Source organism: Carassius carassius, chromosome 37 (genome assembly GCF_963082965.1).
Source record: "Carassius carassius chromosome 37, fCarCar2.1, whole genome shotgun sequence".
In the NCBI taxonomy this organism is placed as follows: Eukaryota; Metazoa; Chordata; class Actinopteri; order Cypriniformes; family Cyprinidae; genus Carassius; species Carassius carassius.
In genome coordinates, this window is record NC_081791.1 from 1,728,833 (window position 1) to 1,800,921 (window position 72,089).

Here is a 72,089-nt window from a genome sequence, read left to right on the forward strand (position 1 = left end):
CACACACACACACACACACACACACACATACTTTCCTTCCCCCATGCTTATTCTGTGAAACATTTCTATAGCCACATCTTTATTTAACAAAATCTAAAATGAGATCTGATTTATTGCTATATTAAGTGCTTCTGTAAGTTGTAATCTTTCGTTGTCATATATTTTACATTTTATTAAAATAGGTTCAACTGTTTCACAATATCACATTTAACACAAAGTCCAGACACCTGTATTTCATCTTATAAATAATGACTGATTAAGTGCAATGCGTCCAATTCTATGGCGAGATCTTCTCTTCTATTCCCAAAAATTCTCCATTCATTTCCAACTGGTCTTTGAATATTATATAAATGCTGGCCTTTATTCTAACCAACCCATTTAATTTGACACGTATCTTTTTATTTTTATTTATTTTTAATTAGACCTTTTATTTCTAATTTACTCATTGGAGTATTAAATAAGATGTCTGACATTTTAATGGTCCACTTTTATCTGGTCCACTACTTTCATTAACTATATGTGTGGGTATCCATACAAAATAAATCTTTGTTAATGCTTGTATTCTGAACAAACTCTGTAAAATGCCTGACAAAATGCTTTGTCTAGTAGAAGCTTCACCACTCTTTAAACTTGATAGTACTGAAAATGAGTCTGAACATATGACTACTTTAATGTGTTCAACCCCACTGAAGAGCCAAAAATATGACAATCATTTCTGTAGTATAAACGGACGGATGATTAGATGTTCTTTCTGGTATTCTATGCTCTTTATTTTTAATCTAAACAAAAGACCTTGATGTTTTATTTTATTTTAATAAGCCACTCACACTTACTAACTTCTTATTAACTTATTAACTTCTGGCACGAAATTCTAGATTCATAAATGTATGTTTTTCAAAATTCCCCCCACGTTTAGTGGCGTTTAAAGAGGAATTTGTGATGTATTTGGGGACGTTAAAAGGCATGAAAAGTCCCAAAGCAAGACTTTTGTATTCTTCATTAGAGGACTTTGGTTTCTTAATGTGAAAATCTGTTACTCCCCACTACATTTTCTTTATCATTATATTTTTATTTTTTCGTAAGTGTTGTTTTATATATTTTACATTTATTTTGTTTTATGATGTACAGAGTGTGAACAAAAATTGAGTGTAATCTCAGACCGTATTTGTAAATCTACCAGTAATGGACGTCTTTATGTTTTTAATGTTTAAAGCATCGAATAAAAAATAAAAAACACACACTAACACTTCCCCAACCACGCTAATAACGTTGGTCGCAAAGGTTTAAATGTATGTTAAAAGAATTAAACAAAGAAATGTTTTTAATAACAACACATCAGTTCTCATTCGATGAAAACATTCTACCTGGTTTTAATATTAGACCGATGTTTTTACTTTAAAATTAGGTTTACATATACGATTTAATTTTTTAATCTCAACAAAATTCCTTGTTGGAAAAAAGTGTTGTTTTATTTAATTTTAATAAGTCACTCACACATACTTTAGTAGTCTAAACCCTTGAATATGTCTTTTATGTTGTCAATATTAACTTCTATCATTGCTATATCGTTGCTATATCAATTAAAACATGCGTTTAGGCAAACACAAATATTAAACCGGAATGAATGTGATATATCAAGATGGGCTTTTCTTGCCAAAGAAACTTTTACAACATTACAGGAAAGGCTAAATATTTCATCTCTAGTAGTGCGTAGAAACGTGTCTGGTGTCTTTGTGTTAACTTTTACGACCATGTCAGACTTTAAAACATCTAAAGGTTTTTTGGAGGGGGGTTTGCAACTCAACTGTAATCTAATTAGTTTTCCGGGGGTTCTGGTGTTTTCCGTGATCAAAGGGTGACAATTTCAACTTTATGGGTTAGACCTGGATAGTAAGTTTAGCTGAAAGTTCATCTACTGGTCAAAAGGATGTGAAATCTTTTAACAAGTCAGACCATAGAAAAATGTAGTTTAATTCGAATTAATTTAGTTTATTTTAGTTACATTTATAATTTTATTAACCCCTAGATCTTTCAACCTCAACATAGACGTACTGAGAATGCAAACAAGTACACAAACACAACCATACAATCATAAACACACACACACACAAACACACACACACACACACAATTTAAACATACAGAAAACATGAACATGTAACCAAACAAATAAACCAGACATATGTAGTTAAAAATATCCCCATTTAACAATATAACAGGAAAGAAATATATCGTCTCAAGTTGTGCATCGAAACGTGACTGTGTCTGGCGTCTGGTGTTGTCATTTAACCACCAAAACCATCCAGTCATACATCCCAATGTTAGGATTAACAAGACAGAGGGTGTTTTATATATATATATATATATATATATATATATATTTATTTATATATATATATATATATATATATATATATATTTATATTGTTAGTTTTTATTTTAATTACATTTATTATTTTTATTAACCCATAGATCTTTCAACCTCAACATAGATGTACTGAGAATGCAAACAAGTACACAAACACAACCATACAATCATAAACACACACACACACACACACACACACACACACACACACACACACACACACACACACACAGATACAAATGTAGACATACAGAAAAACATTAGATGTCCTTTATCACTTTCCAAATGGGGTTGTTAACCATGATGTTTAAAATAGTTTAAAAAGTATAATTTTTTAGCTTTCATGTAGGATTCATGTCAGCACTCAAATGTTTTTAGCAAGAGTCCAGAGACAGATGAAAATAGATGCGTGAAGAAAAAAATTTAAGAGTTTTTTAATGACAGACTAGTTGGTTTAGATTGTTTAAAACAATTGAGTTTATGCATTTCTCTTGAATGTGTGTACGGTAACCGTTGCATACATGAAGCAGAAGAAATACATAAACGCATTGTGATTGATGTTAAACAATAAAAAATATATTATTTATATATCATAACTTACTTTCTTTTCAAAACACAATAAACATTCTTATGACTTTTTAACTGCGAACAACCGGTTTGGTTGGAAAATAAAAAATAAATAAAAACATATTAGGTTTCTTAGTTAGATTGCTTATAGTTTGTAGTAAAATCACATATATAAGCTAAAACATTTTTCTTTTAAACCACGCGGTTTTCACACACATTCCTCACAAAACTGCCGACAAAGACCTTAAGTTTTTGTTTTAACGTTTAGCTGTACTGAGACCTTGGGGGGAATTATTTTACTCACAGTTTTGGGGAAGTTACTATGAACTTTGCAATAGGTTATAGATCACAAATGAACCTATTTAAAATCTAAAAGGTTGCGCAACTATATAAATTTCTTTAAAAAAAGTAATGTAACTGATAACATTTGATTACATGTTTATGACTTGTAATGTTTTTAACCGTTAATCTTTTGAAACGTGTAAACATTTCACGGGGTTAACATTAGAGCGCTCAACAGCTAATGACCGTCAGACTTTTCAAAATCCTTCATCACTTAAATTAGGATTGTGATCGTGATTTCATTTTAAAGCACAACCACCACAAAATCAGATTTGCTTGGAGATTAAATACATAGAGTAGTTAGAGTTAGTTAAGGTGGTTTACGAAATATATTAATTAAATCTGTACGTGTGTGAAAAAATATTCAGATGTAACATTTTCATAATTAACCGCAATTTAATTATTTTTCTGTGACTGTAACTGATTACATTTTATTTTTGTAATCAAATGATATAATTTAGCTATATGTAACTAGTTGATCCCTAACACTGATTATGCATTCTGACAATAATAGATTGTGAAAGTGTTCATTATCCTCTTTAACTTTAAAAATGCGGACAGTGTCGCTTAACACTAGTTTGACAAACAAGGGTTTGCTCTTAAAACAACCACCAGACCCCGACTTGAAAGCACCGTGACAAGTATAGCCATTGCAGAAATGTATTATAGAGATGTAGTAAGATAAACTCTGGATGCACGATTGACCGACTTATGACATGTTTACCATATTATTACAAGGCCCTGCTTACCTAGTTTTAGAATGAAATATGTCTGTAAAATAAACAAACATACACACAATCTCCAGAACAGGGTCTGATGATGGGTGTTCATCATTTCCTGATGAAGACAGACTGGATATTCAGACCACAGCAGCAGGACACGATTGTCTTTTTCTAAAGATAAAGACAATTATTTGGTTTCAGGACACACGCATCCTAATGGTTCACAAGATAACATAACAACGGTTGCTCCATTACAGCATAGCCAACCCCTATTTTAGCCTGTTTTAGCACATGTACAGTATATCGTATTATTCTTGAATATAGTCGTTTAGTCTAAATATGTGTTAACAGTTATTTATTGTTATTATATGTATTATATGGTTTTTTTTTTACAAAGGGGTTCAATTTAATACATTTAACTAATACCTCATTCAAGCTATGTAGATCTTCAGGTCAGGGAACTACAATACCCATCATACACCTTTGCAAATCTCTTTTTTGTGATCTGTTTTACTGATGCAAAGTCCGATTCACTTCTGAAAATGATTCATTTGGACAGTTTGGTTCAATGAACTGATTCATAGGGCACTTAAGTCATTTTCGCAGTTATGTCAGTACACATTTTTCTTTCTTCTAACAACTCAAGAGTCATTTTATTTCCGTGAATCATCTAAATAAATGTATTGTGTGAACACATATTGGTGATCATTATCATCTGTTCATTTAAGTTAATGCTGAATCATCTAAATAAAGTTAACTGTGTGAACACATATTGGTGGTTATTGTATTTTGCTCATTTAAGTTAGTGATGTTTGTGTTCGCAGTTTTAGGCACAGTGCCTCTGTCATTTGTTTAGCTTAAACATCGGTTTTTAGTCAGTTACAAAGGTGTCAGGCATTACATTTTTGTATTTTTAACTAACCTAATTATGACAGAGTTACAGATTTCAGGTGTTTTTGGTGAGTGTAAGCGGTGAAAACTTAAATGTGACCGTCGAGTAACGTTAGCTACTCAAACGAAGACAAATTGTGTAAGTGTTCATTAAGATGTCGAAATGAAAATAAGCGTACAAATATCCATAATGACAATAAGTACAATATACCCTAAAGACACAATAGCCCCTGCTAAGTACACCCAAAATTTGTTAGAGTGGTGAGATATTTACGTTTACCTTTATTCATTTAGCAGACGCTTTTATCCAAAGCGATTTACAGATGAGGACGGTGGAAGCAATCAAAACAACAAAAAGAGCAATGGTATATAAGTGTTATAACCAACCTGGTCTCATGGGAAATACGTACCTCTGCACACTTTTTTGCAGCGCCACAAATATGTACCACCCGGTACGTATTGCTACAGTTTTGAAACACAAACGTCCACTGGGGTCGCTAAAGAGTGACATTTTTTTTTCTTTTACAAAGAAGAAACAGGACTGCGTTGAATTAACCAAAAATAAAAATAAAACAACAATAATAATAATAATAATAATAATATATATATATATATATATGTGTGTGTGTGTGTGTGTGTGTAACGGAAGCCAGTGTAGTGCTGTGCAGGTAAAACCTCACTCCCCGATCTCAAGTGAGGTTTACCTGCACAGCACTATATATATATATATATATATATATATATATATATATATATATATATATAAATACAGAAACATAAATGACTCCTCAACAAATAAGAAAAAAACGTACAGAGATTTTTTTGTCCTTATTTTTATTGATTTATATTCTGTAGGCTTCTCATCGTCAGTAATTAATTCCAGTCAAAATATAGTAAATATAGTAAATATATTCTACCCGTTAATTAACGAGACAGAAGTTGCTGTTTATTTTTTGAGAAATAATGTTACCGTTTTTCTATGGGTTTGGTGAGTCAAATCTAACAGTAATATACATAACCCATTAGCCTTATCGACAGTGACCATCAGTTTTAAATTGTTTCTCCTTCGATTATGAGAACGGGGATTCGTTTTGAATATTATTTTAATTAAAATAAATTTAATAAAGTAAATTTAATTAATTAGTGGACGCCAGCATTACCCGTGATCCTAAGCATCAGTTGCTATGGAGACATAGCCAGTCCGCTTAGAGATTGGGTGATTTCTTTAGTGATTTCATTTCTCATTGCGCTCTGTCCAGGTAAGTTACGAGGTTCATAATAAGTAATGATCACGTTTTGCTTAAATGTTATAATTGATGCATTTCTTTGTCATTACACAGTAAAAACAATATAACTTGGCCTAACGTTACTGCATAAATCTGGAATGAGAAACCCCAGACAAATAAACGCGCCTTTTAACAGTCATACAGGAAATAGGAAAAGCATGACTTTAGATGTGCTTGCTGCTGTTGCTGTTTTATCAGTCAGTGGTTAGATCAGTCAATAAACGGGACAAGGGACGTCGCGTATGGGACAAATAAATTAGGCCCAGTATACGGACGTCCCGGCTTATAGATGACACGTGACAGTTGGCATTGGCAAGTGGCTAGGTTAGCCAGTAGTACTAACCCCCTTTATAGTAACAACATAGTTTTAAAGAATTCTAACGTTATAATTGTGCCTCTTGTTACTGGATATCATGTTACAAAAGCAACTAATGTAATTTTTTACTTTATTTTAGAGATGCCAGGAAGTTCAAAGAAAATGTGCCCAGGGTGCAACACCCTAATAAGTGTTGCATACAAGGCTTGCCCACTTTGCAAACAACTGCAGCCATATAAAGCAAAAGTTGCAGCGAAGAGATGCAACTTTCAAAATAAAAAAAATGAATGGAAGGAGTCAGTAAAGAAAAACAACAACAGGACAGTTGTTCTCAATAGCAGCCATGTGTTGGTAAGGTTAGGTCAAAGTTCAGGATTCTAATAGGAATTTATTAAATTAAATCAATTAACACAGTAAAGTTTAACAGTCAGTAGCCATGTTTCCATGTAATTGTCAAGCGAACTTATGAAATGTTTCGAAAAAGTATAAAATATCAATCAGGTGTATTTCTATCAACTGGGTTGGAGGGAATTAATTAAGATCCCGCGAGGGGATTCTCCCACACTGAAGCTGTCCCTAACCCGCCCCGTTTCCCACCAGCTTTGGGCTGCAAACAACCCAACCCTTAGATGGGACCTCGGCACTATGGGGGCCATTACCGGCCTCACACCTTCCAGAGGCTGAGCCATGATCAGAAAGACTCATGCAAGGGTCTCATGCAACACCGCCCAAGCGGTTTCCCATACACCAAATTTCCCACGCCGCATGTCAGATGGGGATTTAGTGCTGGGCTCTTTGCTCGCTGCTACTGATGGTTTCCTGGTTAGTTTCTTTCCCCCCGCTTAGTAATGTACCTGACTGCGTAAACAGCTGATCAGTGATGTGACTTAACTGTTCTTTATGTCAGAACTTGTGCAAAGCTGTTACCATGTTCCATTCAGCACATTAACTCTTTTTCGAAAAAGGTTTTTTACAAAAACGACCTCAATCGACCGTTAAATGTTTTTGCTAAATTGATGACATTTTTTCCCCAAATTTTGATGGAAACATGGCTGGTGAAACATGTAGTATAGTAATGAATCCCTTGATATGAGTTGTACATTTAATATGACCATTAAACAATTGTCATGAAATTAATATTTAAATTAAATTATTGTATTCGGTGCATGTTTTTTTTATTTAATAATGTTTTTATTTCAGCTTGACAAACTTGCTGCCCTTGATTTTTTCCCCATACTACTTTTGGGTAAGAAGTGCAAAGGAAGTTTGGTGGCCGATGTCATCCTAGGAGGGGATTATATTTTGGATCCTGATTTGCTTCAGAGGGTTAAACTTATGTATGAAGCTGTGCTAAAGAGTAAGTCTTTTTTTTGCAAAGAAGAAGCTCTGGATTAATCTGAAAACACTGGTAATCCTAAGGAACCCAAAGGAATGTGAACCCACAAGTATCATTTTCTTTATTTTTCTATTGATGCATGAGCATTACTTTCAGCCATAATAGGATGAATCAGCATGTGATCACCCAATTGTTTTATTTAGCAGTTAAGCCAAGTCAACAAGCTAGATAAAAAGTAGGCAGAAACTCTAGAATGTTCTGATCAGACATTAAGAGAGAGCATTTCCTTGACTGGGAACTTGATGACTATATTTGTTGATATAGACTGTAGATAATACATTTTACATTTTAATCATAACATAACACACCTGTAATGTAGAAATAAATTATTATAAATACTAGCCTGTTATCATCACTCGCCCGCAGGTCCTCTTCCTTGTAGTTCAATAATTAATCATAGGCTATATGGAATAAAGTGGCACTGAGATTAAGGCAAACTGTTTAAGTTTTCTTGTGTGTGATGTTTGTCTTTGTCTGCAAGTTCATTTTCAAAGACAGAAGAAGGCCACAAGTAGCACAGAAACTACTCACCCTCCCAAAGCCACTGCCACTGAGACCAACTTCACTCGAGAAGCCACTGAGACCGTCACTCCAGAAGCCACTGAGACCGTCACTCCAGAAGCCACTGAGACCGTCACTCCAGAAGCCACTGAGACCGTCACTCCAGAAGCCACTGAGACCCTCACTCCAGAAGCCACTGAGACCGTCACTCCAGAAGCCACTGAGACCGTCACTCCAGAAGCCACTGAGACCGTCACTCCAGAAGCCACTGAGACCCTCACTCCAGAAGCCACTGAGATCGTCACTCCAGAAGCCACTGAGATCGTCACTCCAGAAGCCACTGAGACCGTCATTCCAGAAGCCACTGAGACCGTCACTCCAGAAGCCACTGAGACCCTCACTCCAGAAGCCACTGAGATCGTCACTCCAGAAGCCACTGAGATCGTCACTCCAGAAGCCACTGAGACCGTCATTCCAGAAGCCACTGAGACCGTCACTCCAGAAGCCACTGAGACCCTCACTCCAGAAGCCACTGAGATCGTCACTCCAGAAGCCACTGAGACCGTCACTCCAGAAGCCACTGAGATCGTCACTCCAGAAGCCACTGAGATCGTCACTCCAGAAGCCACTGAGATCGTCACTCCAGAAGCCACTGAGACCCTCACTCCAGAAGCCACTGAGATCGTCACTCCAGAAGCCACTGAGACCGTCATTCCAGAAGCCACTGAGACCGTCACTCCAGAAGCCACTGAGACCCTCACTCCAGAAGCCACTGAGATCGTCACTCCAGAAGCCACTGAGACCCTCACTCCAGAAGCCACTGAGATCGTCACTCCAGAAGCCACTGAGATCGTCACTCCAGAAGCCACTGAGACCGTCATTCCAGAAGCCACTGAGACCGTCACTCCAGAAGCCACTGAGACCCTCACTCCAGAAGCCACTGAGATCGTCACTCCAGAAGCCACTGAGATCGTCACTCCAGAAGCCACTGAGACCGTCATTCCAGAAGCCACTGAGACCGTCACTCCAGAAGCCACTGAGACCCTCACTCCAGAAGCCACTGAGATCGTCACTCCAGAAGCCACTGAGACCGTCACTCCAGAAGCCACTGAGACCCTCACTCCAGAAGCCACTGAGATCGTCACTCCAGAAGCCACTGAGATCGTCACTCCAGAAGCCACTGAGACCGTCATTCCAGAAGCCACTGAGACCGTCACTCCAGAAGCCACTGAGACCCTCACTCCAGAAGCCACTGAGATCGTCACTCCAGAAGCCACTGAGATCGTCACTCCAGAAGCCACTGAGACCGTCATTCCAGAAGCCACTGAGACCGTCACTCCAGAAGCCACTGAGACCCTCACTCCAGAAGCCACTGAGACCGTCATTCCAGAAGCCACTGAGACCACAGGCTCATCAAAAGCCACAAGACCCCGGGGCCAGAAGGCAAAAAAAAGACAAAGTGAAGTATATTTCCTTAATAGTCAGTAATGTGTTATTAGAACTATGTTAATACGTATGTTATCAAAGAACTATGTTTTTGAATACACTACCAGTCAAAAGTTTGAACCCACCTACTCATCCAAGAGAATGGGAAAGCGTGTCCAAACCTTTGACAGATATTGTACATTCTAAATTAGTAATAACTTACTGTATTTATATATTAAGCATAGCGTCAGTTCTGTAAGTCACATTAGTCAAGCTCGCATCAGCTGATCCACGTCTACCTATAGGAATACGACGCCTATTACTGTATACATATATAAACTCCTTCAGTATTATCAGCAGCTGTTGCGTTTCTCAGGAGCGAATTACCCTGCTCCATCCCCAGCTGCACCTCTCGTCAGTCATTATAGCATTCTGATTACCCCTGAATCAGACTTAAATTCTCTTCAATATATTGTACATTAAAATAAATTACTGATATCTGCATTACATTTATGTTGGTTCTGTTCTTTTTACCCTAAGGGGGGTTATTGCTGCTTTTATGATTCTATGCTAGGCTGCATGGATGCGTAGGGAGTTCTTGTCCAGGACAGAACCATACCACCAATCAAAACTATATGCTAACTGTCAATCATATGTGACGATAGTGCTCTTGACAGAAATAGTGTTTAATAAAATTTGGTATCTTGTTTATTTTTAATACAGATCCAGTCCAACAGAGGGTAGCCAGCAAGATGAAGCCAAAAAAAAAAGTGTTAAGTACATTTTCTCTATTTAAAATGATATGATATATCAACTACACATTGATTCTGCCATCACAGTTAGGTATTGTCTATACTGGTATATTGGTATAGTTATTTCAATGTTATTTTGACTATCTTTCAGATGAGTGTCCAGAATGCTGTTGGAGAGTGAGGCAAAACAACTTTGACTACTCCAAGGTTTTGAAAAGAAGAGTGAGAGAGGTTTGTCTTTCTATAGTAGTTTCAATGCTCTTGCTTTATATCAATGTACTCGCACTCACTCATTATTAATATTTAAATTCTTTTTGATTCTACGCGACTGGCATATTTGCACACGCCGCTGAGTTTCTTTTTCACGCTGATGCAATGAGCATTCGTGGTTTTTTACCGGTCGCCAAGAGTTGAAGAATGTTCAACTTTGGGTCAAATGCAGTGCTCATCACTGTCACTTTTTACCCAGCCGTCCAATCACAGTGTAGGAGGCGTGGGACTAATAACACAAAACCGGCACACTCTGCTCGTACAAAGTCAACAGATGACAGCAACAAGCATAATAATGGAACAAAATAATTTTAAACTAGAGCCAGAGAAAATACTTTATAATCTATCGACAATTTTGTATAGAAACAACACAGAAACAAACAATCTGTGAAATGAGATAACTAGTAACACTTTCGTGGATATTCCACATAATAACAACAAGCAAAGCATCTCAACTGAAAAAAAAATGCTGCGCTGCCAAAAAATTCTCAAGCACTCACAGCTAGGCGTTATCAGCTGGCTAAAATGGTTTGGTGGACACACAGCCTAAGACTGCTTTAAAAAATTATCTGAAATGTTTGAGCACTTGATTCGACAACTAGATGTTTGGAAGACAATAATCTGGATTTAGTGTTCATGCAGTGAGCACTAATGTAACCATTTTTTACAAAAACCTTTTTTACAAAGTTTACTTTACAATAACAGAAAATAATTTGGCTGTATGTATTGCTCACATGATGTAGAACGCTATCCGAACAATACTTTGGTTACCATCAAATATGTAGCAAAAGTCTTAAATACATTAAAGTATTATGTAGTAGGTTTTAAATGTTTAGGTAGGTCTTAATTATGTTGAAATTTATTTAATGGTACTTTTTGTAGTTCTTTGTTGTCTGTCTGACCAATATAAAACCTAAAATTGCACACACAGTTCTGTAAATTAATGTACTTTTCAAGTAATTATTTGACTTTGGTTTTCCTTCAGAGCTTCATACTTTTTTGCAAGTATTGATGTGAAATAGGTCTTACATTTCCTTCACAATGGTCTTAAAAAATGTGTTACAAATTTTACATTTTACTTAATCAAACTTACATTAATGTAACATTAATGCATAGATAAATATGGATAACTCTTTGGATATGTTATTAATGTAATGTCACCATGAATAGAAACTGTCACAAGGTTTTCATGTAATTTACTAGATCCCTCTAGACCCCTCAGACAGTATATGATATTGTACTGTACCACTTTGAAATACCATCTTACAGCAGTAAATGTTATTTATAAATTTTATTACATGTTAAAGCTACACTGTGTAACCTTTTACTTATTACTTCCACCAACTAATAAAGTATTCTCGTAAGCGTAGAATCTGCCATTTAATTACATATGAGTGAGTCGCTCAAATGGTGGCAGCCATGTTGTGCCTTCATTTTGAAAATACATTCACCAAAGAGGGACATACCTGGAAATTTAAGCTTCGCCCTTTTGCATTTTACACTCAGTGATACTCATTGGAGAAGTCAAACTGGAAGCCATGTTAATCTTGGAATAATATGGCCACCGTAGGAGTAAAAACGCACTCGGAATTGAAATGAGCAGAAATGAATATTTACTGGGTAGTCATATAACTTTTCACAGCTAGATGGGGGGAAAAAATCACACAGTGTAGCTCTAATATTTTCCAACAAAGTATCTTTTGAGGACTCCAGACATAAAGACTGTACTTGCTGGCACCACAATGGCATGACTTGTGCCAAGACAAACGTTGCTGGATATTGAGTTGTGATAGATTTTTATTTATGTTTATTCTATAGGGAACAGAGGAGGTCCTCATTTGTTGGGTTCCATGCAAGACCTGGTAGGTGTACCAATGTACAGTTTATTACATACACAACATTTTAAACATTAACAATGTCGACAGTTACTGAAATGTTTGAATATTTGTTTAATAGTTATATTTTTATAAAATAATATATCATTTTGCTAGCCTGACTTAAGTTACTCAGTAAATCTTTACTCAAAACATTGTCTCTTTACAGTGGGACCAAATGGAAAGACTCCTGGGAGCCCTCCTCCCTTCTTGAATAATGAATTAAACATTTTTTTTAATTTTGTATTTTCTTTTATAATGAATAAAATAACTACAAACATAAACAAAGTTATTGGCTTGTTATTCATTGTCTAAATTGCATATGCTATATAGAGTACATACAGATCTTTAGAAATAACCTAATTAAAAATCCTCTGTTAATTGTCAGTTTTGTATGAATCCTGTTATATCTACTTCTGTACGTCTGTTATGTTCTCACCTGTGTTTGTCTGTGTATGTAGTTATATATGTACTGTCTATATATTGGTTGTAAGCAGGATTTCTTGTAACTTGGTGGATGGGTAGGACATGGTCCAGGAAGAAAGCTATTATATTTTGTGGCAGTTTAAATTTTAGATTAATTAAATTTGATGTAGTTGGAGACATTTGCTCTACTTTATGCCCTTAATGTTCAGGTTTGTGTCCTTCTGTCCAGATGACATTGAGCGGAGAACATCATGATGGTGCTGGTTCCACCCCAGGGCAGGAAGTAGAACAGTAGTTGGCATGCCGTGTAGATGTACTATCGTTATCTGCCTCTGTATTTAGATAGAAGACCAGTAGTAGTTGTATCTTTTGATCTATTATTCATTGGCAATGCAATAATTATCCATTCAAAGCATCAAATTGATTTAATATTGGCATATAACTATAAATAGATTTAAATACATAGAAAGAGAACTGTTTCAATTTCCAAGAAACAAATGTTACTTGTTTTATACAAGCTGAACAGGACTGAACAAAATAACCTGTATTATGAATATCAGGTGGTCAGAGAACAAATATAAAATAATGGTTCATACACTAATAATTATCTTGTCTTTTTAGACTTCTAAAGCTATACAGATCCACTTTGGGAACTGGAAACCCTTAAAGCTCACCTTCACCTGGAAATGAGAGAATGGGTATATGGTAAGAAAATTATGAACATTATATCTGACACAAAATAGTTTTGTGTTTATTATAAAGTTGACCCCTGTGATAACCTTTTTGTCATATGATATCAGCACCATGTTATTCTGCTGTAGTAATCACAAATGAAATGCTTGTCTATCACAATTTCACAAGCTCTCCACCAAAATTTTTATAGTCACTTGTATGATATTTTAGAATAATTTTCATGAAGGTAGATTTTCTTTTGACAAGTAACAATAATGATTAAAAGGTTATTTTGATGTTACTAATGCAGCACTGTAGAATATTTGTAGATATTTGGAATTGTCATGTTTTTCGGGGCTTTGACTGCTGTGTGATGATGCGTCATCTTTTTCTTTCTGTTTTTCCTTGCAATTCTTCTACAGGTCTCGGTGACTTGACAGAGGATGCTACCTATGGGCTCAACAGTCTCATCAATCGGAGGTCACTCAGAAGTCAACACAGACAGGCTGTAAATGCATACAGCAGTATAGGCGCTTTCGATAACATTGAGGACAGGACCGGTGCACTGAAGATGTGTACTAAACAAACCTGCCTTGCTTTTATGTCAAAAAGCCCTTTTTATGAAGTGATTTACAGTATAAGGGAATTTTCATCAGAAACCCAACTGTTGGAAAATAGTGCACTTTGATTTTTACATTTCAAACCAAAGCTACTAAGTGTTTTCACCCATAGCTTAGAGATAATAAAGGCCACTTATCTTCAGGAAAGTATTGACAATATAAATAATGGCACTTTGCTAAAATGTTCAGATTATGTATTGTTATTAGAAACAAAGACAAAATACTAACTATGTGTAAAGGTCTTTTCCTTTCCAGCACTTTTATACAATGTCAATTATATCATAAAAGTTTTTTAAGATATATTTACCTGCCTTCATTCTTAAATTCAAAACTCAAAAATGAAAGAAGATATTAGCAAAAACTGAAATTTTTACTATTCTTATGAATATTTACATTTATTTGTCTCTTTTTTTTCTGACAACAAAAACAGAAAAGCTGCTGTTTCTCCTGACTGGCATCACCAAGTAGCGGATTAATAATGTTAAAAGTCATTTTGCATGTTATTACAATGCATTACCGGTATTTGCTTTTCACGTGTTCATCAACCTATAAGACTACTGACTTATATTGTGCAGACACATTTTAAATTTCTGCCAACTGAACTGTTGGTGTTGTTTGTGAGGTTTTTGCATCACTGTTTGGTAGTGAGCTTGCTAGTTTCAGTCCAAAACTCCTTAGTGCTGCTTTAAATAAATCATTGTTATTTTTGCATGTAAAAAATCTGATGAAGTACATTGATTATAATGTACTTTACTTCAATATTTCCATATTATACTTTGTGTATGTTTGTAGTTTCTACTGTTTGTAGTTTCTACTGTTTGTAGTTTCAGCATACTTGTTAATGAACACCATCAAATCGATATTAAACCATACATGTTTTTCTGTTATGCTTTCCATATCGCATCATCTAAATGTACATCAATATAGTCATAAATCATATCCACTTTAACTGACATCCTGTAAAACTGTATGGTGAAATATCTTTCTTTGTCTTGATGCATACATATGTGCAATACTGTAATAAAAACAATTGTGATGTTTTTGCCTGTTAAATGAACTTCCTATTAAAGTACCATTTGGACACATAATTGGTTTATTCTTTAGACAAATGCAGATATTCACATGTTCAGGACTTGTGCCTTCAAGTGGTAAAAACACTTAATAGTGCATATTTTACTTAGGTGTGGTACATACATATGTGCACTACTGTAAAAAAACACAACTGTGATAGCATTACCTGTTGTGTGAACTTCCAGTATACCATTTGAACACATAATTGGCTGACACATAATTGACTGACTCTAGATGAATAAAGATGCTCTCAAGTTCATGGCTCATGCAAAAACACTAGTGCATATTTTACTTAGGTGTGGTACATACATATGTGCACTACTGTAATAAACACAATTGTGATGGCATTGCCTGTGGGGTTGGAGGTTGGGCCTCCAAAGTCCTCACTGAAACTATGCCTGGGTCAGGGCTGTGTCCATGAAATGTTGAAATTAAAGCCTGATGTAGGACTAACCCAAATACATTGTTGGAAAGGTCTTTGCCTGGAGAATAATATATGCCAGTATGAAGATGAGAAATGGGTCCTGTTTTGAAATATTGACCTCTGAACCTTCAGATATTTTGGAGCACCACAGCTCGTCCTGCTGGCACAATAGGGGTTTAAAGTAGGGTTATAAAACCATCTATCAGCAGAATAAAGGTTTTACTGCAGCCGAAGTCTTAAAACGTTTGTTTGGCCATATGGCTTTACTAAACTGCCCCCTTTGTGCTTAAAAATGTGATGTTAGCATAGCTAAACAATAATGCTTTTTTATGCATTTGGTGTTAGCAGCAAGGATTAATGTGCTTCATATAAATATTTGTGTAAATATGGCATTTTTTGTATTTATTTTGCGTATACTTTCGGACGTGAAACAATTTACTATAGTAAATTTTAGTATAGGCTACTGTATTATAGTATTTACTGTACAGGCTCGGAAGCTTAGCTAGACTAGGTATTGCATGTGATCTTACATGTGTTGTGACAAAAAAAATAATAATATTCTATTGTTGATCCATTTGTCAACGTAGAAAATATGTGGTAAACAAATGTGTACAAGATAAAAACGGCAAATTATAACCAAAACTGAAATAATGATGATAATTGTTTTACTAAAGAAATTAAGAATCAGTCAGACAATGATAGAAAATTCAGGTTCAAGGTTTTATTATTTACAATGGGGAGAGCTAACTTGTGCTACTCAGTCAGGAAACCAGTTTGTGCAGTGGAGAAGAGAGAATCTATAATTCATCATCCGTAGAGGCATCTGTGGAGACATTCTCATATGGGTCTTCATCATCTTCTTCAACAACAGTTCCACCATTCCCATTGACTACTATTTGGGAGTAGGTTTCTTTCACAGCTACCATGTCTGTTTTGAGCTCCTCACATTTTTGGAGGACAGCACTGTGCAGGCCATGGTAAGCTTGACCAGACAGTCCTGAAGGGTAGCCTAAAAATCTAATTGGGATATACAAAAAACAAAACAAAAAACAATTAACCAAAACATCAATATGGCAGTTTGTATGAATTATCATCTGCAAGCAGTTTAATATAACTATATGAAGTAAACAGAATTAAGAAATTAGTACTCACTCTTTGTGGCCAGGTCATCTGCTAGTACATTAGCCTGGTCCTTTAAGGCCCTGCAGGTTCTTGTAAGATGAGTCCAATGTTGTTTCATTTCCTCTAAAATTATAGCCTCTTCCTCAATCAGTCTCTCCAGCTGCATCACCTTGTCAAAAACCTTCTTCTTCATGCCTAAGGAAGTGTCAGGTTCTATGAAGACAAATGACCAATTGAATTAACCACCATATTACAATACTACCTCTTATTGCATTTTTGAGAGTAAAATCCAATAATGGTACAATTCTTTGTCCCTACAACATAGGCAACAAGTGATTGGTGTTGAATCTACAGTGTGAGAAAGAAAAGGATGAGCCACCTTGAAACGTTAATCTGAGGAATCAGACCTTTACTCATTTTCTCGAGTGTAGTTCGAGTTGGCAAAAACAAAACGGTTTAAAAATAAAATTTAATATAGTCTGTCCCAGATTTTCCAAAACAAATGAAAAGCACATGTTAGGGCCTCTTTCCTTTGAAAGTCGGAGTTTAATGAGGTAAGCATTTAAATGAAGATTCACTAAAACTATTAATGTCAAACTTTACATACCAGAATCCCAAGGCCAGATAGGGCTTTCTGCTGCCAGAAGGTCTTCAACTGAATCTACAGATTCTGTGGTGGTTGGAAGATCATTGTATTGGGATATGGCATTAAACAGCTTTTTCTTATCCTCTCTAATCCATCTTCGGATCTTGTGTCGCTGGTTGTTACGGTCTGCAGAAAAAATAATAATTTTAAGTAGGATATGCATAAAGTTTGGTCATTGTGCTAATCAGTGTTGGGGAGTAACTAGTTACATGTAATGGCGTTACGTAATTTAATTACAAAATTATTGTAACTGTAATTAGTTACAGTTACTACGAAAAAATGAGTAATTAAATTACAGTTACTTATGAAATTTTTAACGATTACAAAGGGGATTACATTTGAATATTTACACACATCCACATACAGATTTAACTGATTTCTTTCCCAAATTGCACTGACTATTCTGAGACATACCGCCCTAATAATTTCCGGGATGCGGAAATACAGTCTGGTTCGTAGAATCCAGTCATAAAAACGGAATGCCTAACGCGGACGGAATATCCCACATTTTGGATGACTAAATCAAAAGTAGGTCATTACACTTGAATCAAAACATGACATCGACTAGTGTCTGTGAATATTAAGCCCCAAAAATGCAATAGCCTATATGACTTTCTGCGTGTCTGTGGAAATCAGGCGCGGACTGGACACCGGGAGAACCGGGACAATTCCCGGTGGCCTGGCAGCCGATTTTACCCCACTATTTAATATCTTTATTGTATAATTGCCTGCCGAATGTACTAAAGCGATCATTTGCGAATCCGCCATTTGATAATTAAATCTCTAATAAGTCATGAATTGTCATGACTCGCGCGCTCTCCGCGCCTCCGCCAAACGGTTTGGATCAGAGTCAATGCGAGAGAGAGAGAGAGAGAGAGAGAGAATAGAGTGGAGTGCTGGAGCAGAGAAGCTGAACTACTGTTCAGGGTTTCAGGTCAGTTTCATCTGTAAAGATGCTTTTTTGTCTTTGTTTTTTTTGTTTTTGTTTTAATCAAGCAGCAGCACGTTGCTCATCAGTCATCACTCAAAATACTATATAAAGGACATCATTATTATCTGTTGTAATGTTACAGTAGGAATTTATCTGAAAAAAAATCCGATTTAAATTTACATTTTAATATTTAACTATAAATCCAGAGAAAATGGTTACTATTGTTTAAATGTGGTAACCAAAAATGTAAAATTATTTTACAAATGTATTTATTTAAAAATAAATACAAATCCATTTGCAAAAAAACAAAAACAAAACAAGGTTATTTTACTTTTATATAGGCTAATAAAAGCAAGGTTAATTTTTGTAAGGGAAAAACATGACTCGTGTACAGTATTAGGATTTTTCTATAAAGATATTGTAGTATTGTAGAGTATTGTATTGTAAAGTATAGTTTTGTTCAATCTTGAGTATTAAAGTCATGAGAGATGGATAACAGAGCAAAATAAAGAGACTGAAGAGAAAAATGGAAGTGAAGGTGCAGTTCAGAGACAACTTTTAATTATTTTGCATATCCCCAAATTAAAGATTTAAACCTTTTTTTATGTCAGGTCCATACAAAAAAATTGTTTTGTCCATGAATTTCTTTGTATGAGTTTGAATTTTCCAGTCTGAATTTTTTTCCCAGTCCGTCCCTCCTGTAAATTAATGGCAAAGACATGGTTTCATTTACTACACATAGGCCTACTGAAGCTCGCAGTGTTTTCAACCTCTGCCGCCTCAATATAGGAGTACACGAGCACATAAACATAATTTCTAGAACTGCTCTGTCACTTCATGTGCATTTTACTTATTTTGAGAAAACTATCATCATATACAGAGACAGCAGTTTAAAAAAAACACAATGTTTCAGGAGTTTATTACACAGAATACGTCACACTCTTATTAGATAACTGTATTTAAGTTGATGTATATGCTTTTATTTATTATTCTTTAATTTTCACAAATTTAGAAAAGTAATCAAAAATGACCCTCAAAAAAAAAAGTACTCAAAAGTAATTAGTTACATTGCTTTAATAAAGTAATTGAAAAAGTTACACTACTATTACATTTTAAACAGGGTAACTTGTAATCTGTAACCCATTACATTTCCAAAGTAACCTTCCCAACACTGGTGCTAATGGACATCCAAAAGGTGCCTTACAAATTATGTTATAAAGCGCACATATCATCGGCGACTAAAAATACAATTGTACAATATTTTGACTACACCTCTGGTTAATTTAACCATAATAAATAACCTGGAATGTGGCCAATGTTCAAGTAACGGAGGGAGTTGGGTGATGGTAACATTGGACATATAGGAAGGCAGGACTGTTCACTCAATGTAGGAAGGTTATGTAGTGGCTTAAGTGCACAGTGTAGATGGAAGACTTTGTTCAGTGTTAAGACATGATCAAATTTAAATTACTTAGTTACAGCTATAGATATCACATTTTAAAATGAACTCCACAAGTACATGAAGGCATGGAGGCTACTTACCGGTTACTCGATACAGATCCCTCTTTTTCTGCTGTATGCCCAAGAATAGGCCTTCAATCAGATGTTGCAACGCCACTGGATCATCTGTTCTGAAGTCATCTGGAGCTGTAAAGTATTTATGAAGGTATTTGATCAGTATCATGCATTTTCTGTGCTACCAAAAATAGAACAACTATACTATTTCTATAAAACATCTTATACATTAAATATGGTAAAAGGAGGATTCAATAAGAAGAATGTAGTAGGAACACATGTAAAAACAAAAAAAGGACATCTACAAATGTTCTGCCAAAGAATCTGAAAACAATTTTTCAGTTTGCTAATTTTTCAAGGGTGAGTAAGTATTATAAATTTGAGGGAGAAAGCTACATTAAGTTTAATTATTAACTTAGCATTTCGAGCCATTTCTTCGTTGATTTTCACTTTTGTTGTTGCATGGTTTCTCAGCGAGCTCCTCCTACTGCTGTGAGGAGTATTTCACAACAAGTAAAAAAAAAAAAAATTCTATCGATAGAAAAAAGTACATACTTACTGTCAACTGCCCACTGTCTCACATCAGTGACCCACTGTTGCAGTTCCTCATCAGAACTTTGCGTGCACTTCTTTATAGCCTCAATGTCCTCCTTGACTTCCTTTGTCTTTTGGATAGTCTCAAAAGAATAATTAATGAAAAGTCACAAAAACCTTCGGCAATACTGAAAGTTAGATACTTGGTATGTACAACTTATAAGTGGACTTTAGTCAATTGAAATTTAACATTCATTGATGAAATCTTTATTTTTTACTTACCTTCAAGTACCGTGTAGACAAGTACTTGTGCAGGTTTCTTTTTTTGCGATCATTCCATCCTCTGGCATGCAATGTGATCAAATCTACTCGTGCTGTAATGATGAAGGCATAAATGTGCTTTTCAATTAGTGGTTAGTCACAGAGTATGTTGAAAAAAAAAAAAAAGGAAAGCTGTTTCAACATTTACAATGCTTCCAAAGCACAATACATGAGAACTGTAAAAAAGGACCACTCACCAGCCTTACTCATGTATTTTGTAGTTAGAGCCACACGGGACAAAAAGCTGTTCACTTGTTCAACTTCTTCACCAATTGTTGTGCCTGCCCCTGTTTGGTTTTTGCCACCCCACTGCACCTACAGCATGTACACAAGATGTCCAAACTAAAAAATATCAAGTTCATGGATATCAAAATGGTAAAAGGCTTAGTTACCATATTGTTCGAGAATATACATTTACCTCACATTTTGTAGAGTGCCCCTTTGCATGCATAACTGAGAGAAATGGCTTCATCTGAGTAAGGTTTTGCATTTCTGGGAATGCTTGAGCCACCTTTTGCAGATAGGGCCAATATCGACACATGATGTCAGTGCAGAAGAACTTGCAGTTTGTTTTTGTGGCCAGTTCCTTCTGCAGAAACAGAGGGTATGCAAATATCTCGCCCCTAAACATGTTCAGCCCTCTAAGCAATATGCTGTGCCTGCAAACTGCCACCTCTAGGCCCTCTTCATCACATTTAGTGTTTGTCTTTTTAGAGGTCTCCCTGGCTGCAGCCCATGTTGATGTTAGAGTTACAAATGATCTGCTCTTATCATCTGATCGTGGGTGTATCTCTCTATTAGTTTTATTGGATCTTAGTGCTGCGTTTGACACAATTGACCACAACATTCTTTTGCATAGACTTGAATACTTTGTTGGCATCAGTGGAAGTGCATTAGCATGGTTTAAATCGTATTTATATGACCGCCATCAGTTCGTAGCAGTGAATGAAGATGTATCCTATCGATCACAAGTGCAGTATGGAGTACCTCAAGGCTCAGTACTAGGGCCGCTACTCTTCACGCTTTATATGTTACCCTTGGGAGATATCATCAGGAAACATGGTGTTAGCTTTCACTGTTATGCTGATGATACTCAGCTCTATATTTCTTCGCAGCCCGGTGAAACACACCAATTTGAAAAACTAATGGATTGCATAGTCGATATAAAAAACTGGATGACGAGTAATTTCTTACTGCTAAATTCTGAAAAAACAGAGGTGTTAATTATAGGACCTAAAAACTCTGCTTGTAATAACCTAGAACGCTGTCTAAGACTTGATGGTTGCTCTGTCAATTCTTCGTCATCAGTTAGGAACCTAGGTGTGCTACTTGATCGCAATCTTTCCTTAGAAAGCCACGTTTCTAGCATTTGTAAAACTGCATTTTTCCATCTCAAAAATATATCTAAATTACGGCCTATGCTCTCAATGTCAAATGCAGAAATGTTAATCCATGCATTTATGACCTCAAGGTTAGATTATTGTAATGCTTTATTGGGTGGTTGTTCTGCACGCTTAGTAAACAAACTACAGCTAGTCCAAAATGCAGCAGCAAGAGTTCTTACTAGAACCAGGAAGTATGACCATATTAGCCCGGTCCTGTCAACACTGCACTGGCTCCCTATCAAGCATCGCATAGATTTTAAAATATTGCTTATTACTTATAAAGCCCTGAATGGTTTAGCACCTCAGTATTTGAATGAGCTCCTTTTACATTATAATCCTCTACGTCCGCTACGTTCTCAAAACTCAGGCAATTTGATAATACCTAGAATATCAAAATCAACTGCAGGCGGCAGATCCTTTTCCTATTTGGCGCCCAAACTCTGGAATAACCTACCTAACATTGTTCGGGAGGCAGACACACTCTTGCAGTTTAAATCTAGATTAAAGACCCATCTCTTTAACCTGGCATACACATAACATACTAATATGCTTTTATTATCCAAATCCGTTAAAGGATTTTTAGGCTGCATTAATTAGGTAAACCGGAACCGGAAACACTTCCCATAACAACCTATGTACTTGCTACATCATTAGAAGAATGGCATCTACGCTAATATTTGTCTGTTTCTCTCTTGTTCCGAGGTCACCGTGGCCACCAGATCCAGTCTGTGTCCAGATCAGAGGGTCACTGCAGTCACCCGGATCCAGTACGTATCCAGACCAGATGCTGGATCAGCACCTAGAAAGGACCTCTACATCCCTGAAAGACAGCGGAGACCAGGACAACTAGAGCCCCAGATACAGATCCCCTGTAAAGACCTTGTCTCAGAGGAGCACCAGGACAAGAGCACAGGAAACAGATGATTCTTCTGCACAATCTGATTTTGCTGCAGCCTGGAATTGAACTACTGGTTTCGTCTGGTCAGAGGAGAACTGACCCCCCAACTGAGCCTGGTTTCTCCCAAGGTTTTTTTCTCCATTCTGTCACCGATGGAGTTTCGGTTCCTTGCCGCTGTCGCCTCTGGCTTGCTTAGTTGGGGACACTTCATCTACAGCGATATCGTTGACTTGATTGCAAATAAATGCACAGACACTATTTAACTGAACAGAGATGACATAACTGAATCCAATGATGAACTGCCTTTAACTATCATTTTTGCATTATTGACACTGTTTTCCTAATGAATGTTGTTCAGTTGCTTTGACGCAATGTATTTTGTTTAAAGTGCTATATAAATAAAGGTGACATTGACATGTTCCACAGATGCCTTTTCCATGTACCTGTAACAGTGTCATATCAAAAATATTCCAAACTAGATCCTGACTCACCGTGTACAATCCCAAATCTTTTGACAAATATCTTACTGGAATGGTCTTCTCACGAACACAATCAACAAATGTTGCTACATCTTTGTCATTAGCAAGAAAAACTCCATCAAAAAATGGTTGTTCCTCTGCCCTACAGGAAGATAAAAAAATAAATATATAATACCTTGCTATGTGTACTGTGCTAGACTAACTGAGACATGTTGTTGTTATTATTAAATGTAAATGTTATAATATACCCCTTTGTTTTGCTGAATCTGTATAGTTTTCTGTTTCCGTCTGCAGACACAGCAACTGTATCTGGGGTGCAAGCTGGGCAAGAGAAGTGATCAATGCCGCAGAGTTTTTCTCTTTTATGACGACAATGTCCATTCAAGGAAAGCTTTTTGGAAGACGTTGCCACAAATGTTACCACTCTGAAATTATAAAAATTTGAATACAGTGAAATGCCAGTAAGACTTGCATAAATTCAAAAAACTAATTACTTTCCAAGTCTTACCCATCCAAATTGTTGTGAGCGCTGTTGTAACATTTTCACAAATGCTTGTCTTGAAAGTCCAGGTGCAGTGATCTTCAGGTCCTCAAACGATGTGAAGAGGTCTACCTTGTATATGGTTTGAAACTCGACAGTGCCTGGCCAGTAACCACTAAACAACAGTTCAACCACCTCAGGTGTCCATGATGCAAGACAAGCTCTGCAATTCATCACTGGCAGGAAGACGTCATAGCGACCTGCAAAGATTTCAAAAGAAAATAAATAAATAGTAAACACACTTTGGCTGCGTTTACACTTGGCATTAACATGCGATCACCGTGATCTGCTCAAGCAGATCGGATAATATGCCAATCAGGACACGGTGTGTTTACACCTGTCCACATCAAGTGGCTTCTGTATCTGGATAACAGATTGGATCTCGCATTCCAGAAAAAAAAAAAAGATTGCTTGTAGGTCCATTATATTGGGTGCAGAGGCATTTCGGTTGAAACAAGCCCCATAATCAGAGCCTAATGGAGCAATATCAGACTCATATTCTTACTAGAATCTGAATATGATGACGTCAGGCTAGGGTTCTGGAACTTTAGGGTGCGAAAGCAAACATTTCAGTATATTTGCGAATCTATGTACTTCGCACATGTCTGTATCAAAAAACCACACAGCTATGTGCACCAATTCCTAGAGAGAGGAGGTGGAATAAAGAGAGTGGGTGGGTCTTGGGTCTTGTGTGACGTCCAACTGTGAATCCAGAAACGATGGCTGTATTGTGTTTACATTACACTGAGATACGATCACAATGCGTCCTCGACTCCCTCTGTACCTGGACACACTGATCGGATGACATTCCCATCATAAGTGCGTTTACACTTGTCTTTTCAATGTGTATGTGGACAACATCCGGATACAGGTCGCATGTTAATGCCAATTGTAAAGACAGCCATTGATACTTTTCAGACATCAGTCAGCAGGTTAAGCCAATAGACAAATACAATACAAAATATTGCAAGTCATACCATTTATACAGATGAGCACAACAGATCGTCCAGCTACAACAGCCAGGTTTTGAGGTTCACAATCACAAATTTTGTCTGGTTGTGTAATGGGCAGCAGACACACTAGATGAAAGAATAAATATATTAACTGAAATAAAAACATGTTTTTAAGCTTTCAAGTACTTCTTACCTTGTTCATATATGACATTTTGGCCACTTAGGTCTTGCACAGCAGTTGATGGTGGGAGAGGTTTATAGAATCCATCTATAAGAGTCTCTCGGTTGTGAAAAACAAGATGTTGATGCATAGAAACGTCACACTGGCCACAGTAACGGGGTTTTGGGAAACAGTCCTTGCATCTGATGACTGCTTGTTTCAAGCTGCAGTGATCACAAGGACCATAATGCACACAGTCTGAAGCAAGCAAACTATCAAGGAGTTTTGGCCTTGCTTCCTCCCAGCGTTCTTCAGACAAGGTTTGCCTCAATGCCCAATCATGAGATGCTGCTGATCTGGGTTCATCACACTCCATTGCATTTTGGAGTTGCTGTAGTTGTAAATCTTGCAATAAAAAATTAAATTAGATTACAACTCCTTACCTGTTACAAGCTCGTAAACCAAGAGCACAAACTCACAAAACATTAAACAAGTAATATCTCAGATATTTGTACATTTAACATTTATCATAAAATGTTGGAACTTTTGTTCATTCAGAGGGACTTCGTGAAGACAGTGATACAGTTCCGATGGTTAAAAACATATAAGGTAAACTTACCAATAATCTGTTGTGCATCTACATCTCCAAAATGTTTGGAAGTTGAGGCTTCAGATGTGCTTGCAGTATCTAGAATTATACTATTTTAATGCAGTATCTTGCATTCAAACAACAGAACAGATGCAAATCAACATGAAATGGGATTACTTAAAGGGAACAGAGAGGGGAACTCTTTTCCACTGTACAGCAGCTCATATGAAAATGTATTTTACAAAATTACCGGTCTGTTAGTATTGACAGACTTCAGGGTATAAATGTCAAAGATATGTACTGTATTAGTAGGCAATATTTTTTTTTAGCAAACAGTATTTGGTTGAACACAGTCCTACATTAAATCAAAAACAATTGTTTACCGAGCTCAACTTCTTGAGGGTTACTTGAAGAGACAATGGTTGAGGCAACTGGTTTTCCAGATCGGTCTAGAGTAAAGTAAATGGAAAAAATTATTTGATTTACACAATACTTATTGAAAAATCAAAGGATCTAAAACCTCAAACCATACCTCTCTTTGGTTTGCGCTTCTCATAGACCAAGAATCCTTCTTGGTCTCTTTTTTTCCACCTAAGTTTATGATCAATCTTTTTTCTTTTTTAGGTGGTGTTTTGACCGCTTCCTCACTCTGTATTACTCAAACATAAGAGGTAGAACAATGACTCTGAACTATATACATTTTTAAGAAGTAGAATAATAACATGATTCAGAATATCATTTATGGAAGTTGCAAAAAATACAAACAGTAGTAGTAACAAATTCCAATGATTCATTTTCTTTTCACACATTAGTGAAATACTGATTGATGCGGGAGCATGCTACATACTTAGTTTTATACAAAATACCTGCATCTCCTCCAAATCAGCCATTATTTCCTCAAGATCACGGTGTAATTCCTCCTCCATATTTTTCTCAGTCATTTATTTTTTAATACCTGAGGACCATAAAAAACAAAGTACACATAAAAACAAATGAAAATAAATGGGTAGTGGTTTGCAGAGGATTTCACGTCCATGGTTAAGGTGGGAAACAACCTTGATGAGGTTTTCTTTCCCTACACAGGCAATGCTTAAATAAATGTTTTCAATGCTAGTTAATTGGGTGCCGGTGATGCGTTGGTGATGCAAGTGTTTAAGGTCTGAAGCGGAGCAACCGCCTAGCATTAATCAACTCACCTGTCTGCGTTGTACTGCAGGAGGCAGAGAGATAGTGAGATTACAGATGATCTTCAAATCTGTTAAAATAAAGTTTTGAATTAATTTATGAAAACAATACATTTATAAGAAAATAAAGGGTCAGTGACGATCTGAAAAATAAATCAACGCAACATATTTTAGCAAGAGAACTGTAACCAAATTGCTATATAAAACATAGAAATTCCAGGCAAAGTAGGCTCACAAAGCCAAGAGCAACAATTGTTAGAGGTTGTTGTGCTTGGCTAGCATTGCAGGGAAAGTGGAAACATCGAACTACATTAAAGCTGCTACATTAAAATGCATGTACAATATATAAATAAATGTAGTAATACGCACTCATATGCAATTATGGCTATGACACAAGTTGTTGCTGCATGGAAAGACTAACCTCCTGTTCCTTGATAGGCTAAAAACAAAAAAACTTTACTCTTCTTCCTCTTTGATATGACTGGAACCTGCAAGCATATGTAAAATTGTTTGGTAATATAAGGCATTTGGGCTACACGGAAATGTAGTTTCTTAGTGTAAAAACAAAAAATATTAACACCATGTTGTGCATAAAAAAAAAAGAAAATACACGTTTGTACGCACAGTATTATGGCATCACGTACTTAATTGGTCGACAGCATTAGACTGTATAAAAACATGGACGTAGTGTCCGTGACGTCACCCGTAGACTCCTGAAATGTGCAGAGAGGCCCGTCGCGACTCTCCCGGACAATGAAAAATGGGCAGAAAGGCGGGGGCTACTTACTGAAGCCACGCCCACTTAGCGCGACGGCAGTGTCAACAGCGGCAATCCCCCTGTCACTCAAGTGGCCGGGCCCTTAATTATGCAGAACTTTACGTCTTAATATAATTTAAACGGATGAGTTATAAAAAAAATTCACCCCCTTCACAGTTGTCATGAAGGGCAAAATTAGCTATTTAGGCCAAAATCATTTTTTGCACCAGGCTGAAAACATGTTTTTTTCTGCTGTAAAGTTGGGCATTTTAACATGGGGAGTCTATGGGACTGACTCCCTTTTTGCAGCCAGCCTCAAGCGGCCAGTCGATGAATTACAGTTGTAGTCACTATGATTGGCCTCACGAGAAAGAGCGGGAGGTTGGCGCTCGGTCGACAGTTTCATGGGATCTGTAGTTCTATACGACACAGATTAAGCATTCAAAGTAATGCAATATATCTCGCATTTGTTTGCAAATATGGATGCGCTCATAACTGGCGATATGATGATGGTGTATATTTGCAAATATATATCATTCAGACAGGTCAGGGTTAGCTCACTAACGTTATCCACCTAAAGTTAACTACAAAAAATACTACAGGATACGTAATGTTAAGTTAATCGAAGGCCAAATTGCTTTCATCGAGAGTGCTCACATGATTTTAACGTCACATTTACCATTAGGCTACAGAAAACGTATTACAAAAAAAAATGACCTGGCTAACAATACCTAAGTTACTTTGCCGGGGTTCTGAGGATGTATGCGATGGATGTAACTTTATGAACTTCAGCTAAATCACCCACAGGCATTCGCCTGCATGTCCTACCGACGTCATAAGCACTCACATGATTCTAACGTTACATTTACCATTAAAGCAAACATGATTCAGTAAAACAACACATATCACTAACATTTATCACAAAAATAACACAGTTTTAGGATAATGGGATATACTAGTGTACATACCTCTGCTCTTACTGTCGATCACAATGTCATGCAGTCCTTCTCTTTAGCGACCCCAGTGGACGTTTGTGTCTCAAAACTGTAGCAATACGTACCGGGTGGTACATATTTGTGGCGCTGCAAAAAAGTGTGCAGAGGTACGTATTTCCCATGAGACCAGGTTGGTTATAACAAGTCTCAGTTAGGTTAACACAGTACACGAAGCATAGGCTTTTAAATAATATAATAAATAAAAAGAAAACAGATAGAATAAAAAAGAATAGAGCAAGTTAGAGAACTTTACACACACACACACACACATGTAAATAGATATAAACCGCAATGTTTTTCATAGCGTTACACTTTGAAACCAGAACGATATGTTTCCATGATTTTGTTTGCTCTTTCTGTTTGAATCTGTTTACCGTAGTTTTCACCATCCTAATTGCAATGGTTTGGTCTTGCGCTTAGGGCCTATACGACTCGTTTTCCCAGTTTTTGGTCTCGTGTAAGTGGGTCTCTTTGTTCATACCAAGCAATATTTCTGTGAATTTGGGTATTAAAATATTGCTTTAAACATCGTCTTCATTCGAGACGTTTACTTAACATCATTATATTATCCTAGTTTATATCAGATATAAGATATGTTGCTTATTATTATTGAATTGTTATGAACAAAGAGACCCACTTACACGAGACCAAAAACTGGGAAAACGAGTCGTATAGGCCCTAAGCGCAAGACCAAACCATTGCAATTAGGATGGTGAAAACTACGGTAAACAGATTCAAACAGAAAGAGCAAACAAAATCATGGAAACATATCGTTCTGGTTTCAAAGTGTAACGCTATGAAAAACATTGCGGTTTATATCTATTTACATGTGTGTGTGTGTGTGTAAAGTTCTCTAACTTGCTCTATTCTTTTTTTATTCAATCTGTTTTCTTTTTATTTATTATATTATTTAAAAGCCCATGCTTTGTGTACTGTGTTAACCTAACTGAGACTTGCTATAACACTTATATACCATTGCTCTTTTTGTTGTTTTGATTGCTTCCACCGTCCTCATCTGTAAATCGCTTTGGATAAAAGCGTCTGCTAAATGAATAAAGGTAAACGTAAATATCTCACCACTCTAACAAATTTTGGGTGTACTTAGCAGGGGCTATTGTGTCTTTAGGGTATATTGTACTTATTGTCATTATGGATATTTGTACGCTTATTTTCATTTCGACATCTTAATGAACACTTACACAATTTGTCTTCGTTTGAGTAGCTAACGTTACTCGACGGTCACATTTAAGTTTTCACCGCTTACACTCACCAAAAACACCTGAAATCTGTAACTCTGTCATAATTAGGTTAGTTAAAAATACAAAAATTTAATGCCTGACACCTTTGTAACTGACTAAAAACCGATGTTTAAGCTAAACAAATGACAGAGGCACTGTGCCTAAAACTGCGAACACAAACATCACTAACTTAAATGAGCAAAATACAATAACCACCAATATGTGTTCACACAGTTAACTTTATTTAGATGATTCAGCATTAACTTAAATGAACAGATGATAATGATCACCAATATGTGTTCACACAATACATTTATTTAGATGATTCACGGAAATAAAATGACTCTTGAGTTGTTAGAAGAAAGAAAAATGTGTACTGACATAACTGCGAAAATGACTTAAGTGCCCTATGAATCAGTTCATTGAACCAAACTGTCCAAATGAATCATTTTCAGAAGTGAATCGGACTTTGCATCAGTAAAACAGATCACAAAAAAGAGATTTGCAAAGGTGTATGATGGGTATTGTAGTTCCCTGACCTGAAGATCTACATAGCTTGAATGAGGTATTAGTTAAATGTATTAAATTGAACCCCTTTGTAAAAAAAAAAACATATAATACATATAATAACAATAAATAACTGTTAACACATATTTAGACTAAACGACTATATTCAAGAATAATACGATATACTGTACATGTGCTAAAACAGGCTAAAATAGGGGTTGGCTATGCTGTAATGGAGCAACCGTTGTTATGTTATCTTGTGAACCATTAGGATGCGTGTGTCCTGAAACCAAATAATTGTCTTTATCTTTAGAAAAAGACAATCGTGTCCTGCTGCTGTGGTCTGAATATCCAGTCTGTCTTCATCAGGAAATGATGAACACCCATCATCAGACCCTGTTCTGGAGATTGTGTGTATGTTTGTTTATTTTACAGACATATTTCATTCTAAAACTAGGTAAGCAGGGCCTTGTAATAATATGGTAAACATGTCATAAGTCGGTCAATCGTGCATCCAGAGTTTATCTTACTACATCTCTATAATACATTTCTGCAATGGCTATACTTGTCACGGTGCTTTCAAGTCGGGGTCTGGTGGTTGTTTTAAGAGCAAACCCTTGTTTGTCAAACTAGTGTTAAGCGACACTGTCCGCATTTTTAAAGTTAAAGAGGATAATGAACACTTTCACAATCTATTATTGTCAGAATGCATAATCAGTGTTAGGGATCAACTAGTTACATATAGCTAAATTATATCATTTGATTACAAAAATAAAATGTAATCAGTTACAGTCACAGAAAAATAATTAAATTGCGGTTAATTATGAAAATGTTACATCTGAATATTTTTTCACACACGTACAGATTTAATTAATATATTTCGTAAACCACCTTAACTAACTCTAACTACTCTATGTATTTAATCTCCAAGCAAATCTGATTTTGTGGTGGTTGTGCTTTAAAATGAAATCACGATCACAATCCTAATTTAAGTGATGAAGGATTTTGAAAAGTCTGACGGTCATTAGCTGTTGAGCGCTCTAATGTTAACCCCGTGAAATGTTTACACGTTTCAAAAGATTAACGGTTAAAAACATTACAAGTCATAAACATGTAATCAAATGTTATCAGTTACATTACTTTTTTTAAAGAAATTTATATAGTTGCGCAACCTTTTAGATTTTAAATAGGTTCATTTGTGATCTATAACCTATTGCAAAGTTCATAGTAACTTCCCCAAAACTGTGAGTAAAATAATTCCCCCCAAGGTCTCAGTACAGCTAAACGTTAAAACAAAAACTTAAGGTCTTTGTCGGCAGTTTTGTGAGGAATGTGTGTGAAAACCGCGTGGTTTAAAAGAAAAATGTTTTAGCTTATATATGTGATTTTACTACAAACTATAAGCAATCTAACTAAGAAACCTAATATGTTTTTATTTATTTTTTATTTTCCAACCAAACCGGTTGTTCGCAGTTAAAAAGTCATAAGAATGTTTATTGTGTTTTGAAAAGAAAGTAAGTTATGATATATAAATAATATATTTTTTATTGTTTAACATCAATCACAATGCGTTTATGTATTTCTTCTGCTTCATGTATGCAACGGTTACCGTACACACATTCAAGAGAAATGCATAAACTCAATTGTTTTAAACAATCTAAACCAACTAGTCTGTCATTAAAAAACTCTTAAATTTTTTTCTTCACGCATCTATTTTCATCTGTCTCTGGACTCTTGCTAAAAACATTTGAGTGCTGACATGAATCCTACATGAAAGCTAAAAAATTATACTTTTTAAACTATTTTAAACATCATGGTTAACAACCCCATTTGGAAAGTGATAAAGGACATCTAATGTTTTTCTGTATGTCTACATTTGTATCTGTGTGTGTGTGTGTGTGTGTGTGTGTGTGTGTGTGTGTGTGTGTGTGTGTGTGTGTGTGTGTGTGTGTGTGTGTGTGTTTATGATTGTATGGTTGTGTTTGCGTACTTGTTTGCATTCTCAGTACATCTATGTTGAGGTTGAAAGATCTATGGGTTAATAAAAATAATAAATGTAATTAAAATAAAAACTAACAATATAAATATATATATATATATATATATATATAAAACACCCTCTGTCTTGTTAATCCTAACATTGGGATGTATGACTGGATGGTTTTGGCGGTTAAATGACAACACCAGACGCCAGACACAGTCACGTTTCGATGCACAACTTGAGACGATATATTTCTTTCCTGTTATATTGTTAAATGGGGGTACTTTTAACTACATATGTCTGGTTTATTTACTAGATAACACGACATAAGCGCGGGAGAAGGAAAGTATGTGTGTGTGTGTATGTGTGTGTGTGTGGGTGTGGGTGTGGGTGTATTGAGACTTGAAAAAAGCAAGGTAGACTACGCTTGTTTGTTTGTGTATTTATGTACCTGTTTGAGTGTATATTTGTATTTGTTTGGTTACATGTTCATGTTTTCTGTATGTTTAAATTGTGTGTGTGTGTGTGCGTGTGTGTGTGTGTGTTTATGATTGTATGGTTGTGTTTGTGTACTTGTTTGCATTCTCAGTACGTCTATGTTGAGGTTGAAAGATCTAGGGGTTAATAAAATTATAAATGTAACTAAAATAAACTAAATTAATTCGAATTAAACTACATTTTTCTATGGTCTGACTTGTTAAAAGATTTCACATCCTTTTGACCAGTAGATGAACTTTCAGCTAAACTTACTATCCAGGTCTAACCCATAAAGTTGAAATTGTCACCCTTTGATCACGGAAAACACCAGAACCCCCGGAAAACTAATTAGATTACAGTTGAGTTGCAAACCCCCCTCCAAAAAACCTTTAGATGTTTTAAAGTCTGACATGGTCGTAAAAGTTAACACAAAGACACCAGACACGTTTCTACGCACTACTAGAGATGAAATATTTAGCCTTTCCTGTAATGTTGTAAAAGTTTCTTTGGCAAGAAAAGCCCATCTTGATATATCACATTCATTCCGGTTTAATATTTGTGTTTGCCTAAACGCATGTTTTAATTGATATAGCAACGATATAGCAATGATAGAAGTTAATATTGACAACATAAAAGACATATTCAAGGGTTTAGACTACTAAAGTATGTGTGAGTGACTTATTAAAATTAAATAAAACAACACTTTTTTCCAACAAGGAATTTTGTTGAGATTAAAAAATTAAATCGTATATGTAAACCTAATTTTAAAGTAAAAACATCGGTCTAATATTAAAACCAGGTAGAATGTTTTCATCGAATGAGAACTGATGTGTTGTTATTAAAAACATTTCTTTGTTTAATTCTTTTAACATACATTTAAACCTTTGCGACCAACGTTATTAGCGTGGTTGGGGAAGTGTTAGTGTGTGTTTTTTATTTTTTATTCGATGCTTTAAACATTAAAAACATAAAGACGTCCATTACTGGTAGATTTACAAATACGGTCTGAGATTACACTCAATTTTTGTTCACACTCTGTACATCATAAAACAAAATAAATGTAAAATATATAAAACAAAAAAAATAAAAATATAATGATAAAGAAAATGTAGTGGGGAGTAACAGATTTTCACATTAAGAAACCAAAGTCCTCTAATGAAGAATACAAAAGTCTTGCTTTGGGACTTTTCATGCCTTTTAACGTCCCCAAATACATCACAAATTCCTCTTTAAACGCCACTAAACGTGGGGGGAATTTTGAAAAACATACATTTATGAATCTAGAATTTCGTGCCAGAAGTTAATAAGTTAATAAGAAGTTAGTAAGTGTGAGTGGCTTATTAAAATAAAATAAAACATCAAGGTCTTTTGTTTAGATTAAAAATAAAGAGCATAGAATACCAGAAAGAACATCTAATCATCCGTCCGTTTATACTACAGAAATGATTGTCATATTTTTGGCTCTTCAGTGGGGTTGAACACATTAAAGTAGTCATATGTTCAGACTCATTTTCAGTACTATCAAGTTTAAAGAGTGGTGAAGCTTCTACTAGACAAAGCATTTTGTCAGGCATTTTACAGAGTTTGTTCAGAATACAAGCATTAACAAAGATTTATTTTGTATGGATACCCACACATATAGTTAATGAAAGTAGTGGACCAGATAAAAGTGGACCATTAAAATGTCAGACATCTTATTTAATACTCCAATGAGTAAATTAGAAATAAAAGGTCTAATTAAAAATAAATACAAATAAAAAGATACGTGTCAAATTAAATGGGTTGGTTAGAATAAAGGCCAGCATTTATATAATATTCAAAGACCAGTTGGAAATGAATGGAGAATTTTTGGGAATAGAAGAGAAGATCTCGCCATAGAATTGGACGCATTGCACTTAATCAGTCATTATTTATAAGATGAAATACAGGTGTCTGGACTTTGTGTTAAATGTGATATTGTGAAACAGTTGAACCTATTTTAATAAAATGTAAAATATATGACAACGAAAGATTACAACTTACAGAAGCACTTAATATAGCAATAAATCAGATCTCATTTTAGATTTTGTTAAATAAAGATGTGGCTATAGAAATGTTTCACAGAATAAGCATGGGGGAAGGAAAGTATGTGTGTGTGTGTGTGTGTGTGTGTGTGTGTGTGTGTGTGTGTGTGTGTGTGTGTGTTTTATATATATATAAAACACCCTTTGAAATTAGTTAGTTTCACAAGCCAGTTACAAGCATCTCAAAACCTGTTAGATGTTTTTACAACCGCTTCATGTCTAACTGATATTTAGACGCCTGTAATCACACAGACACCGACACATTCGGGTTTCGGTGCTTGAGATGACCGAGATGACGTCTGGTTTATTTACTAGATAACGCGACACAAGCTTGACAGAAGGAAAGTGTGTGTGTGTGTGTGTGTGTGTTAATTGACATAGCTTGAGAAATTAAGCTTGACAAAAATAAAAAAATATATCGACGGAGATAGTCTAAATTTAGACTAGTCATAGATTAAAGTAATTAACTTAACACATTAAAAAAAAATAACGCTTTTTCAACTATGTTTTTTTTTGTTTTTTAAGACTAGCCTAAAAGTAAATAAAAATCGTATAGGTCTACATCATTTAACAAGTAAAAATTGACCATATGTTTAAACGGATATAAAGTTTTCACTAATTAAGGACTGATGTCTATTTATTAAAAACTACTTAGTTTAATTATTGTAACGTTTAAATCTATTTAATGCTACTATCACGCCTCCTGCCCGACCCTCTCTAGCGCTGGAGGCGTGGTTTTTTTTCCGGAGCATTCCCGAGCCTCATTCTAACTGTTCATCGGTGCCGGGAGGTTGTTTTACGGACGCTTCACAACTCTGCCGGAGGATCTTTTTTTTTTCTTTCTATTAACAGTCTCGCTTTTTAAAATTGTAGTTAGTGGTAAAGCATAGATTTGACAAGACTTTCTTGGTTTATAACATTGCTTTATGTTTGCTTCTTTTTTTTTTTTTTTGAGTCGAGCTAACGTTACCAGAGACGTCATAACACTTTGCTGTGAGATCTTTTTTTCTTTTGTTTAACTCTTGTCAGTAAAATTTTAGTTAGTGGTAAAGTACAACATAGTTTTGACAAGTATCTTGTGCTGGTGTTTTAAAGACGGGGTCTGGTGTATTTTATTTAGATCCGCGTAATGTCTACCATCTTTTTTCTTTTGTTTTAAATTTTCTCTAACCTCGTGACAAAACTCCTACTTTTCTGGTTTGTATCGCTGTTTTACATTCGTTTCTTTTTTTCAGTTTGAGGTAAGGTACAAATGCTAAAACTCTATTACCTAGTTTTCTTTATTTTCTAACTGGTAACAAAACACCATTTTTAAATTGTAATGCTACAAGCTCTCACATCTTTTTCACGTATTGCTTAACGAAAACATATCTGATAGTTTTGACTCGTTTGGTTGTATCAGATAAATAACCAGTAACATAGTTTTATTTCATTTGTAACAACTTTAACAACGTTTTACACTTTTCCAACTACGGAAACGATCATTACATTGTTTCCATTGCTGCTATGCGTTTATAACCTTTTTCTTGAAATACACTGTTTATTTAAAACCTTAATAAAATCTTCCCTTACACCATTTTCATGATTTCGCCCTTTTCAAAGTAAAAAAAAAACACATAGCTTCCCACAACTTCTCCCCCCCTCCGAAATTCCTCCTTGGTTCATAAGTTCATATTAAGGTCACTGGAGGGTGTACAGGGAGGGGAGGGGGGTGTACAAACAGGTGTCCAGAACAGATGGCTTTTATGACCCTCATCAATCAAATTTTTGGAGACAAGGTGCACATTACCCTCTCTAACCGCAGTGTTCAGGTTTTTTTTTTTTGTTTTTTTTTTTATGAGGCTGTGGCCTTATTGTTTTTTTTTTTTTCAATTTGTCACTGTGCATTCAATGTTAAATAAATTATATTAATGATACAATATGGTTACGACTGTAATTTTCTCGCGAGCCTTTGTAGCTTTATGGTACTTCGTTTGTTTTGAATAGGCTGGCTGAAACGATGGGAGGCGCTCGATCTCGTCCCAAAACCTAATGTCACGTCACCAGTTTGGGAACATTTTGGCTTTCAACCCAATGAAAAGGGCGAGCCAGCGAATATACATGAGCCGATATGCAAAATTTGCTGCAAAAAGGTTCCTGTGACACTGCAATACATCTAATTTGAGGTCATCGGGACATTCTAAAACGCTTAACGTGAAAAGCGCTTAATCAACAGATTCATGTAAAAGTTTAATGATCTTAAAAAGTAACCTTCATAGTGCTTAATGAATAGACTGTAGTTTACAGTTGGCACAGTTAAAATCTGGTTTCACAGGCAGGGCGTATTGTACTTATTTATTCAGTGTAGGGTTATTTAATCTATAACAATATTGCTTAGTTAGCACATAAGACGAAATACATTAATACATGTCATAAAAAAGTTAGCTTAGCTCAAGCTTACCCGCCTGCGCCGTCGTGTTTGTCTTGCCTGGTCTTTACTCGCGCGGTTGTCTGTCTCGTCCCAGCTCCTTAAAATTTCCCAAATTCCCCTGTATTTTTCCGCTGTGTTTTTCCTTGCAGCATGTAGCCTTTGCTCAAACAAATATTGTCTCTTCCTTGAGATAAACAGCCACACACCGAGAAGCAAGAATAGGATCTGCTGTATGTCCTCCATTGTTGTTTGCGGTGAACTTTCCTCTTCCCGCGCGATCGAATGACGTCAAGCTACTTTCCGTCATACACCACGCCTATCAAGTGACGTTATCACTACTTTCTGGAATACACCACGCCTATCAAGTAAGGGTACTGTTGGCGGTGGAAACGCTAGCCAAATCATGGTTAACAGACCCGACCCGTACCGTACCGTACCACTCGGTGGAAACGCGCCATAAAAGAGCTTGATCTGAGAGATAATAAGATTGGAGACTCAAAGCAGAAGCTCACTGATGTGCTACGAGACTCGAACTGTAAACTGTGAGTAATCTTCACTTTGTGATATTAAAAAGATTAATTTACCTCTGATATGTGAACAAATATATACTTTCAAATATTTGTGAATAGTTTATCAAATTATCATCAAGCTTCATTTCAAAGGGTTTGTGTCATAATGAAATGTAAAGTTGATAAAAATGTTGAACACAAAGGAGAAAAGAGAAGAAAAGCAGACTGTCACAGTTTTCTACAGCAACAGCTGCTTTATTAATTTGATCAGTAATAGTGTATCATTAGAGTTTGAAATAGATTTGTTCAGATTGTAGGAAAAGGCTGGTAAAATCAGAGCAGATTCAGCTTCAGCTCAAAGTCGTCCAGCATCACATGATCAATGTCTCTGTCGTTGTCACTTATTATATTTGGTGTACACTCGTTAGTATGTTTCTCTCTTTATATTGACTTAATCGAGACATAAACAGAATGGAATTCATGTTTTAAATGTATTATATTTAAAACACAAATACTGTTTTATAAATATGTATTTAAAAAAAAAAAATAATAATGTGATTGCAATATAGTAACTATTTTATACTTTGTTCCACTGAACTCTGATTATCTTCTGTTCAGCCTTAGAGTGTAGATGGAGATCCATCACCAAAAGTCCCTGATAGAGTTCAATCACCAGAAGTTGATAAATCATATGTAGATGGTGTCAGCTTTTTAAGTTATCTTCCTGATGTAACCAAATTCCTTAGCATATCCAAAACCTCAGAACAACTTGATGATGTAACAGAAACTATGGACTCTCTCTTTTCTAGCACTTTAAATAAAGTTGCTCCTTTACGCTTAAGGAAGGTTAAGGAAAACAGTTTGACACCATGGTATAATGAGCATACTTGCACCCTAAAGAGAGCAGCCCGAAAAATGGAGCGCAGCTGGAGGAAAACAAAACTAGAGGTATTTCGTATTGCTTAGTGGGAAAGTAACATATCCTACAGAAAAGCATTAAAAACTGCTAGATCCGATTAGTTTTCTTCTCTTTTAGAAGAAAACAAACATAACCCCAGGTATTTATTCAATACAGTGGCTAAATTAACGAAAAATAAAGCCTCAACAAGTGTTGACATTTCCCAACACCACAGCAGTAATGACTTTATGAACTACTTTACTTCTAAAATTAATACTATTAGAGATAAAATTGCAACCATTCAGCCGTCAGCTACAGTATCACATCAGACAGTGCACTATAGACCCCCTGAGGAACAGTTCCACTCATTCTCTACTATAGGAGAGGAAGAATTGTATAAACTTGTTAAATCATCTAAACCAACAACATGTATGTTAGACCCTATACCATCTAAGCTCCTAAAAGAGGTGCTTCCAGAAGTCATAGATCCTCTTCGGACCATTATTAATTCCTCATTGTCATTAGGATATGTCCCCAAAACCTTCAAACTGGCTGTTATTAAGCCTCTCATCAAAAAACCACAACTTGACCCCAAAGAACTAGTTAATTATAGACCAATCTCGAATCTCCCTTTTCTGTCCAAGATACTAGAAAAGGTGGTATCCTCACAATTATATTCCTTCTTAGAGAAAAATGGTATATGTGAGGATTTCCAGTCAGGATTTAGACCGTATCATAGTACTGAGACTGCTCTCCTTAGAGTTACAAATGATCTGCTTGAACCAACAAAGATACGCATCTGATCGTGGGTGTATCTCTCTATTAGTTTTATTGGATCTTAGTGCTGCGTTTGACACAATTGACCACAACATTCTTTTGCATAGACTTGAACACTTTGTTGGCATCAGTGGAAGTGCATTAGCATGGTTTAAATCGTACTTATATGACCGCCATCAGTTCGTAGCAGTGAATGAAGATGTATCCTATCGATCACAAGTGCAGTATGGAGTACCTCAAGGCTCAGTACTAGGGCCGCTACTCTTCACGCTTTATATGTTACCCTTGGGAGATATCATCAGGAAACATGGCGTTAGCTTTCACTGTTATGCTGATGATACTCAACTCTATATTTCTTCGCAGCCCGGTGAAACACACCAATTTGAAAAACTAATGGATTGCTTAGTCGATATAAAAAACTGGATGACAAGTAATTTCTTACTGCTAAATTCTGAAAAAACAGAGGTGTTAATAATAGGACCTAAAAACTCCGCTTGTAATAACCTAGAACACTGTCTAAGACTTGATGGTTGCTCTGTCAATTCTTCGTCATCAGTTAGGAACCTAGGTGTGCTATTTGATCGCAATCTTTCCTTAGAAAGCCACGTTTCTAGCATTTGTAAAACTGCATTTTTCCATCTCAAAAATATATCTAAATTACGGCCTATGCTCTCAATGTCAAATGCAGAAATGTTAATCCATGCATTTATGTCCTCAAGGTTAGATTATTGTAATGCTTTATTGGGTGGTTGTTCTGCACGCTTAGTAAACAAACTACAGCTAGTCCAAAATGCAGCAGCAAGAGTTCTTACTAGAACCAGGAAGTATGACCATATTAGCCCGGTCCTGTCAACACTGCACTGGCTCCCTATCAAGCATAGTATAGATTTTAAAATATTGCTTATTACCTATAAAGCCCTGAATGGTTTAGCACCTCAGTATTTGAATGAGCTCCTTTTACATTATAATCCTCTACGTCCGCTACGTTCTCAAAACTCAGGCAATTTGATAATACCTAGAATATCAAAATCAACTGCGGGCGGCAGATCCTTTTCCTATTTGGCGCCTAAACTCTGGAATAACCTACCTAACATTGTTCGGGAGGCAGACACACTCTTGCAGTTTAAATCTAGATTAAAGACCCATCTCTTTAACCTGGCATACACATAACATACTAATATGCTTTTATTATCCAAATCCGTTAAAGGATTTTTAGGCTGCATTAATTAGGTAAACCGGAACCGGAAACACTTCCCATAACAACCTATGTACTTGCTACATCATTAGAAGAATGGCATCTACGCTAATATTTGTCTGTTTCTCTCTTGTTCCGAGGTCCCCGTGGCCACCAGATCCAGTCTGTGTCCAGATCAGAGGGTCACTGCAGTCACCCGGATCCAGTACGTATCCAGACCAGATGGTGGATCAGCACCTAGAAAGGACCTCTACATCCCTGAAAGACAGCGGAGACCAGGACAACTAGAGCCCCAGAAACAGATCCCCTGTAAAGACCTTGTCTCAAAGGAGCACCAGGACAAGACCACAGGAACCAGATGATTCTTCTGCACAATCTGACTTTGCTGCAGCCTGGAGTTGAACTACTGGTTTCGTCTGGTCAGAGGAGAACTGGCCCCCCAACTGAGCCTGGTTTCTCCCAAGGTTTTTTTCTCCATTCTGTCACCGATGGAGTTTCGGTTCCTTGCCGCTGTCGCCTCTGGCTTGCTTAGTTGGGGACACTTCATCTACAGCGATATCGTTGACTTGATTGCAAATAAATGCACAGACACTATTTAATTGAACAGAGATGACATAACTGAATCAAATGATGAACTGCCTTTAACTATCATTTTTTCATTATTGACACAGTTTTCCTAATGAATGTTGTTCAGTTGCTTTGACGCAATGTATTTTGTTTAAAGCGCTATATAAATAAAGGTGACTTTGACTTTGACTTTTGCTCTGCAGAGACCTAAGTCAAAAAGTTTCCGGCTCAGACTGCAATTGGGTTTAGCGTATGTGGCTCTCACGTGATTAAGGAACGAGTCAAAAACCCGATAGACCCGAACTATGAACTAATCAATTCTCTTTCCGGCTCAGACTGCAATTGGGTTTAGCGTATGTGGCTGTCACGTGATTAAGGAACGAGTCAAAAACCCGATAGACCCGAACTATGAACTAATCAATTCTCTTTCCGGCTCAAGACTGCATTGACTGACAGGTGAATCACTACTACTAGAACAGAACCTATAGAATAATGCGCATGCGCGACTGAACGAATCACTCCCCGAGACGACTCGTTCTTCCCGAGTCACATTAAAGATTCTTTCAAAATAAACGAATCGTTCAAGAACGACACATCACTACACGGCACAAAGCGAAGAAATGTCGAGCGCACAAATCCTCGTGTATCTGTCCAACAGTTTATCGATCATTTGTTTCTTCACGGTTTTAAATTCCATTTATTGTTGGTTTGATGCCAATTCATAGTTCTTGTAATGTGTGATCTAACAGACACACGGTAGCGAGTCGTTTAAAAAAAGCAAAAAACTCCAACAAAATAATCATTTTATGCAAATCCACAGCCCTTTATCTACAGATCAAGCATCATAATGTGAATATATCATATTGGAGAGAGTTTTACCGTGTATCCTGCTCGATCCTGCTGTAACGGACGAGGCACGCGCGTGGTTTGAATATAAAATGGAGAATGATTGACAGCCGCAGAGCAGGGAAGACGAGTTTCCATAAACTGTAATTTAATGATATAAATATAATTCTGTCCCTCAGATTAAGCTATGGAATTAAGTTACTTCAGATGACTTTGTGAAATTATAATCAGAACCTCTCAGACCTGCACGATTCACACAAGTCATGCAGACTGACGCGAAAAAAGCGGGAGGTGGTGTCGAAAAGTGGGGGATTTACTACTGCATTTCAAGTGTCAGAAATTCAGCGGAAAAAAGTCTAGCATAATTATGCATTTAGAAATAGTAGTTTGCATTTAATAGCCAGTTAGCCAGCAACCTGTGATAGCATTACTCACCCACTACCAGATGTTATAGTTTGAATGAAGAATGCTAATGTTAACGTAACTAGTGATATCCTAGTGATAGTTACATGCTATCGAGCGTGAATGCTGAAATTACGGCCAGAGTCAAGGCCAGTCAGGTGTAATGTTAATTGAAAAAAAAAACATTAAGGGTATACAAAGTTGATTGTTTTACCTTCTTAGTATCAGTGTTGCTCGTAGTTCTTCTGTGTCTCTCAGCCAGCCTGGAGGGGTCGGTTGAAGTGTTACCGCGGCCGCCGCTTAACACACAGTTCAACTGTAATGGACGTTTTTTTTAAAAAATTATTTATATAAACAGGTCAGGTGGTCAGAGAGCGGGAACTCCAACTCAGCAATGCGCATGTGCAAACCATGCTTAATTTAATAAAATTGCTTTGATCAAGTGAATAAATTCAGTTTAATGTCCCGCTGCAAATCATATTGTATCCATGTAAAAAAAATGGATTCAACCATAAATATAAACTAAAACATTTAGTTTAAATGAAAAAAAAACTATAATTTTAAGCTATTTCAATGACAAAATGCACATTAAACGAATAACAACAATGTTAGACTTTTTTCAGTGTAGGCTGCTTGTGAGTGCTAAGAAAAGTCAAATCAACATATCTTGGCCTCACTCAGATGGCAACTAGTTAAAATATAAGGTTCTGTTATATGTGTTCAAGGCAGTGCATGGAATGGCTTCTGCTAATGTGTCTGAGTTGATTACTTTCTGACAGTCATCTAGGTCTTTAAGATTAACAAATAAGTTGTTTCATACTGTCCCACAAACTAATTTAAAGCTGAAAGGTGATCAGGCCTTTGTTGTAAAAAAAATATTTCTTGTCATTAGCTTTCAAGGAGTTGGGCTAGTATCTGTGTTTTTATTTGGATTGTTTGTGTCTTATGTATTGTATGTAGATGTATGTTGATTGTACAGCACTTTGGTCTGCAGGTGCAGTTGTAAACTGCTTTATAAATAAAATTAATGAATGAATGTTACTTTATTGGAAAGCCTAATAGTGTTTAATGTTGGTGATTTAAGAGTTTCTGTTGTTGGTTTTTGTGGTTACTACTGTTCTGAAGAGGAGACCTGGTTAAGATGGTGAATGTTGCAATGAGCAATTACTGGGGGATAGTACAAGGGATTTCATACTTGTTAATGAATTTTGCAAGCTAGAATGTGATTTGTTTCAGGACACCCACGCCAGTTACATATGACCATCAGAACACTATAGTGAACAACAGCCATTCAAAACGAGCTGATGCAGGTCACCACCTTTCCTCCTGAACGAATCAAGTGTTTATGAATTAATTAGAAAATTAGAATAAATGAAATAATGACTCTCATTAAGACCTATTGGTGGGTTTAAATTCCCATTTAAATGTATAATATATATATATATATATTATATATTATATATATATATATATATATACATATATTTTTTTTTTCATTGTCTACATATATTTAAAACATTAATCTCATAACATGATTAATGCATTTATAATCACTGTGTAAATGCTTTTATGGCACCCCTGAGCTGCTTTAACAGTCCATGCATATGACAGTAAATATGTAAATACTCTTCTCTTTTGCTTAAAATTGTTATTTCAATAGTTTGATATCTTCTCGCGACTGATATAGAAATTCTTGTATTATATTGTATAATTACAGCTGTTTAATATTACATCTAGTGGGGATGTCCCAAGCCGATCTAAACTATCAGGGCTGATTAAGCATTTTCTCACTAATCCATATCGGCTCTCCTCAGCCCCATCCTATATTTTACATCAGCTGTCACACAATGCTTCGAACTTGAGTTACAGACTGGCATTATGACACCCCTTTATGTTGCAATTATTCTCCAATACAAAAAGTGTATATCAGTAGTCCCATATTCATAAATGTGACCTAACAGTCTGTTTACATCTACCAAATATACATTAAGGCATTTAATCATTTAGCAGACGCTTTTATCCAAAGCAACTTACAAATGGGGACAATAGAAACAATCAAACTAATAAAAGAGCAACAATATATAACTGCTGTGACAAGTCCTGGCTAGTCTTAACAAAGTAGCCTACATATACAGTGCCTTGCGAAGGTATTCATACCCCTTCATTTTTTTTTCATGTCTTGTTTTGCTGCTACCTTATGTTAAACTGATTTATATTACATTTTTCCACACCAATCTACACTCCATACACCACAATGGTAAAGCAAAAACAAAAAGAAGTGGTTTTTAACCCCTTAACTGTCACTCACATTTTTGAACATAGACTTTATAGTGCACAATTCAAACTTAAATTTTTATTCTTAATAATTAACAATAAAAAAATTATTATTTTATTTTTTGAAAACATTTTGTAACATGATACTGATGTACGTATTTTTGCTGTAGAAGCGTGGACTCAAATACTGGAAGCGTATGATGAGAGCGCAAAAACTCGGCACAAAAATTAATGAAGCATATCGATTCAGCTTGAGACAGGTTATTTTAAAAGTAACTGTTCAATAACTGTCAAAGTCGTGACAAAATTATACAGTCTATGGTGCGTGCTTATTATGATTATTAGGGTAATCTACCAGAAGGGCAAAAAGACAATAGTTTGAGTTTAGCAGTGCTTCATGTATTCATTCATATAACGGCTGTTATTTTCTTCTTAAGAGAAAAAAAAAGATGTTCTTGAGAATATATTTGAGAACTTATTAAGATTTTTTCAAGAATTGCACTTAAGAACATTCTTACGAACTTCATGGAATTTATCTTAAGAAATTTATTCATTTATTTCTTGTGAAGATTTTTGTGAATCCGGCCCCTGATTCTTAATTATTCTCGTCAATTTTAATGGATCCAAACTCTTCACTCCTGGCTCTTCAAACCTCACAACAACATTCCATTTTTCCACACTCTCTTTCATTCCTCTAGTCCGCTTTGCTTTATTTATCCTCCTTATCTGGGGAAGTTGTGGCCTAGTGGTTAGAGAGTTGATAGAGAGTTGATAGTCTCGGGCCGGCAATACCATGACTTAGGTGCCCATGAGCAAGGCACTGAACCCCAACTGCTCCCTGGGCACTGCAGCATAAATGGCTGCTCACTGCTCCGGGTGTGTGTTCACTGTTTTTGTGTGTGCACTTTGGATGGGTTAAATGCAGAGCACGAATTCTGAGTATGGGTCAACATACTTGGCTCAATTCAATTCAATTCAATTCAATTCAATTCAATTCAATTCAATTCAATTCAATTCAATTCAATTCAAGTTTATTTGTATAGCGCTTTTTACAATACAAATCGTTACAAAGAAACTTTACAGAAAATTATGTTTCTACAATATTTAGTAGTAGCTAGTAGTTTGTGCACGTTTAACAGGATTTTAGAAAAAAGTAAAAATAATAATAATAATACAAGACGTAGTCAGCTAGACGATGAACTATCAATATTATTAATTAATAGTTATTATATGATGCAGTCACCCATGTAGCAATAATTGTTAGCTCTGTTTGTTGATTCAGGGTTAGCATCATCTGGGGTCCTCTGAGGGTCAGCATCATCTCTTCTCAGGTGTTCTGGATCCAGGCTGGAGCTTGTGTAAATCCTAGTTACCCTGTGGCAAAACATAGAAACAAGATAGAGACATCATTAGCATAGCTGCTGATCCAACAAAGTAAAATTAGTTTAACCCAAGCTAATGAATAAGAATGCACATTTGATCAGATGCAACTACACTCACAATTTAAAAGATACATTATTCATATGCTTGGCGAAAGAAATGCGTTTTTAATCTAGATTTAAACAGAGAGAGTGTGTCTGAACCCCGAACATTATCAGGAAGGCTATTCCAGAGTTTGGGAGCTAAATGTGAGAAAGCTCTACCTCCTTTAGTGGACTTTGCTATCCTAGGAACTACCAAAAGTCCAGCGTTTTGTGACCTTAGGGAGCGTGATGGGTTGTAACGTGGTAGAAGGCTAGTTAGGTACGCAGGAGCTAAACCATTTAGGGCCTTATAGGTAAGTAATGATAATTTGTAACTGATACGGAACTTAATAGGTAGCCAGTGCAGAGACTATAAAATTGGGGTAATATGATCATATTTTCTTGACCTCGTAAGGACTCTAGCTGCTGCATTTTGGACTACCTGTAGCTTGTTTATTGACAAAGCAGGACAACCACCTAGAAGTGCATTACAATAGTCCAGTCTAGAGGTCATGAATGCATGAACTAGCTTTTCTGCATCAGAAACAGATAACATGTTTCGTAGCTTGGCAATGTTTCTAAGATGGAAGAATGCAGTTTTTGTAACATTGGAAATATGATTTTCAAAAGACAAATTGCTGTCTAATATAACACCCAGATTTCCGACTGTAGAGGAAGTAACAGTACATCCGTCTAGTTGCAGATTGTATTCTACAAGATTCTGTGTAGTGTTTTTTGGTCCAATATCCTGGTCTTATCCGAATTTAATTGGAGAAAATGATTTGTCATCCAATCTTTTACATTTTTAACACACTCTGTTAGCTTAGATAATTGGGAAGTTTCATGTGGTCTCGTTGAGATATAAAGCTGAGTATCATCAGCATAACAGTGGAAGCTAATTCCGTATTTTCTAATAATATTACCAAGGGGCAACATGTATATTGAAAATAGAAGGGGACCTAGGACGGATCCTTGTGGCACTCCATATTTTACTGATGATAAATGAGATGACACCCCATTTAAGTAAACAAAATGGCAGCGATCGGACAGGTAGGATCTAAACCATCTTAGAGCCTGCCCTTGAATACCTGTATAGTTTTGTAATCGATCTATGAGTATGTCATGATCTATGGTGTCGAACGCAGCACTAAGATCAAGTTAGACTAGAAATGAGATGCAGCCTTGATCTGACGCAAGGAGCAGGTCATTTGTAATTTTAACAAGTGCAGTTTCTGTGCTATGGTGGGGCCTAAAACCTGACTGAAATTCTTCATACAGATCATTTTTATGCAGGAAGGTGCTCAATTGAGCAGACACAACTTTTTCTAAAATTTTAGACATAAATGGAAGACAGCCAGTACACTAGGACCTAGTTTTGGTTTCTTAATAAGAGGCTTGATAACCGCCAGCTTGAATGGTTTTGGGACGTGACCTAAAGATAACGACGAGTTAATGATATTGAGAAGCGGTTCTTCGGCTACAGGTAACAACTCTTTCAGTAATTTAGTGGGTACAGGATCTAATAAACATGTTGTTGGTTTAGATACAGTGATAAGTTTATTTAGCTCTTCCTGTCCTATATTTGTAAAGCACTGCAGTTTATCTTTGGGTGCGATGGATGAAACTGAAGTGTTAGACGCTGTAGAATCTACATTCGCTATTGTATTTCTAATGTTATCTATTTTATCAGTGAAGAAATTCATAAAGTCATTACTATTTAACGTTGGTGGAATATTTGAATCAGTTGGCGTCTTGTAATTTGTTAACTTAGCCACTGTGCTAAATAAAAACCTTGGATTGTTTTGGTTATTTTCAATGAGTTTGTGGATATGCTCTGCCCTAGCAGTTTTTAGAGCCTGTCTATAGCTGGACATACTGTTTTTCCATGCAATTCTAAAAACTTCCAAGTTAGTTTTTCTCCATTTGCGTTCAAGACTATGAGTTACTTTCTTGAGAGAGTGAGTATTACTGTTATACCATGGTACAGTATGTTTTTCTCTAACCTTTTTCAATTTGATGGGGGCAACAGCTTCTAATGTATTAGAGAAAATAGTGCCCATGTTGTCAGTAATTTCGTCTAATTCATGTGTATTTTTGGGTACAAATAGCAGTTGAGATAGATCAGGCAGGCTATTTGCGAATCTTTCTTTGGTGGCTGGAACAATAGTTCTGCCCAGACGGTATCGCTGAGACATATAGTTAATATCAGTTATACGCAGCATGCACAATACAAGGAAATGGTCTGTAATATGATCATTTTGGGGTACAATATCTATAGCAGTAAGATCGATTCCATGCGATATAATTAAATCTAGTGTATGATTAAAACGATGAGTGGGCCCGGTGACATTTTGCTTGACTCCAAAGGAGTTTATTAGGTCAGTAAACGCAAGTCCTAATGTATCATTTGCATTATCAACGTGAATGTTAAAATCTCCCATGATTAGCACCTTATCAACTGTAACTAGAAGGTCTGAGAGGAAATCTGCAAATTCTTTTAGGAATTCTGTATACGGCCCTGGTGGTCTATACACAGTAGCCAGAGCAAGAGATACATTAGATTTCTTTTGCATGTCTGACAGTGTAACATTTAGCAGAAGTATTTCAAAAGGGTTAAACCTGTATCCTGTTTTCTGGGTAACATTGAGAATATCACTATATATTGTTGCAACACCTCCGCCACGACCAGTCTGACGGGGCTCATGCTTATAACAGTAGTTTGGTGGAGTAGACTCATTTAGATCAAAATAATCATTTGGTTTTAGCCAGGTTTCAGTCAAGCAGAGTACATCAAAACTATTATCTGTGATAATTTCATTTACAATAACTTCTTTGGGTGTGAGTGATCTAATATGTATGAGCCCAAACTTTAAAAATTGTTTTTGTTCATTTACTATACATTTTTTACGATAAGATTTTTTCTAGATCCTACATTATATTTTGACCTCACTATTCGGGGAACAGACACAGTCTTAACAGTTTTTACAGCGCAAGTACTTTTATCATTTAAGCAGGTGGAACAAAACTCATCATAATAGTTATTTGAGAATTGTCTTACTAGTCACAAGGAGTGAAGTTTCCTGGAGATGTTGTCAGAGAGCAGCTCCGCTCCGATTCTGCTGGGGTGTAATCCATCAGCGCGAAACAGCCTAGGACGCTCCCAGAAAAGATTCCAGTTATTAACAAATAGCAGTTTCTGTTCTTTACACCATGACAACAACCATTCATTTAAAGCAAAAAGTCTACTGAACCTTTCGTGTCCTCGTCGATACATGGGCAGTGGTCCTGACACGACGATCGTCGCCGCGGGCGTCGTGCTGCGAACCGTCTCAATCAGGCTGCTGAAGTTCCTCTTCAGCGTCTCCGTCTGCCGCAGCGTGGTGTCGTTAACCCCGGTGTGAAGCACGACCGCTCTGGGGCTCTCGTCGACCTTCAGGATCGCGGGTATCTGCGCAGAAACATCGAGAACACGAGCACCAGGCAAACAATGAGTGTTTACTTTACCTTCGGCTAACGTAGCACTTACGTGTCGGACGATGTAGTCTCCGATGATCACGGAGGGGAGCGAAGCGGTTCCGGATGGAGATGTCGAAGGCAGGAGGGGGAGAAGTCCTCCGCTGTGGATGCACCCAGGGTCTGTGGTGTCCCGGGCGTCGCAGTGAAGGACATCTGGGAAGATCGCATCCTGGGTGCACCGGGCCTGTGCAGAGAAACACACGGAGTAGACGTGGTGGGACTGTTAGCAGCACGCTGTATACTTACCCCGGACTTGTGAGCGTCAGCCCGGGATGATTCCAGCGTGGCTCTCCGCTCTCTCAGCTGGGCCTGCCTCAACTCCAGGTCACGAATCTGCTTCCCCACGGCCTCGAGCTCGAGCTGCACAGTGTGGAGACATTCATCCGCCATTAAAGCAAGTAACAGTGAGTACAGCAGTGGTTATGTGTGTGAATAGAGTATTAGCAATGTAAGCGCAGTTAGCAGCAACCACGCTTGCTGATGCTAACGGGCTAAAAGCTAATAGCGGAACAGGGAGATCAAAATAAAACTAGTGATAGCAAGGCGCTCTGATTGTTTTTGTTGTAGAATACAATAGAGGATATATTTACACGTTATATAAACGGAAACGATGATGTATAAAATTGATTTTTAAGTAAAAAATAGTCAATGAAAAGAATATAGTGACGGAGCTCAAATGCAGTACAGCTGCCAACAACAAACAGGAAGTGACGAACAGCCTTCAGAATGTTACTTCTCTTCACATCTGCCAGCTCCCATCATCTTGATCCAACTCATCCATACTACAACAACTATCATTCTGGGGTGCGTTTCCCAAAACCATAGTTGCTAACCTGTTAGGAACTTACTTGGTTGGCAATGGGAAATTGCATTGCAACCAACAAAGTTGCTAACTTAGCAACTATGCTTTTGGGAAACGCACACCTGGTTGTTTGCCATGATATAGAACATATGCACGTGTATCATATATCGGACCTATACAGGCCGACGGCTGATACTCCCGCAAAATTCTTCCTCCACTAAATGTATCCTAATTCTTACAATCTCTGAAAAAGGTTTGTTTGTAATCTCTCCGCTTTAACGACCACCTCCTCCCTCTGACTGTTTGAGAATCATGCCTCCATCCATCACAAGTGTCCCTTCTCAAACTTCCTACTCTTATTCTCTGATCTAGAGAAACTTAACTGATAATGACTCCCTAACGCCCCCCTTATGACTGGGAGTAAAATTACCACTCACTTTAAATAAGTAAAGTAACAGCTTACTAGATCTGTTACATGTTCTTACCTAGAACAGAAAACATACACTTTGACTATTTGACTATTTTGTAGGCATCACGTTATTTTTTTATTATTCGATTAAAGATTAAACACACTAGAATCTGTGATTTCAACATGAAAGAAATGTACAAGCTAAGGATGTTTCAATTATTATCATCATATCCTTTTGACCCTGATAAACTTGTAATTAATTTGCTATGCAAGTGAAACAATATACAGTTCTCATACTATGTGTGTGTAAATAGCTGAGCTAAAATATTTATGACTATTTTTGCATGCCAACAGATTGTCAAGGATGTGTCACATCTAAGAATCACAATGTTTTGTAAATTAAATTTTTCTTACATCACTATATTTAGCCATATCAAGATTTTGGATGGCCGTTCACAATTTGTTTGTTGGATATTGTATGTTTTTAGGTAAAGACATCTCTTTGTTAGCTGTCATCATAATATGAATAAATTAAAATTAAGAAATTAAGTAACAATGTTTCTCTTTGAGATATTTCTTTTAGTGCAACTTTGTGTCCGTCCACAAAGTGTGAACACATGAAGCTTCAACACAAAAATGACCTCTAGCTGTTTTACCCTTAAAACTATTACGACTGAAACAAATCAAATGGTTCCACTGAAAGCTGCAAACTCATTTATGTTTGAGCATGTTCAAGTTTCCACACTCTTGTATAGATACATTTTATCCATAACCTTTTGTGTATTCAAGGGACTAAATTACTAAGAAGGAGATTACATCAAGAAAACAAATGTTTACAATGCACATAGAATTCAGAATACAATTGTTAAAAATTTGACTGAACTCTTTAATATTTTGACAATCCTCCATTTCAAACAATTTTCCTGGTGTTTATCTACAGATTCTTTTTTCAGCACATCCCACTTCACATTAAACATTAAAGTATGTTTTCAGAAACTACTGATATCTTCTTTGACTCAAATAAAGCAACATCTCTGGTGTGCGTAAGCATCTATAATGTGTGTGTGCTAAACATCTTTGTTTCTCCACTTCTGCCAGATTTGTTAGATGGGCTACTCTTGTAATACAAACACATTTGAGAACTTTGATGTTCTCGCTTTTGTAAAGGTTATAGAAAACATTCAAAAATAACTTTTACATAGGGATTATCTGTGCTCAAAACTAACTGACAAAAAAATTAATCACTGAATTATGAAATGCTAAAGTGTGTACGGCATTTGTCAAAAGAGAATTGTAGCTGTAATGAGCACATAAGACAAAAATTGTGAATGTTTTTTTTTTGTATATATATAAATTATTTTTTTTATTTTTTTTTGTATATATATATATATATATATATATATATATTTTTTTTTTTTTACCAGAGATAATCGATGAGTCTGTTTACATTTTGTTTTTACTTAGTTTTGAGGTGAAGAGTTTTCTCTGGCTGTGGTCAAACATACAGTGCCTACAGCATAAAAATATCGCCCCTACATCTAGAGATCTTGTTCATATAGCTGATGACAATGTTCACATTTTTATTTGTTGTACTCGTTTGTTTCTGCTTGACATTAAAGAGTAGGCCTATATGTACTCTCCTTCGGTCATAAGCATTAGCATCTACCGTGTGCTGAGATTTTTCTGTTTTGTCCCCTTTTGACAGTTTTGCTAGAGGGACTATGTCACCTTGTTGTAATGTGATTAAGTTTAAGATCCATAACACTGCACTACACACCCCTGAATAGGTTATAGACATACTCGTTTATACAGTAAATATGTTTACACAACAGAAATATGTATCAGAATAACAAAAACCTAATACTGAAATCCTCTCTTCTATACTATTGTGAAAACTTTTAATGTTGATTTTGTTTGTCTGCCCCACCAGCTGTGCATCTTTTTTATTGTTTTTGTAGTTTTTAGATAAATACTATTCTCAGAGAGGAGTGTTCGCAGGAAAACATGAACAAATACAGTATAAGATGCTAAAATGAATGTCAAGAGAGTACTTAAACTGAGATTGTGATGTACTTTACAGCTTTTTTCTTGTATGTCTATGGCTCTGTCTGTCTGTGTCACAAAGACACATAATAGACCCTAGCTCAACTTGAAAATGAGTCTTGCCATCTTCTGTTATGACTGTTTCACTTAATACAAACCCATCTATTACATTTAAAACTAGACATTAAAGGTCAAGGATGCCACAGACACTATTTTCTTTTGTCTGTGTCTCTGTAACTCACACTAGTACATAAACCAGAGATGACATGTAGAAAGAATTCATTGAAAGGGGCATGTTTTAGTCAGTCTGCACCAACACACATACACGTTTTAGGTATTCATCAGACCAAAAGGTTTGTGTCACGATCATTAGCAGGAGTGCCCATGAACTTCAGTAGAGGGCACTCCACTCAGGACCATTCCACCCATCAACCACCAGATGTCACCATATCATCACTTGGACACTAGCACCTCTCATACTGTTGCACCACACCCAAACTACATCTCCCATGAGTCACTGCATCACAAATCACCTTGCCACACCTGCACCTCATTCATCAGCCAATTTCCTTGCCACACCTGCACCTCATTTACACACACATTTAAGCACCACAATCACTCTCACTCACTGCGAAGTCTTGTTTAGCCTGTCTGACATTTCCAAGTGTTTTCCTCCTGTGTTTGACCTTTGGACTGTGTATTCGATTCTGGTTATCCCTGACACAATTCCTGATTTCTGCCTGTCTGACCGTTCTCTAAATAATTACTGCATTTGAACGCCTCTGACTCTCTTCATAACAGAAGACTTCGCCAAACCAGGATCCAGCAGCTTTAATGGATACATCCAGGTCAGTCATGAACCCAAATTATGTGTCTACGTCAAGGAATTCAGCCCATCAAGGATTATGTGAGGGACTTTGAGTTTGCCCATTTATCTATCATGGATGAGAAATGTCTGATGATATTTTTCGTAGTGGCCTATCTGAGCTGCTCTGCTCACTCATGCCTTTGCATCAACCTCATTGGACACTTGAACTGTATACCGATCTGGCACTTCAAATAAGTGGCTCCGCATTTACTGTGGGTGTTGTGGATGACGAGATGCACAAGATGGCCGCTAGCCCAGCGCCACTGCACAAAATGGCTGCCACCCCTGAGACTCATCCTGGCTTGGCAGTCAGCCCAGCGCCGCTGCACAAGATTGCTGCTGCAGGTCCTCCATGAACTCACCGCCTGCCATGTCACTAGCACCTCCAATACTGTTGCACCACACCCGAACTACATCTCCCATGAGTCACTGCTTCACAAATCACCTTGCCACACCTGCACCTCACTTACACATATGCACCACAATCACTGTAAAGTCTTGTTTAGCCTGTCTGACATTTCCGAGCCTTTTTCCCCTGTGTTTGTTATTCTCGTGTTTGACGTTTGTTTGACTTGTTATTTCTCTGCTGCCTGCCCCGATCTCCGGTTCGATTCTGGTTATCCCTGACGCCATTCCTGATTTCTGTTTGTCCATTCGCTAAATACTGCATTTGGATCCGAATGCCTCTGACTCTCTTCATAACAGTTTGATTCGCCAAACACACTGGAACTGCGTGTTGTGATGACTGTCTTCCTAACTGATCTACTTTTATTAAAACAACACTGTGTGAATTTACTGTCTACAACAGCATGTTCCCCTTAAATGTTGTAGTATATCTTTATTGTTTTCACTACATATCTAAACATTTATCTAGCTTAAAATATTAGTTGAGTGTTTACGAAGTTGTCATGTCTGGCATTTATATTTTTAAGAACATTTGATGTAGTTTATTGTTTTAAATTTTATAACATGTATTTCACCAAACCTTAAGGCCTGAAAAACAGGTTTAGCATCAGTCCACATTTCAGCTGTTAGCCAGAAAATGCCAGTCGAGATTTCATCACTGAGATAATCTACATAATGTGAAACTACCTCACAATTAGATTAGAGTTTTGGGTTCTAGTTTATGTTGAATAGTGTTTGTTACTGTTCCACATGCTTAACACCGCATTACTCCATTGTGAAGACATGTAATGTAAAAAAAAGTATTTTTGGTGTTATTGTTTATACAGGACAATACAGAAAGTGCACAAGTGGGAGAGAGTGGAGGGGACGGCGTCAGAAAGGACCTAGCGCTGGGACTCTTTCAAGGATCACCCGAAGCACAACCACACTGTATGCACGAGGCTGCTGGTTCTAACATTTTAGGGTCCCTTTCGTTAGAAATCTCATTCTGCATTCCCCACGGTAAAAATGACACAGATGTGTACACATCTCTTGTAATGAGACACATTACTAAAACATGTTTTTTACAGAAACTGTAGTCTCCCACCAAAATAAAAGATCAACTGGTTTCAGTCATAAAGGTACAAGGGTTTATCTTGCAGGTGCAGTGCAAGATATGTATTTGACAAAAAACTTTAAATATTATTGTATTGCGATTGTTCTTCTACAGGTTTTTTAACAATACATCCATGCATAAACACTGCAAGTCAAAGTTTGGGATTATTTTCATTTGTTTAATACAGTGTATTTCCAAAATAAAACTGATGTTTTCAATTTTGAGGATGTGGTAGTTTATTGAAGATGAATGTAAAGCCATTGCTCCCAGTCATTTGATTTTTAACCTTTACAGTGTTGATCTAAATCCAAACTAGGCTCTAATTAAACGTACAGTTGTGTATTTACCTATGTTGAAAGGTACTACAGTGAAACAACATCGCCTTATCAACGTTGATTCACTTTGCAAAATCAACACCTAATTCAATGTTAATCCAACGTCTACAGAACGTCCTTCATTTACCCAATGATGAAGGTCAGACGTGAAACAATGTTGCGATTTTAACGTTGATTCAATTTGCAAAATCGAAACCTAGTCCACCATTGATTCAACCGTGGTACCGACGCTGATTCACCGGTGAATCAACACTGAAATGCCAGCTGGGATACGTTGACATAAACTTGAGGACTTATTGTGCCCCCTTGAGAGACCCCAACCAGTGTTTGAATCTTAAAATACTGTTTATTGTTATATTATTATGTGTAATTGTTTTGTTAAATCTGCTTAATTCTCAAAGCACATGAATAAAGCTGGGCTTTTCCAAATAATTTTTGTTCATTGTGGACCTTTTTTTTTTTTATATATATATAAAAAAATCTAATTAATAAATTAGTTGAATGAATGTATTAAATATGCATTTTATAAATGACACATACTGTATTTTCCACGATTATGAAATTTCACGAAATGCTGAATGTGTAGTGAAGATGCGGGACAGGTGCAGCGGGTCAGATAATGGGCGGGGTGTGTCATCTCTATAAATCACTAATGAGCGCTTTCTGACACAGCCTATGCTTCGGTTTGAACAGATCTGGCCTGTTTGAAGTCTCTTTAATCAGCTGAAGTGGTTTGGTTGAGATCATGAGCAGCGGTACTCCTTACATCGGCAGTAAGATCAGTCTGATCTCTAAAGCTCAGATTCGCTATGAGGGGATATTATACACTATAGACACTGATAATTCCACCGTGGCTCTGGCGAAAGGTAAGTGTTCGCAACAAAAACACACAGGTCTAGTTAATACTAGTTTCCAGGTGGGGCACGCACGAGATCCGCTTTCAAATGAGCTCTTTCTTAGCCAGTCCTCTTCAATAATATGAAATAAAATAGACCGTTGTTTGAACGTGTAAAGAATGTGTATGCATCAATTGTTAACAGACGTCATTTAAACCCATCTCTGGCCCGTTGCAGGAGCTGAGTTTCCACCACCCTGCTTTTATGTGCATTTTAAAGTATCGCATCAGAGTCGAGTCGTGGAAACGAATTTCGAATTAAAATGCGAAGTCATGTGACTTTGGGCGGTAAATCGTGACTTACCAGCGGATCGATCTCATTACACCTCTAAAATGTTGTTATATGGTCATTTGGGAATGCCCGAGTCTGTCAAAGTAATTGTTTAATTGCCTCCCAGAACTGTTAAACGACTGCGTTCCCAAACAATAAGCAATAAGCCATTCATGGTTTCGTCGTGGTGCAAGTAACTTATTATATAGGACAATGAATATATTCAGTAGCTTCTCCTACTTTTCTTAGTGATTTTATAGTGCCAGTTTATCAGGAAGTGACGATATGGTTCTCTTTGACTCTTTGGTTGAAAACGCTGCTTATTCGCAAATGTTTTGTGCAATATTCCAATTTTGCGCAGAAGTTTGCGTTCTCATATTCGCATCTTTGGATGGAAACCCGACTAGTGTTTAATCGGTTCATTGAAACATCAAATTAATAAGGAAGTCATGATCAAACATACAAAGTAAGTCTTTCACTTAAATCGAAACTGCTTATAGGTTTGAGTGTGAATGTCTCCTACCTCCTAACTCTAGCACTCTATTCTAATTATTTTCTGCTTTTATTAAAAGGAAAACAAACGCTTGACACCACTTGCACTCTTCTTTTTCTAACCGCAGGTTTTCCTGTTAATGATAACATGAATGAATTGCCTTGCTATGTGTACTTGTATATTATTGCTCTTTTTGTTGGTTTGATTGCACCTGGTATGGAAGCGTATGGGTAGCAATATTCAATTTGGAATGTAATATGCAAAATGACAATGCATTTCTGTATTTACATTTTCCAATACATTTGTACAACGTTTGGTGCAAAATGAAAATTAAATTAGATAATTTTCATTTGCCATTTCATACACTGGTTTAATATGTAAAATGAAAACTAATTTTAACGCTTTATAAGTTGCAAAATTAAAATGTATTACAGAAATGATTAGATATGTAAAACATGTTCAGTCAAAAACTGTGGCAAAATTATCATTCAAATGCTATTTTTCTTAAATGCATTAACACTCAGTCAAGACTTACGAATGCATTTCAGTGTCCCGCAATGAATGTAGCAAAATTCAATGTGCACATTGAAAATGCATTCCGAGCCGATCACGTGTCCGCCCCCTCCTGCCATGTCAATCACTGCGTGAACAAGGCGGGGCTTGCAGAAGGTCAAGACTCAAATCTCAGGAAGAGGATTCAAGTGAGAGAACATGGACAAGACAGTTGGTTCGTGTACGTTTTGATCATTTCAGTTTATGGCTTTAATATTTTATTCGCACTTGTGGGCGGAGCTAAAACGCCGCTTTCATCTGATTGGTCAAATCGCTCCACCTTCTACTCGATCTCTTTCAGACAGAATAAGAGTCAAACCACCGCTCACTGTTAATTAGCATAATATTTGAATCGGATGTAGCTGGGCACATAATTCGTGCTGCTGAGACCTGCAAATTATTTCTAGGTTGTAGTATTGTATGAATATTGTCCCACTGATAAATACAGTGCAAATAGTTCTGTCTCTTTGGAGAAAAGTGAAGTGGAAATAAAAATCAATAATAGACTGAACAGTTCAATGTCTGTAACATTTACCACTCATCTTTTAAGTCATAAGGCACTTAGGTATGTGTGTGTGACATTAATAAATAATTGTAAAAATTTATATTGTTACATTTCTGAAATAAATAGTAAAATTAGCTCTGTGCTGCTCAGTGCTCCTGTAGCCTACCCCAGAGCGCCCTCTGGACAAAAAATCCTATTTAATTTTATTTCATAAATTTAACTATTTATTTCCACTTCACTGTTGTCCAATGAGACAGAACTATTTGCACTGTTTTTATCAGTGGGACAATATTTATACAATACTATAACCTAGAAATAATTTAACGGGGTCTCTTGCAAGTCGCAGCAGCACAAATTATGTGGCCAGCATCATCTGATTCAAATATTATTCTTATTAACAGTGAGCGGTTTCAGACATCACAGTGCCGCACTCGCACTGACTCTTATTCTGCCTGAAAGAATGAAAAGACTGAGCTGAAGGTGGAGCGATTCGACCAATCAGATGAAAGGAGCGCTTCAGCGCCGCCCACAAGTGCGAATAAAATATTGAAGCCATAAACCGAAATGATCAAAACGTACACGGACCAACTGTCTTGTCCATGTTCTCTCACTTGAATCCTCTTCTTGAGATTTGAGTCTCTGACCTTCTGCAAGCCCCGCCTTGTTCACGCAGTGATTGACATGGTGGGAGGGGGCGGACACGTGATCGGCTCGGAATGCATTTTCAATGTGCACATTGAATTTTGCTACATTCATTGCGGCACATTGAATGCAAATGCATCCGAAGTGTCTTGATTGAGTGTTAATGCATTTAAGAAAAATAGCATTTAAATGATAATTATGTCACAGTTTTTGCTTGAACGTGTTATACATCTAATCATTTCTGTAATACATTTTCATTTTAATTTTGCAACTTAAAAAGCGTTAAAATTAGTATTCATTTTACATATTAAAACTGGTGTATGAAATTGCAAATGAAACTTTTGGGGACTTCTGGAGACTTTTGCACCAAATGTTGCACAAATGTATTGGTAAATGTTAATACAGAAATGCATTGCCATTTTACATATTGCATTGTCATTTTGCATATTACATTCCAAATTGAATATTGCTACCCATATGCTTCCATACATCTGCTTTCCTCGTTTCCTAAATTTTAACACCATGGTAAATGGAAAGAGGGTGAAGTTTGTTTGGGTTCGAGCTTGTAAGGTCTATAACATTGGTTTATTTAGCTATGATGCAGTCATGGAGTCTCACTGCAGCTTTTGTTTTTGTCAGTGAGGTCTTTTGGGACGGAGGGGCGACCGACAGACCGGCCCGTGCCACCGAGGGATGAGGTCTTCGAGTACATCATCTTCCGAGGAAGTGACATCAAAGACATCACGGTCTGTGAACCTCTGAAGATGCACCACAGTCTTCCTCAGGACCCTGCTATTGTTCAGGTCAGTTTGGCTGCGAGAGTCTCCTCTGTATGTTTCTGCAGGTAGGGCTGATGTGTGTTTGTCTCCGGTAGTCGTCTGTGGGCTCGGTTCATTACCCTGCATCTCAGGGTGGCTACAGTCCTTACCGAAGCGTGCTGCCCTCCTACAGCCAGCTGGCCGCCAGCTCGCTCCTCAGCCAGCAGTATGCCGCTGCCCTGGGCCTCGGTAAGATGAGCAGCCTTTTCAAACTGAGCTGTGAGCGGTGCACTGAGTGACTGTTCGCTGTCTGTTTCTGAGGCTCTGGCTTGCCTGGTGTTCCTGTGAGGAGAGGCCCAATGGTTGAGCAGGCTGTTCAGACCGTGCCTGCGGAGAAAGCGGCGCAGAAGAAGGGTTTGTCTGGAGCGCAGCAGCAGGGAGGAGAGACAGGCCAAGCGCAGAGGGCCAGAGCCCCGGCCCAGAGAGGTGAGCTACTCCACACCAGATGGTAACCCAAACATGACTGCTTTAATGCTAGGAGATCCTCCGACATGTTCTCTGCTGATTTTTAACCCTGTGAGGAAAGATTTTAAGAGTTAAGCTGGACACCGTTTGAGTTGAAAATGGCCACAGAAGCTGGCATGGCATTAAAGACCACTGTTGGGAACGTTACTTTAAAAAAAGTAATTGGTTATAGTTATTCACTACTTGTGAATACCAAAAAGTGATTATAGAGTAATTCGTTACCAGGGAAAGTAACTACTTGCGTTACTGTTTAAAAAAAAAAAAAAAAAAAGTTGCTACATGTCAAAGAATGTATTTTTTTTTTTTTTTGCAGTTTTAACAAGTCAGTTAAAATGAATAGAACAGACAGGTGTTCATACATAACTTTTGATTTATTGCACATCAACAGACAGCAAGAGTTTTATCCTGCACTTCATGCATTATCTTTGTAAGAAAAGTGTTTTTGGCCGCTAGCTTTGTAGATGCGTGTGTCGTTGTGAGATGCTTCATTAAATTAGAGTTGCAACGGATGTCGACAAAGTCTTCGCTCCTGGACATAATGTACACATTACATGCACGTTCTTGCCTTTGACCACATTGAATTTGAAGTAGTGCTTATCTCCACCTTGAAAATGCCAACTTTTCCTAGGATTGCTCCTGACTCCCCATCTCTGTTGATGCCGCGAATCTCTGTTTAGCTGTTGCGTGTGTGTGGCGCCGCTGGCGCGTATGCTGTCATGTGTGTAAAAACACTGGCTCTGATTGGCTACCATGAAACACACAACTCTGCCTTTGCAAATCATAATCGCTTATCTCGTTATTAACCCACCTCCTCACTAGCGGTGTGAGCCAGGGGTGCGTTCGGTTTATTCAATCAATGCATAGTAACGCACCGCATGTAACGTCCAGTGATGTTAACGGCGTTGTAACGAAAGGAAAAGTAACTAATTAGATTACCCAGTTACTGAAAAAATAACGTCGTTACCAACTTACCGTTATTCCAAACACCGTTAAAGACTCAAACATGGATTACATGGACCCTACTAATCCGATCGTAATAGGACTAGAAGTACAATCAGAATAAAGTCACATGAAAACATGTCATTCGGATTTAATTGGCCAGATTCGACTAAAATTTCGATCAGATTGTAAGGGGTGGTTTATTCTTTTTGTAATCGGAGTAAGAGAACATGTAAACACTTGATCAGATTGAAAAACGAAGCTGGAAAGCACTGCGCATTGAGGTAGAAATAGCGTTATGATGTGCAGAAGGAGCTGTGCTTCCTGGTGAATAAAGTGTCATAAGTATCCCTTCATAATAATACTCCCCTTTTAAATCTGCATCTGTGAAGTGAGGCAGGACAACATTTCACCAGACTCCGTGTTTAAGACTCCTCAACAAATGACTGGTTTGGATTTGGGGGGCGGAATTTTTTTTTCTAACCCCCCCCCCCCCCACACACACACACAGATTAGCTTCTGAAGTAGATAAATATCACGTGTGCATTTTAAAACCCTATGTGAGCGCAGCGGGAAACTATGTATATTCATGCAGTGTGTGGATGTCAAAAGAGTAAATTTGATTAGAAGCATGTGACAAATGCGTATGTCAACCCAATAACTTTATCTAGCATTAATGTAAACAATACGTTTGGATTCATCAATCCGAATGAATTAATTCTGATGGAAGCAAAAAGTATTGGGTTTATATAAACTAACCCAATGAAACAATCCAGTGAACACGCAGATAACCATACATGCCGTATATTTCGGACTATAAGTCGCACTGGACTATAAGTCGCATTTTTTTTTTTTAGAACCAAGAGAAAACATTACCGTCTACAGCCGCGAGAGGGTGCTCTGTTTATCAGGGGTAGACTACAAGAGCACTGAGCAGCATAGAGCGCCCTCTCACGGCTGTAGACGGTCATGTTTTCTCTTGGTTCATTTGTCTTAGTTCATTTCTCTTGGTTCATATCAAATTAATTTTGATAAGTCTCACCTGACTATAAGTCGCAGGACCAGCCAAACTATGAAAAAAAAAGTGCGACTTATAGTCTGGAAAATACGGTAAGCTTCCCTGTGAACTGATACTGAGAGGCTGGAGCGCTACTTTTGTACTTCTGGTTAATGGCATCCTGCACTGCCTTAATCTTTATTTTTTTATTTTTTTGCGTGTTGCAGCACTTTTTTCTTCTGTGCTATACTTCATTGATAAACTTATGACTTCGCTTAAAAGATTCCACAAACTCAAGTCACCGTGACGATACAGATGTGGTGTATAAAAACTATCATATGTAGAAACACAATGACTAAAAATAAAGTATATTTGAAGATTTGTGAGGTCCAAACACATTGCTCTAACTTTAATAGTGTGTATTGTCTCCTCCGTTTGTGAGGCCTGTCCTAGCTCCAGTGGTCACGTGTAAAGATGGCATGACATTCTCAGTATTTAGCACATGCGCACAAACTAAATTCAGTATTTCCTATGTAACTGACAACACTAAGCCAGGTTCAGACTAGACTATACTTGTCGCTCACGATAGTTATGGTGTCAAATTGCACAATTTTGACTCTCGTGGACAAGAAGCATGTCTAGACTACACATTGCTTCCTGACCATTCATCGCATGTCATTTAATTCGTTTCATTGATTAAACCATATGAAAGAGCTTCTGTGCTGCTATTGGTCAACGTCACCAATATGACGGAACTCATTTTTGATGATGGCAAAAAATTAAACCTGCTGGTCTTTGTCTTGATGTTGTGAAGCAATGCACACGTGGAATCATTTATCTGTCTATCTATCTATTATAAAAAATATTTTAAAATAAAAAAAAAATTTTCTCAACCCCTCCATAATGTTATCCCCATGGGACCTTTCTGCTTCAGCTGCACAGCAAGGAGCCTTGAAGGGACCAAGTTCAGCCAATGACGAGAACAAGCCTCCAGGCAGCAGAAGAAAACAGGGTAAAGACTGAGGGGTTTGTTCTCCTGTGGAAATGAACACCGCTTTCGGTACATATCTGAGGTGTCTTGCAGGAGCTCGACGGTCCAGGAACCGTGGCAGAGGTCAAATCCTTGTAGGCAGCATGAAGCCCAGCACCCTGCAGTTTGAGTCGGACTTTGACTTCGAAATGGCAAACGCTCAGTTTAATAAAGACGAGCTGGAGAAAGAGATTGAAGACCAGCTCAGTGTTCAAGGTATGGATTGTGTGTGTGTTTTTTATTTTTATTTTTTTACTCCACTGACCTTCTGGAGTTGATTTCGAAAGGTTTTCTTTGTGCTCTTGTTTCTCCTGTCAGAACCAAAGGAGAGCCCAGAGGAAAGGAGCGATAAAGAGAAGGAAAAGCCTGTCCTTGAGAGTGAGAGCAATGTAGAAGAGGATCCACTCGGGCCCAAGTGCTTTTACAATAAAGCCAAGTGCTTCTTCGATAACGTCTCCTCAGAACTTAAGTCAAGGTATGAGGCATTTGTATTTCGGTGGGTGTGTTTCCTCGGAGTAATGTCTCTCTCGGTCTTCAGACGTACCACATGGGCTGAGGAGAGGAAGCTGAACGTGGAGACTTTTGGGGTCCCTGGGCGGTTTCTACGAGGCCGTGGTTTTCGGGGTAATTTCAGAGGGAGACGGGGCCAAGTGGTTGCACAGCACCCTGTTCCACAGAGGGTAGGGAGTGGACGGCTCTGAGGCCTGGCGTGAGTCACTTATTCTTACAGTAGTATAAAATGCAGCCTCTCTGAGAGGCATCTGGAATTAAGTCTGTAAAGAGAGTAGTTCAGGGTTTCTTGTACAGTGATGTAAATCACTGATTAACCCCCACGGTACGATGCATTGTTGTGGAAACTAGCCAGTTATGAATGTTTCCCTAGCACTGTCGCATCTCCGGTGTTTGAACCACATTAGTTCAACAATTTAGGGCTATCATTAATGACGTCGTGCGCATGAGTAATAACTTCTGCTAATTAACTGATTGGAGATCTCTAAGATGCTGCTGTGGTGATCAAGGCACCCGGTGACTAATAAATATATATTCCCTGTCATTTTGCTTTAATTGAAGTTTGACTACCTGCAGGTCCCTCTTTTAAGGGCTTATAGAAGACCCACTAAAATGGATAGATTTAAAATGTGTATATATTTAAATAGATTGCACTGCATGTTAGCTTGCTAACTGTGCCCAAGAGCATAATATTTAAGCCCATATGTCTTGCAAACAAGAAACCATGCTTCTAATCACCGTTGGAGATCTGTAGTTCCTAACACACAAGTTTGTGATGCTGATTGTGAATGTTTGAACTATGGTTTCAGGAAACCCTGATTAGTTGAACGGTTTCGTTACAAACTTGTGACTAAAGTTGATTTGCGATTCTTTTGGGAAATACACCACTGTGTTCAGTTCTCAAAATGAGGAACCTAACTGATTCACCTGTGTGCTAATATCGAAGTATTTGCAGTCTTTTGTCAGTCTGTTATTATGCATCTCTAGTCACAATCTAATCCGTTCCTGATGCATTGAAATCCTGCTTACTTGCTCTGAGTGAATGGCTACAACTTTTGACTTGGGCCCAATTCTATTTTATACCCCTTCTCCTTAAAAAAATCCCCCTAAGGATTGGGACACCACTACTATGCCGTCACGCATCATATCGTCCTCTAGCTCTTACAATACACTCATACTGGTGTGCATTAGAGCCTTTAAAGGTCACTTTTTTTTTTTTTTTTTTTTTTTTTCTTTTCTTTAAAGCTTTGTGTTTATAGTTTGCAATATAACGTGGTCATGTTTCGTGCGTAAAAAAAAAAAAAGTGTTTCAAACAATTCGCCTATCTGTATACCGCTGTTTTCACTGTCATAAAAACAGGCTGATGACTTCCTTGTTCTATAAAGTCTAATAACTCCAGAAATAAGTGACGAGTTCTGATTGTGCCAGCGGTTCCTGTGTTGTGATTCGACAGCAGCTGAGCGCAGGCTGCCCTCCCTGATACGCGATTGGGCTAGTTTGAGTAGTTTTGAGAAGCAAGTGGGCAGGATTTGTTTTGAAAACCTGGCAATCCTGATCTGAACACACGTGCTGGAGATGTACTTATCACAGAACGCCTTTACTGACGAGATGCGCATGAAAATCACATTAGATTTTTTTTGCACAGCCCTAACATCTAGTTAACAAAGCTAAACAGTGTTGTCCTTTTGTGTAATAAGTTACAGAAACCGTTAAATGCACCAACTTGATAAAATACACTTTCCGGTTGTGGTCCATAAACAACGCCTTCTCCAGACAAAGAGGGAACTGCTCCATCTTTTAAGAATAATCTTTGTGCGAATCCGGCATTAAACTGATTGAGATTGAGGTAGACTTGTGCCGGTATTCAGTAATGAATTTGAACAATATTGTTATCGTGGGCACTTAGAAATACCGCAAATTATATATTACAAATTATTCAGAATTTGAAATGCATTAAGAATACTATTCCCATCAATTGGTCAATGCACAACACTGCTTTATGCTGCTTGAAAGACACTTGTGTGCTCTGTAAACAAGCACGTAAGAGAAGCACGTGGAGGAACACATGAGGGACGCTGAATGAAAGCACATTCACTCTCTGACAGTAGATGGCGCTAAACTGCAGAGAATGCAGTCCTTACCCTTGAAACACCACAAATAAACCAGCTGCCCTACTTTCTGAAACATTTAAATTTTAAATAGCCATTCAGATTTGTGTATTTACTATAGGTAAGATGAACATCATGGGTCTTTATAGCTCTTTTGCACTTTAATCTGTGCAAAACTTAACTTTATAAACTTCTGAATTGTTCTCTAATAAAAAAAAAAACATTTAAATAAAAGAAGTTATTTAACCTGTTATACTGTATTATGAGCATTATTTTTTTTAAATAAATCTCAATACCGTGATTAATACAGTTTAAGTGATTTAAAAGCATGATAAATTAATCTGAACAGGAAAATTTGATACCGGCATATCCCTAGATTGAGGAAGCTGTCCTCAGCAAAATGTGCGGCACATAGTTTTACATGTGGATTATAATTTTCAGGAACTGCGTTAAACACAAATTGTAACCATTGATTTTCTAAGTACAGTGTTCCTGGGAAGCCCAAACAAAGGTGATAGGACTCCGAAATGAAAATAAGTGTTTCGACAACATGGCGACAAACGCAACTCTTCCTCTTCTCTGTGGGAGCGCAACAAGACCATGCCCCCTTTGTGTATTCCTGTGGGATCACGAAGAATGGGACATTTAATTATTGTTCTGTATTAATGAGCTGCTTACTGACACGCACGCGTATCGGAGATCACGCAGCTCACACATCCAGGAGAAAATAAACTTGTCAACGCTGCCCCATGACTTTTATTAAATACAGTTTAAATACTGAATCGCTACATTACAATCGCTGTTTTTAAGTAAACTCACTCTAAAGATAAATGCACACACGCGAATACACGCTTCCTTTTTTTTTTTTTTTCTCGCTCTCTCTCGAGTAGGCAATATTTGAGGAAATGGTCTAGCGAATTCTAATTATTGGGAGGATTAGTCCTCATCAATGTCTAGGGCAGTTATCGCCCTGATCAGACATATGCTGTGGCACTATCATGCAGTCTGTAATATGACGTTAGCAAATATTAGCTTTTTTTTATCTTGATTTATGCCAAAAAAGCTTGCATTTGTGTCTTTGTTCGCTGTAGCAGCCATGTTGCCGAGATAATTCATACCCCTTCGTTTGAAGTGTGGTTCCGAAAAATCTTTGTTTGAAGGGCTATCTGGCCCTTACCCCTACCCCTCCAACCAAAAGAGAATCGAGACACCCCTTCAAGTGAACGCCCGAAACAGAGGGGTAGGGGAAAGGGTAAGGGGTAGAATTGGGATTGGGCCTTAAACTAGTCTCTTTCCTCCAGATGCACTGCCTTCCTCTGGGACGTGGGTGATTTGGTCTGGTCTATGAATTTGGTTTCCAGTGTCTGAGATCTTCAGTGGTAAATATCACTAGACTCGCCCTACTGTGGAAAAATGGCTACACTGATTGTTACTTTTCATTTGTTTAAATGGCCTTTTCCTTTTTGTTTAATGAGGAATCTCTCAGCTTTAATGTGAATGCACCTTAATCTATCAGTGATTTTCTGCATTTGAACTAGGATAGCACTTTTATTTGCATGTATGACCAATTTAATGGCTGTACAGGAATATCCAGTTAGATGGAATAGATTAAATTCAGCCTATGGCATGTCGTCCCCGATTAAATTATTTATATATATATTTTTTTTTTCTTCAATGTGTGATTTTTGTAAGGGGATCTTGTTCTTGATTGTTAATAAATGTAGAAAATGTTTTGAGTCTGCATGTTTGATTTGAGGGGTCATTTGGTTTGGGTTCTATATAGGAAAAGGATCTGCCGCCTGCAGTTGATTTTGATATTCTAGATATAATCAAATTGCAGTTTTACAAATGCTAGAAATGTGGCTTTCCAAGAAAAGATTGCGATCAAATAGCACACCTAGGTTTCTAACTGATGACTAAGAATTGACAGAGCAGCCATCAAGTCTAAGACAGTGTTCTAGGTTAATACATATTGTTTAATCGGGGACGTGTACAGCCCCTTCTTTTTAGGGGCAGGGGCTGAAGTGGAAAAAAGGGTCACCACTTTTTTTTTTTTTTAAAACCCCTTTTATGGGTTGCATTTTGTTTCGATGGTCCCCTTGTTCAATTGACTATAATGAGAGTTAGGTGGCATGTAGTTGCCAAGTTGTTTAGATTATTAGTATGCTCAAGAACGGTTGAATCTAGTATAGTAGAATAAGCTGACGAACTTGCAAAGACACTTTGTAATGGTGGTGGCCACCATAAATGAACTCCATTTAGGAAAATAGTTGGGTGCCAGTCAGGTTTTAACCCTGACATAATTTTAATTACCCTGGATAGCCAACAACAAAAAAACACCTGTTACAACATTTAAATCCCATAGACAGACGAAAAAATAATACTGCTCAAAGGGAAGACTTATTCCACAATAGGGATGGGATGGTATGAAAATTTAATATCACGATTATCAATATTATCATGGTTTTGTTGAAACGAGATGAAAGTGTTCAAAAATAGTTGATGCTCACACTGAAAACATTTCAGCAAGTTTTATATTTAATAATCAACAAACAACTAATAAAACAAGCAACTCTATGCACTTAATTTTAAAGAGATTAAATTCTGTGGCATTTCCTTCCTTACAATGAAAAGTGTAGAAGCATAGAAAAGTCACTGACTTTCGCCATTCCTTCTTGGAAAAAAAACAAAAAAACATTGTGCGATGCGCTTGCGTCAGACTGTTGCTGGCTGGACATGATTTAATGGCGAGTTATTAAAACCGCGATAATCAAACACGGTTTTAATAATTCATTTTTAAACAATATTACTAACCTTCAGCACATTTTATCATGGTTATCGATAAAACCGGTTATCGTTCCATCCCTATTCCACAATCGTCCATGGCATAAGAAAAAAAGAAAACTACAAGTTTGAACAATAAGAAACAAAAAAATATTAAAAAAACAGGACCGGTCAATGAGCAGCCAATTCTTTTCTTCACAAAAACTTTTAGTGCTGACGATCTGGCAGTGCCACATTTAAAAGTAATTTGGAAAGCTAATGTTTGAACAAATGGCCAGCTTTCCACCTTGCAGTGTTCTCCAAACCATCACTCCCACACTACTGCAAACTTTGAGATGATGCAATTACTCTCAGGTATGACTCCCTTCCTTTTATATCCTCTTTCCTTCCACTGATAATGGAAATGCTCCACCCCAAACACGAAGTGAAAAAAATTAAAGTAAACTGAAAAGATGTTGTGGCACAATGTTTTAACTGCCACAACTTCTAGTCAGTTTATCTGTTGGTTGACCATCAAAATAAAGTGTTAGCATATTTACAGTAGCAGACATACTAAAACTCCAATGACCACTAGTTGATATGTAGTTTACATGCTTCTAATATCCAAATCTGTTGAAGGATTTTAGACTGCATTAATTAGGTGAACCGGGAACACTTCCATAACACCTGATGTACTTGCTACATCATTAGAAGAATGGCATCTACGCTAATATTCGTCTGTTTCTCTCTTATTCCGAGGTCACCGTAACAATCAGATCCAGTCTGTATCCAGATCAGAGGGTCACTGCAGTCACCCGGATCCAGTACGTATCCAGACCAGATGCTGGATCAGCACCTAGAAAAGAACTCTACATCCCTGAAAGACAGCGGAGACCAGGACAACTAGAGCCCCAGATACAGATCCCCTGTAAAGACCTTGTGCAGAAAAATCATCTGTTTCCTGTGGTCTTGTCCTGGTGGTCATCTGAGACAAGTTAATTCTCAGCACATAGAGACTCTTTCACCTAGATATCACACTATAGAGACTGTGTCTGTTCCACGAACTAGAAAATACAAAAAACGTCCAAACCAAGTTAAGATTAACAATTAAATTGAGGTTCAACAAATAAAAAAGATGCAATACGGATAAACAAATGATAAAGCTTGTCTTATTGAATATCAGATCTCTTTTTACAAAAACCCTTTTTGTAAATATGATCACTGATCATAATATAGATGTGCTGTGTTTGACAGAAACTTGGCTAAAACCTGATTACATTATTTTAAACGACTCCAACCCCGAAGATTACTGTTATAAACATGAGCCGCGTCTACAAGGCAAAGGTGGAGGTGTTGCTTCAATTTATAACAACGTTTTCAGGATTTCTCAGAGGGCAGGCTTCAAGTATAACTCGTTTGAAGTAATGGTTTTTCATATAACATTATCCAGAGAAACAAATGTTAATGATAAATCCCCTGTTATCTTTGTACTGGCTACTGTATACAGGCCACCAGGGCACCATACAGACTTTATTAAAGAGTTTGGTGATTGTACATCCGAGTTAGTTCTGGCTGCAGATAAAGTTTTAATAGCTGGTGATTTTAATATCCATGTTGATAATGAAAAAGATGCATTGGGGTCAGCATTTATAGACATTCTGAACTCTATTGGGGTTAGACAACACGTTTCCGGACCTACTCATTGTCGAAATCATACTCTAGATTTAATACTGTCACATGGAATTGATGTTGATGGTGTTGAAATTATGCAGCCAAGTGATGATATCTCAGATAATTTAGTTTTGTGCAAACTTCATAAAAATTGTACTTCTTGATACAAGTATGGAAGAACCATCACTTCTACCACAAAAGACTGCTTTAAGTTCTCTTCCTGATGTATCCAAATTCCTTAGCATATCCAAAACCTCAGAACAACTTGATGTAACAGAAACTATGGACTCTCTCTTTTCTAGCACTTTAAATAAAGTTGCTCCTCTACGCTTCAGGAAGGTTAAGGAAACCAGTCTGACACCATGGTATAATGAGCATACTCGCACCCTAAAGAGAGCAGCCCGAAAAATGGAGCGCAGCTGGAGGAAAACAAAACTAGAGGTATTTCGTATTGCTTGGCAGGAGAGTAACGTATCCTACAGAAAAGCATTAAAAACTGCTAGATCCGATTCCTTTTCTTCTCTTTTAGAAGAAAACAAACATAACCCCAGGTATTTATTCAATACAGTGGCTAAATCCATGAAAAATAAAGCCTCAAGTGTTGACATTTCCCAACACCACAGCAGTAATGACTTTATGAACTACTTTACTTCTAAAATCGATACTATTAGAGATAAAATTGCAACCATTCAGCCGTCAGCTACAGTATCGCATCAGACAGTGCACTATAGACCCCCTGAGGAGCAGTTCCACTCATTCTCTACCATAGGAGAAGAATTGTATAAACTTGTTAAATCATCTAAACCAACAACATGTATGTTAGACCCTATACCATCTAAGCTCCTAAAAGAGGTGCTTCCAGAAGTCATAGTTCCTCTTCTGACTATTATTAATTCCTCATTGTCATTAGGATATGTCCGCAAAACCTTCAAACTGGCTATTATTAAGCCTCTCATCAAAAAACCACAACTTGACCCCAAAGAACTAGTTAATTATAGACCAATCTCGAATCTCCCTTTTCTGTCCAAGATACTAGAAAAGGTGGTATCCTCACAATTATATTCCTTCTTAGAGAAAAATGGTATATGTGAGGATTTCCAGTCAGGATTTAGATCGTATCATAGTACTGAGACTGCTCTCCTTAGAGTTACAAATGATCTGCTCTTATCATCTGATCGTGGGTGTATCTCTCTATTAGTTTTATTGGATCTTAGTGCTGCGTTTGACACAATTGACCACAACATTCTTTTGCATAGACTTGAACACTTTGTTGGCATCAGTGGAAGTGCATTAGCATGGTTTAAATCGTACTTATATGACCGCCATCAGTTCGTAGCAGTGAATGAAGATGTATCCTATCCATCACAAGTGCAGTATGGAGTACCTCAAGGCTCAGTACTAGGGCCGCTACTCTT

At 37.1% G+C, this 72,089-nt stretch overlaps 2 protein-coding genes and 4 long non-coding RNA genes across 10 annotated transcripts; 2 read left to right on the top strand and 4 right to left on the bottom strand.

Moving 5' to 3' along the window:
• Window positions 1–6,053: 6,053 nt before the first annotated feature.
• Window positions 6,054–14,763, top strand: LOC132117641 (uncharacterized). Of its 3 annotated transcripts, none has more exons than XR_009425798.1 (11): window positions 6,054–6,149; window positions 6,632–6,843; window positions 7,693–7,849; window positions 8,370–8,473; window positions 9,767–9,848; window positions 10,538–10,586; window positions 10,718–10,797; window positions 12,655–12,698; window positions 12,880–13,470; window positions 13,758–13,841; window positions 14,231–14,763. It is a non-coding gene; the product is annotated as an uncharacterized LOC132117641 (long non-coding RNA). The 3 variants fall into 3 exon arrangements; XR_009425799.1 differs by having other exon boundaries at window positions 12,880–13,449; XR_009425797.1 differs by lacking the exons at window positions 13,758–13,841; window positions 14,231–14,763 and having other exon boundaries at window positions 12,880–13,735.
• A 6,271-nt stretch (window positions 14,764–21,034) lies between these two features.
• On the bottom strand, window positions 21,035–21,732 carry LOC132117642 (uncharacterized). Of its 2 annotated transcripts, none has more exons than XR_009425800.1 (3): window positions 21,411–21,732; window positions 21,190–21,307; window positions 21,035–21,045 (listed from the first exon to the last, which is right to left on the bottom strand). It is a non-coding gene; the product is annotated as an uncharacterized LOC132117642 (long non-coding RNA). The 2 variants fall into 2 exon arrangements; XR_009425801.1 differs by having other exon boundaries at window positions 21,190–21,334.
• A 1,958-nt stretch (window positions 21,733–23,690) lies between these two features.
• LOC132117829 (uncharacterized) lies at window positions 23,691–24,148 on the bottom strand. Its single transcript, XR_009425854.1, has 3 exons — window positions 24,003–24,148; window positions 23,803–23,896; window positions 23,691–23,718 (listed from the first exon to the last, which is right to left on the bottom strand). It is a non-coding gene; the product is annotated as an uncharacterized LOC132117829 (long non-coding RNA).
• A 96-nt stretch (window positions 24,149–24,244) lies between these two features.
• Window positions 24,245–26,075, bottom strand: LOC132118639 (uncharacterized). The gene is made up of 4 exons (XM_059528612.1): window positions 26,028–26,075; window positions 25,442–25,813; window positions 25,273–25,374; window positions 24,245–24,495 (listed from the first exon to the last, which is right to left on the bottom strand). The coding sequence occupies exons 2-4, from the start codon at window positions 25,782–25,784 to the stop codon at window positions 24,245–24,247; spliced, it is 696 nt and encodes a 231-aa protein (XP_059384595.1). The 5' UTR covers window positions 25,785–25,813; window positions 26,028–26,075.
• Window positions 26,076–26,926: 851 nt separating this feature from the next.
• LOC132117643 (uncharacterized) lies at window positions 26,927–29,070 on the bottom strand. Of its 2 annotated transcripts, XR_009425803.1 has the most exons (4): window positions 28,907–29,070; window positions 27,603–27,669; window positions 27,194–27,252; window positions 26,927–26,952 (listed from the first exon to the last, which is right to left on the bottom strand). It is a non-coding gene; the product is annotated as an uncharacterized LOC132117643 (long non-coding RNA). The 2 variants fall into 2 exon arrangements; XR_009425802.1 differs by lacking the exon at window positions 26,927–26,952 and having other exon boundaries at window positions 26,992–27,252.
• A 27,607-nt stretch (window positions 29,071–56,677) lies between these two features.
• On the top strand, window positions 56,678–67,971 carry lsm14b (LSM family member 14B). The gene is made up of 9 exons (XM_059527136.1): window positions 56,678–56,880; window positions 60,012–60,175; window positions 60,247–60,379; window positions 60,452–60,616; window positions 63,526–63,603; window positions 63,676–63,837; window positions 63,940–64,096; window positions 64,160–64,330; window positions 67,542–67,971. The coding sequence occupies exons 1-8, from the start codon at window positions 56,760–56,762 to the stop codon at window positions 64,320–64,322; spliced, it is 1,143 nt and encodes a 380-aa protein (XP_059383119.1). The 5' UTR covers window positions 56,678–56,759; the 3' UTR covers window positions 64,323–64,330; window positions 67,542–67,971.
• The last annotated feature ends 4,118 nt before the right edge of the window (window positions 67,972–72,089 follow it).

Bases quoted from the DNA above. Each gene is read 5' to 3' on its own strand.
- LOC132118639 (XM_059528612.1), bottom strand. From the start codon at position 25,784: ATGGAGTGTGATGAACCCAGATCAGCAGCATCTCATGATTGGGCATTG. The intron at 25,375-25,441 runs GTAAGAAGTACT...TCTTTCATCTAG, and splicing joins AAATGTCATATATGAACAAG to TGTGTCTGCTGCCCATTACA. The intron at 24,496-25,272 runs GTATGACTTGCA...AAATCTTTGCAG, and splicing joins TGTGCTCATCTGTATAAATG to GTCGCTATGACGTCTTCCTG.
- lsm14b (XM_059527136.1), top strand. From the start codon at position 56,760: ATGAGCAGCGGTACTCCTTACATCGGCAGTAAGATCAGTCTGATCTCT. The intron at 60,380-60,451 runs GTAAGATGAGCA...TCTGTTTCTGAG, and splicing joins TGCCGCTGCCCTGGGCCTCG to GCTCTGGCTTGCCTGGTGTT. The intron at 60,617-63,525 runs GTGAGCTACTCC...TTTCTGCTTCAG, and splicing joins CAGAGCCCCGGCCCAGAGAG to CTGCACAGCAAGGAGCCTTG.